The sequence below is a fragment of the Nicotiana tabacum genome, chromosome 6 (assembly GCF_000715075.1).
Source record: "Nicotiana tabacum cultivar K326 chromosome 6, ASM71507v2, whole genome shotgun sequence".
Classification (NCBI taxonomy): Eukaryota; Viridiplantae; Streptophyta; class Magnoliopsida; order Solanales; family Solanaceae; genus Nicotiana; species Nicotiana tabacum.
This window is the reverse complement of record NC_134085.1, coordinates 118,766,330-118,838,418: the sequence shown is the minus strand read 5'-3', so window position 1 is coordinate 118,838,418 and position 72,089 is coordinate 118,766,330. Positions and strand designations below refer to the sequence as shown.

Genomic DNA, 72,089 nt, shown 5'->3' with positions numbered 1-72,089 from the left:
TGATATCCGCAACCAACCGGATATCACGGCGCATCTCGCTTGATGGTAGTTACGGATCAATAATTAATGAAAAATGAAGATTTTTACCTTTTTAGACTTGTATTAGGGATGAAACTCTCCTACTATATAAAGGGGAAGTTTTTCTTTCTTTGAGGGTACATTGTAACACAAAAATCAAGGCAATACAAATTCATTTCCCTGTTTTATGGATATTGTAAAGTTCTTACTTCATTGATAGTTCCTTGTTCACAATTGGTTTTGGACTAAGGGTCTGATCGAGGCAAAGCTACTGTTCAACCTAAGTTCAAGCCAGGTCGTAACATTACATTTGATTTGATTATTCATTTTGTCTTTAATTCATTTATCTAATATTCTTGATTATTTATGTTGAATTAATCTGCATATCCTTGAAATCGTGTATAAATGTAATTCTTATCCGTTTTAAGGGTAAATAGTTTGACGCCCACCATGGGACTAAGGATAATAGTGGTGGTTTGATACAAATCTCCATAACACACTCTATTTTACGCTTATTCTTTAAGATCTTAATTTCAGGTCAGCTTAAAAATGTCAAATTCTCAGTCTGCCCACTTGAACGTTGGTGCTGATTTTGGCCATCATGGCTAAAATAGTAAACTGGTGCCTAGAAATAAGGTACCCACTGCTGATCGCAACCGAGTCCTAGTTGCCGATCCAATCAATGCCAACTCACAGGTGGTTGTATTCGTGGAGGACTCCGACCAACAGTTTTAGAAACGCCAAAGGGCGAAGGTGATGGGGTAAGCCTGCAGCTAATCTTCAAAATATTGCAGGCTCAACAGGCGGCGATACCATAACTACAAAATCAAAGACACGCCCCTAGCAGGGTCGAGCCCAAACAACCCAGGGAAATCACCTGAAGAAACAAACAAACCACCTAGATACCGGGTGAAGCTGAGTTCGGGGTCAACTCCGAGATAATGAAAATTCTTGAATGGGTGGAATCAGGTTAGAAGAAAATTGAGGCCAATGACAAGGCGATGGAAACATACAATTCCATGGTCGATCAAATCTTGGGAGCACCCTCGATATTGTAAGGGCCGGATTTCAAGAAATTTATCTAAAAGCCTTTCCCTCCGAGCGTGGCACCAAAGCTGATCCTGAAGAGGTTTCGTATGCCCGATATTCCAAAATATAACTGAACCACGGATTGGAATGAGCATGTGACTTCTTATACATGCGCCATCAAAAGGTACGACTTTGAAGATGATGAATTCAAGTCGGTAGTACTGAAGAATTTCGGGGAGATTTTGTCAAAATGAGCGATGATTTGAGATCACAACTTACCCCCCAAATTCTATTGACTCATGGCCCATGCCGGGGCCATCAAGCTCGAGACTAGAAAATCGGACCTTTTCAAGGTTAAACAAAGAGATAACGAGATGCTCAAGGAGTTCGTGTCAAGGTTTCAGATCTAACGAATGGACCTGGCTCCAGTTACAGATGATTGGGCCATTCAGGCATTCACTCAAGAACTTAACCCCCGAAGCTCTTTGGCTTCGCAACAACTAAAATAAAATTTAGGAGAGTACTTGGCGGTAACTTGGGCCGACATCTATAACAGGTACAAGTCAAAGATCAGAGTCGAGGACGACCAACTTAGAGCCCCTTCTGGATATGTTTATCCCATCAGGGCCAATAACAGGTCTAAGAGATATTTCGATATAATCCAAGGCCGGACCGAGATTGGTACAACCCGTATAGTGCAAACCGAAAAGGAAATGGGTCCGGCGTCACCCCGCAAGGAACGAAAAGAGAAGCGATCGAGGGCCCAGTAGCTGAGGTTTGATGAGAAAAAATGGTTTCGATAGGTCGCTCGGGGGTAGGGAAGCGCCAAGATTATTAGAGTATAACTTCAATGTTGATGCTACCAGCATCGTATCAGCCATCAGGCGTATCAAGGAAACAAAGTGGCCTCAATCATTCAGTTCGACCCTATCAAAAAAGATCCTCATTTGATGTGTAAGTATCATGGTACTCATGGCCACATAACAGAGGATTGCCAACAATTAAGAGAAGAAGTTGCCCGGTTGTTCAGTAACGGGCACCTCCGAGAATTTTTGAGTGATCAAGCCAAAAATCACTTCAGGAATAGGAACGCCAACAAACAGGCCGAACAAGAGGAGCCTAAGAACGTCATCAATATGATCATTGGAGGGGTTGATGTCCCCCAAGGGCCAATGATAAAGCATGTTAAAGTATCTATTACAAGGGAAAAACGCACCCGAGATTATGTCCTGGAGGGAATCATTTCGTTCAGCGACGAGGATGCCGAGGGCATCGTACAACCTCATAATGATGCGCTGGTAATATACGTTCTTGTCAATAAATCTCAAACTAAATGTGTGTTGATCGATCTGGGTACTCGGCCAACATCATCAAATCAAAGGTCATAGAGCAGTGGGGGTTACAAAATCAAATAGTGTCGGCAATCCGAGTGTTTAACGGATTTAACATGGCATGTGAAACCACTAAAGGGGAGATAACCCTGGTGGTGAACACCACTGTGACGATCCAAGAGACAAAGTTCTACTTGATCGAAGGGGACATGATGTATAACGCTCTATACAGAAGGCCGTGGGTTCACAACATGAGGGCGTTACCCTTGACTTGCACTAGGCATTGAAATTCCCTACACCGGGAGGAATCAAGATGCTCTAAGGAGACAACCGGCTACAAATTAGATGTTTGCGGTCGACATAGTAATCCCATTGCCCGCAGTTTCGACATCAAGGAACGCGAACCCAGCAGGTCGAACCGGAAAAATGAGGAATAGATGAGGAGAAAGATTACGGAGTCCCGAGATTGTTTATAACTCCCGATGACACTGATAACTAGAGATTTTGACGTGTTTCATGCTCTTTCCTGCTTACGCTTTGATTATAAACTCTTACAAAATAGTCCCAAAAGGCTCATAAGTTGTGTTTGATTGCAGGTTTGATCAACAAAGTGACAAAACATCAAAGATCGGCTCAAAAGGAGTGAAACCTGTACAAGTACCAAAGACAAGACAAATCAGGACAAACAGGCCTAGTGCGGCCGCACTACACTTTGTGCGGTTCGCACTAGGGAGATTCAGAGAGTTGGATTTGAAGGCATCAAAGCAGTGCGGCCGCAGTACATATTGTGCGGTCCACACTGAAGACACCGCGGCTGCACTACCATTTTATGCGGTCCACGGAAGCACACTTCAGAAAGGTGTCAAGTGCCAAGGTTCAAGCCTGTGCGGTGCGCAGTCCATTCTGCACGGACCGCATTGGAAGCCTCCACGGAGCCGGGATTCAGAGAGTTGAAATTTTAGAGTCAAGAGCCTAGTGTGGTGGCACACCATTTTTTGCGGTCCGCACTGACCCCGCAGGGGCATTTTTGTCCAATTTTTCCAGCTTAGTATAAATAGAACCTTTTTCCATTTTTAGGGCATCAGCTATTTTCTGAACTGAGCTGCGCTCATGAGAAGACCATTTGTAGCCATTTTGGGCATTTTTACTTAGTTTTTATCATTGAATCTTTGTATTTACTTTAGCAATTAATTAATATGTCTTTATCTTCATCTATTTCTCTGTTTTTCTCTTCAAGAATGAGTAGCTAGACCCATTAGCTAGGGTTGTGGCTCAACCCTAGGGTGGGTAATTGATGGGTATTGTGATTTAGGGCTAGATTGACTATGGATGTTTATTATTTGGGTCAATTTTATGGTTTAATTTATGAATTGGTGGTTGCAAACACTGGTTTGTGCTAAGTTGACTTGGCTCTTCTTGAGAAAGAGAGCCTAAGTCTCCAAAATTGACCCAACAAGGAATTGGGATGGACTCAAGAGAATTGATAGTCCCAATTAAAGGGTTAAACCTCGAGAGAGTAATTACCCGACTTGAACCCTAGTTGCTTGAGCAAAATTGCCTACCCATTTGGTCTTGAGAGAGTCAATTGGGAAAAATCACTGTCTCTACCGAGAGGTGTGAGAGTGGGTAAAATCGTGCAGTGGTTATAGCATATTTCCCCAATCATGTCAATCATGCCTTAGAAGCAATTACCCGTCAATTGGTCACCTAGGAGGATGCCACTACCCTAGTTCCTTTTTATCCATTAGATACAACTTTTAGCAATTCTTGTTTAGCATAATCTAGTTGCATTTATAATTAGTAGTTGATAATAGTAGTTTGTTAAATAAAAACCAAAAATGATTGGAAGTTATATTTGGAACTATTACACAATCCCAATCTAAATAGATACTCGACTCCATTTCTAGCTCCCTGTGGAAATCGATCCCGACCCACAAATCGGGTAAAAGCTATTGCGACCCTCTCTTCCTACTTTTTAGTAGTGCGGAGTAGGTAGCGATCAGACACCAATGCCACAAAATCGACATTCTAGGAGTTGGAGCAAGCCACACTAATCGAACACCTACCGAATCAAAAGGTATACCTGGCACGGGGTTAACTCCCGAGCTCAGAAAAAAACTTATTGATTTTCTTGAAGCTAACATATATTGTTTCGCTTGGTCCCATCTTGACATGATAGGGATCCCACCGGAGGTAACCACTCATAAGCTGAGTATAGACCTGAATTCCATCCGGTTAAACAGAAGAGAAGGCCACAGTCCAAGGTTAAGCATGCGTGCATCAAGGATGAGGTATCCATACTTCTCAAAATAGGGTCCACCTGGGAGGTTAAATACTCAGACTGATTAGCTAACATAGTGGTAGTACCTAAAAGGGGGAATAAGCTAAGAATATGTGTAGATTACAAAGATCTGACTAAGGCATGCACTAAAGATTCTTTCCCATTGGCTAACATCGATTGGATGATCGACGCGATGGTCGGGCACGAGATATTTAGTTTTCTCGATGCCTACTCCGGGTATAACCAAATTCGGATGGACCTAGAAGATCAAGAAAAGACTTCTTTCATCACTAAATTTGGCACCTACTATTATAATGTAAGGCCGTTTGGATTAAAGAACACGGCGCCACGTATCAACGCTTATTAAACCGAATGTTCGAAGAACATATAGGAAAACTTATATTGACAACATGTTAGTCAAGTCCCAACTAGCAGAGGACCATTTGAAACATTTGCAGGAGACCTTCGACATGCTGCATAAATACAATATGAAGCTAAACCCAAAGAAGTACTCATTCGGGGTCAGGTCAGGAAAATTCCTTGGGTTCATGGTATCCAATTAAGGAATCGAGATCAACCCCGACAAAATCAAAGCCATAGAGAATATCACCATGGTGGACAACGTCAAGGCCGTCCAAAGACTGACAGGGCAAATAGCCGCCATAGGCCATTTCATCTTGAGGTCCTTAGACAAAAGCTATCAATTCTTCTCATTGTTAAAAAAGAAGAAGAATTTCTCCTGGACCCCGTAATGCCAACAAGCTTTGGAAGAACTCAAACGGTACATGTTGAGTCCACCCTTGTTGCACACTCCAAAGGCAAACGAATTATTGTACCTCTACTTGGCGGTTTTCGAGGTAGCAGTAAGTGGATTCTTAGTTCGAGGGGAAGAAGGTATGCAATTCCATATTTACTATGTCGGTAGAACTCTAGGCGAGGCCGAATCAAGGTATCCTCACATGGAAAAATAAACGCTCTCTTTGCTAAGTGCCTCCAGGAAGCTAAAGACATACTTTCAATGACACCCCATATGTGTTGTTACTTCTTACCTGCTAAGGAACATAATGCATAAGACCGATCTCTTGGGCCAGTTGGCCAAATGGACCATGGAAATTAGTGGGTACGTTATGGAGTATCGACCCTGAACTGCCATAAAATCTCAGATTTTGGCAGACTTCGTGGCTTATTTTATGCCAGCCTTAGTACCCGAAGTCGAAAGGGAACTACTGTTAATCTCGGGGATCACTTCAGGAATATGGACCCTCTTCACGAATGACGCCTCGAACATGAAGGGTTATGGGCTCGGGATCGTATTGAAACCACCTACGGGGAATGTAGTTAGGCATTCTATTAGAACTGTGAAACTGGCTAACAATGAGGCTGAGTATGAGGCCATAATTGCAGGTCTTGAATTGGCTAAAAGCCTTGGGGCCAAGGTGATCGAAGCTAAGTGTGACTCCTTCCTCGTGGTAAATCGAGTTAATGGGACATTCAAAGTAAAAGAGGAACAAATGCGAGGTACTTAGATAAATTACAGGTAACGCTTCATCAATTCAAGGCATGGACCTTGCAGCACGTACCCCGAGATCAAAACAACGAGGCTGATACTCTAGCTAACTTTGGGTTATTGGTCGATGCTGATGAATTAAGTTTGGGAGTAGTAGTGCAACTTATGAAGTCGGTGATAGAAGAAGGACACACCGAAGTAAACTCAATGAGTTTAACTTGGTATTGGAGTAATAAGTACATAGACTACTTGAAGACCGGAAAATTACCCTATGATCCTAGAGAATTGAGAGCCATGCGTAACAAGGCTGCCAAATCTAGCGTGGTCGAAAAGGCATTGTTTAGGAGAACCTTCGGTGACCCGCTAGCTAGATGCTTGGGACTGGGAGATACCGAATATGCCTTGAGAAAAGTTCACGAAGGCACTTGCGGGAATCATTCGGGGGCAGAATCTTTGGTTTGAAAATTAATCAGGGCTGGCTATTACTGTATCGAAATGGAGAAAGACGTGAAGGACTTTGCACGAAAATACATCGACTGCCAGAGACACACCCCGATGATCCATCAACCGGGAGAAATATTCCACTCGATTTTGTCCCTGTGGCCATTTATGAAGTGGAGAATGGACATTCTTGGTCCCCTACCATGGGCACACGATAAGGCCCAAATCATATTATTTATGACCGATTATTTTTCCAAAAGGGTCGAAGCTCAAGCATTCGAAAAGGTCCGGGATAAAGAAGTCATTGACTTCATCTGGACCATATAATATGTTTATTTGTGATACCAGCCGAGGTCGTTTGCAATAATGGAAAATAATTTGTCGGCAGCAAGGTAAATAAATTTTTCGAAGATCATAAGATCAAAAAGATACTATCAACACCTTATCGCCCTAGTGGGAACGAACATGTAGAATCAACAAACAAGACCATACTTCAAAACTTGAAAAAGAGGTTGACCGGTGCGAAAGGAAAATGGAAGGAAATCATGCCCGAAGTCCTTTGGACATACCGTAATCTAGTATCGGGGCCACATCATTTTCGTTGGTCTACGGAACCAAAGCCTTAATAGTAGTTGAAGTGGGAGAACTGACCATCAAGTTCCAATATACGACAGCAGATTCAAAAGGCAAGGCTATGATCATAAGCCTGGAACTATTGGATGAAAGGCAGGAGGCCGCCCTAGTTCGGTTGGCTGGTCAGAAATAGTGAATAGAAAGGTACTAAATCGAAGATCCAACCTACGACACTTTCAAATCGGGGACTTGGTGTTGAGGAAAGTAACATTACACACTAGGAACCCAAATGAGGGAAAGCTAGGACCGAACTGGGAAGGTCCATATCGGGTTACCGGAATAACCGGCAAAGGCTTGTATAAACTCGAAGTGGGAAACGACGTACAACTACCGAACAACTGGAATGTGGTACACTTAAAGCGGTACTACTGCTAAGATACGAACTTAATTATTTTTTAATTAAGTTATAAATCGGCCTAACATATGCAGGTAAATGGCCAAGGACGGATGTGACTATTAGGTCTGAAAGCACGCGTTGTACTCTTTTTTCTTTGAACCGGTTTTGTTCCAAAGTGGCTTTTTCGGCAAGGTTTTAAACGAGACAATAGTAAAATGGGCTAACTTAGATTTAAAGACCGGTTTCAAACCAGAGTCGATGATCGTTTGGTTCAGGTCAACATTATCCGAGCCCTTACGAGTTCAATCTCGAATACTGGGGGTCATTACCCCCGGATTAAGGTCTTTAGCAAGGGAAGAAGAAAACTTAATATGATAAAAGCTAAGGCTTGGCAGTTAGGATTCATTTTAAGGGCCAAATGGTCGTATGAACCATTCCCACATAGTCCGCTCTAGCCATGACACAAGTTTTATCTGCTTCAATCATGTACCTTCCATACTAAGAAATGATAGGAAATTTCCTCTTCCCTTACACTTTGTTATTATGCGTTTTGTCTCTTCGATCCCGGATCCTAAAAGACTACAGGTTACCCCTAATCGGGGACTATCGAGCCTATGGGCTACCTCTACTTGGGGACTGTCACCCGATGAAAGTTAGGGCGGCCTGGGCTGCCGAATCCTGGAGGCACCAAACCTATTAGGTGGTGCCCAAATATAAAAGGCTATGATCACCCTAAAAATGGCTCAGAGAAGTCCGAAGTCCGAAACTAGAAAGTAAGGCCCTTATGAAAATTCAAAACCTACTAAAATTTTATCATCAGCAAAAGCGTCGTCTAAAAATACTTAAGCATCTTAAATACCCCGATCTCACTTAAGGATCGAAACCACAAGCAAGCAAAGTTGCACCAAATTCGGTCTTCGTTCAAACCTCCGAAAAATGAATACCCTAGAACTACAACTAATTCTATGCTAAGGCACAAAAAATAATACACGAATAAAAATTGTAAGAAGATGCTGGAAAAGTAGAGATACGTTATTGCCAAAAAAGGAAAAAATGTTTTACATTCCAAAATATATTTACAAGGGCCAAACAGAACGACCTCGAGATAAACAAAAAAAATATACATAAGAAAAGTTGGAAAAAATACTAAGGCACCTATGTCTGTTCTCCACCAGGGCCCGACTCGTCACCAGAACTGTCGGAACCCTCAGAGCCCTCGGAACCTTTGGGACACTCAGGATCGTATAGTTCTTTCACCTCGTACTCGAGCCTCCTAGCTTCCTCGACCTCGATCGATAGGTCAAAACCTGGGGTGTGAATATCTTTGAGGGTCTCTCTCCAGGACAATCATTTTATGTATTCAGTCTTTGTGTTTAAGCGGGTCTGGGCTGCCTCCACATCGGCCTTATATTGAGCCACCATTTCCTCAGCATCAGCAGCGATGTCCATTTAGCCCCTAGTGCTGCATATTCTCTTCCAAGAGCATCCCATTCCGCGACGACCGAGCTCAGTTGTCTCTAAAGATCATCGTTCAACCTAGACCACTTGTCGGCTTTGTCCTTTGCCACCCGAAGTTGGTTCTCGACCAATACCAACTTCGCCTTCGCAGCTTCCTTCTCCATGGCTAGTCTGTCCATCCTACCCTTCCACACTTCGGTCTAGGCCTTGACCTCATCCATCTCAACCTACAGCTGGTCGATCAGGTCTATCTTTTGTTGGACCTGCGAAGTTGTGTTGCTAGTCACCACAACTAGATGCTCGATTTTAGTTTCAAAGACATTTACCTTCTCAACTAGGTCGGTGTGTTCCCGCTTCAAGGTCGAGACTTCCTTCTGAGCTTTTTCTGACTCGGCCTGGAGAATCTGGAGCTCTTTAAGGGCCTTGTCCTGTTGCTCGCTATAAGTTTTGTACATGTCCTTCTTTCGTACCTGCTCTTTGAGCTCGGATTCAAGCTGGCTGATTTCCAAGCGGTACCGCAAGAAACTTTCATAGTGAAGCACTGAATCCTGTAAAATAGTGAAATTAGTAAGAGATATCAAAGAAAAAACTAAGTAGGATTCATAAAAGAGTACGAAAGTGTTAGTACTTTACCTGGTTTAGCGCCTGTTACACCTCGCTGAAGAGACTTGATGTTCCCACCTCGTTCATCTTTGCTTGGTCCTCCTTGATCACTAGGCATCAGAGGTAGCTGGCTATACCCACCAGAGCAGATAGGACCCGGGCATCCTCTGGGACTGAGAGGATAATCGTTCTCTTACGCTCGGGGTCCACTCTTAGTACGGGAAATTATTTCACCAATAATGGGCTTGAACTCTGCCCGCCAACTCCCGGGGACACATCCTTCTTCGGGATCTCCAGGTAATCCAGCCCGGGTAAATCCTCTAATGTGGACATATCCATGCCGTCAAAGAAGGAGTTGAGGGGATCATCTGAACCATGTACTTCCTCACTTCACCTTTCTTTGCCTGCTTGGTCCTCTTCAAGCATGGAATTGGTATAGGAAGGCGACATGATGATGTCAGTCAAACAGGTTTCCTCCTTCAGAATAGGATCGGCTCCCTGGAAAGTTGCAACCTCCATCTCCCCCTCAATTTCCCGAGTGAGAAGGGGATTGACCTTGTGGCCCCTTTTCTCGATTGTCGCTTGCTGCCCAGTAGGGGGATCCATGGGCAACGAAGATGTCGTATTCATTGGGCTCATCCCTGAGCAGGTAGAGAAAGTCGGGGTCTGGTACCCTAGACTTGATATTCTTCTTGGGCTTTTGGACCCGGGTGGCCGCCCTCTTGTTCCTCTTTCCCTCGGTATCCAAATAACCTGAGGACTTTCTTTTCCTCTTTTTCTCTTCCTCTGCAACAGCCCTAGGCTGTCACGAAATGGAGGGCTCGGTGGGTAAGGATGTATCCTTTTCCTCGTCCAATGGCCTAAGTTTGATGGTCTTAGGCAGACCTATGAGAGAAAATAAAAGGATAGCATTATGAAAGTTGGGGGCTTAGAGATAACTATTCGGGGAAGAGCCTTACCATGAGAACATGCCTCTCACTTTCCCTTCGAAAGTTTGTGCTATGCGCGCTCAGAGTACGACATCTGCCTACAGATCCCTTTGATCCACTCATTAAATTGGTGATTGCATCATAAACTCGGGCAACAGCTACACGGTCGCAAATACAGGCAATGAGAGAAGTAATAAAAACATATAATACTTAAGGAAAACGACACTTACGAGATGTGTTCCATTTCTCGGGGAACCGAAAAAACTCGGGAGGGATTAGGTCTTCGGTTTTCACCCAAACAAACCTCCCCTTCTAGCCTCGGTTTCGATCCTCATCAATGCTCGAGAAAGGGGCCTTACTTGCTCGATGGACTAGCTTGATCGCCCCCCTTTGAAAAATTCGAAGCTATATAGGCAGAGCAGATGGTCGAGGGTGAATCGTGGGTTGTCAGTATTATTCACAAAATGACGTAGGAAGATCATGATCATCCAAAACAATGGGTGAATTTGATTGAGGCACACCCCGTGCCTCTTACAAAAAGATAGGATTACGAGATATACCGGGCCCAACGTGAAGGGGTAAGTATAAATACTCCCACACATTGGTAGTAATATCGAGGCCTGGCCAGAGTCAGAACGATGCGATTGACGACATTTTGGATTATCTGTCACCTCGGTTGTAACGTACGAAGGAAGGAACGGGGGGTTCATCTATCGTTTCCTTTCGTTTCGGCGAACCAACTCTCTAAAAATGAGGGGACTATCTGTATACGGGTGAAATCAGAGATAACGTACACCCCGATTTCCCAGTGAATAAAACAAAGTGAGGACATGAACATACGAGATTGAAATCGAAGCTACAAACTCTTTGTATCAGGGCTCGTGAAAAGTAAACGAAGTGCTCGCCATCACACCCAATAAAACGATGCACCCCGGACTCGAGACAAGTCCAAAAACTTCAAAAAGTACAATGAACAGTTGTACGCGACGGATAGAGGTCCGTGATGTTGGAAACCAACCAGATATCACGAGCGGATCTCGCTCGATGGCGGTTACGGATCATTAATTAATGAGAAAGGATTTTTTTTAGCTTTTTTAGATTTGTCCTAGGGATGAAACTCTCATACTATATAAAGGGGAGGTTTTTGTTTCTTTGAGGTACATTATAACACAAAAATTAAGCAATAAAAATTCATTTCTTTGTTTTCTAGCTATTGTAAAGTTCTTACTTCAATGATTGTTCCTTGTTCACAATTGGTTTCGAACTAAGGGTCCCATCGAGGGCAAAACTAGTATTCAACCTAAGTTCGAGCCAGGCCATAATATTACATTTAGTTCCTTTATCTAATATTCTTGATCATTTGTTTTGAATCAATCCACATATCCTTGAAACTACATATAAATTTAATTGTTGTCCGTTTTAAGGGTAAACAGAGAATTTTGTACAAAAATAAAGCATCAAAACAGTCTAACCATTGGACATACCCAATATCAGTACACCTCTACACCACCTCTAACTTCTCGTACCAAGCGAGTAAGCATCTAAGGATAAAAATTTAAAGTCTCTAATTTCAGCGCAGTCTTGACCTTCATACTTCCACGATCGACTATGTCTAGAATAATCATCTTAATCAGCACTTCAATGGTTCTCTTTCTATTCTGGAACAGTCGCATACCCCTTTCTAACCATATGTAATAAACAGTAGCAATAATAATCATTTTAAACACTTCAGCACTCGCATTCTACTTTTTGCATCGTCAATTGCCCACTGTAGCTTTTATTATTCTTTATCATCTTTTAATTACCTTTTATTGCAGCATTAATATTGATAATTAAGGGGGATAATTTGTAAATCATACACCCTCGTAGCTTTAGTATAAATAAAGGATGAGGCGAAATACTTGTACGTAAAAAGGATTATTTTACTCTATTATTCTGTTAACATCATTCTGCAAAATGTTTTGTTCTTGATATTGTTATTGCTTCCGGAGAAGTTCAATTCAAATCTAGATTCATATTTTCTTCAAGTATTTTTAATTTAATTTACTTTTTGATCTTCATTACTTTGTATTCACGGACCAATTTAATCTACGTGTCTATAAATGATCACGCTCAACTCTAGACCTAAAAGGGATAAGCGGTCAGTGCAAATATAATCTGATTTAAAACTTTACAATCGAATCCCATAAAGAACTAAGGCTTAGCTACAACTGTTCAGTATTGCTAAGAAACACAGTTCAAATAATTTCCTAGTTATAAAGATTGTAATTTTTATTTTAAACTAATTAATTAACAAATACTAAAAGCAGTAAAATTATCAACTAACAAGACTAAGGGTTGGAGACAAGATTAAGGAGGTCTAGAATTATAATTTCCCCAATTGTCAGAATCCTTCCCGCTACGCCTTCTAAAATTTTGCTTAAGTATTCTCTACCAATCGTGAGTACTTCAGGTGTCGTGATTCTCTTCCGAGAAACTACCATAATTTTACTAGACATATTCATCTGAATTACGCTAGCTGGCACTAATTCACCACTCACTAAGATCACACCAACGTTTTTTATTCCTAATCTCACTTGTAAACTCTCCGTATTGATTCCTTGTATACGTTAGGAGTGATGTTATTCAACAATTACCTAAATATGTACCATTTTCCAAGCAATATATACTAAATAGGCACAGTCAATTAATGGTCATTCAATCAACAACAATAAATGCGTAGTTGAACAGGTAGAGAAATCCAACTGCTCAATTATATAAAAATGTAATAAAAATTCATTCTACAAAAGGTTTCATCAAAACCCTAGATAATAAATTAGCTATTCATAATAGTATGCAAAACTGCAATACTAGAATTCGTAACCAATAATGAAAATAGGAAAAAGAAAGTGAAAAATTCGTAGAAAAATTCTCCGCCTTGTTCCTAGTGTGTTTTTACCTCCTTAGGTCGAATCCCCTCTAAAAAAAACTCCCCCCTTTTCTTAGACATGTTTATGGAGTATTTATAGGCTAGGGTTGCAGTCTCCAAGTCCAAATCCGGGTCAGAGTCTTTTAATTTATGTACTTTTGATCACCAGAATATAGTCCTCGCGAGGCCAGGCTTAAAGCACGGTCAGCCTGGCTATGCCTGGTCTGTAGCACGATAAAGCTGGCTACAGAGCCGGCTACGCTTGGCCTGCAGCCAGGCTTGGATGCTTGGTGTTTTTTGTGTTCTTTTCTTTCATTTTCGTTCTCTTTTCGTGCAACTTTCATTCGACTCTTTCTTCTGATACTCCTACACATAAAACAACATCATTTAGCTCAAATATCGCACAATTAATTACTAAACTAACAAAATATAGGGCGAGTAATGTACTAAAAGTATATCATTTTGGCCAAACATCAATAAACCACGTTACAAATTCAACTGTACCTACAGGTAAATAATGGCAGAGCAAAAAAAATTCACTAGAGGGTGTCAAAATATAAAAAAATAAACACACTGAGAAAAATAATAAAAGTTAATATATAATATATGCAATATTAAAATTAAATTTTAACCAAGCTTGAGTGCTAAACAATGTAATTTTATGTTGGGGTATGTTTTGCAGGGGAGAATTTCCATTTTAAAAAAGGAATTTTTACCTCCTATAACAAAGGTTAACACATTAGTTATTTTAAATAAATACTATTTAAAAAAATTATATTCTATAGATACCTTTTAAGGTTTATAGCAAAATATTTAATTTTGGTTATCTGCTAGCCCTAAGCCACTAAATACGCTAATCAGTTACAATATTTTCTTTCTCTCTCTACTTTGATACATTCCATGCGCTTCCCCATCCCATTAAAATTTCCGATACTCTTCCTCTTCTTTGTCTACTTTTAGAGTAGTTTTCTCTCTCTTTTAAATCGATTCCATTTCAGAATCCTTACAAAGTTTGGCCATACATGCACATGTCGACGCCCACTTTTTCGCTAACCGTGGGGTCAGAAATCGGGTATAAGACATTGGGAGGACAACTCTATTCCCTTTCGAGAATTGGATTTAGAAGTTGAAGAGTCGCCACCCAATGATTATAGTGCATTAGGACACTTTAAGAAGAGTTTGAGATGAAGAGTCCAGAGATTAGGGTAAGGGCTAGAAATTATCCCGAGGGGAAGGTGTTAGGCACCCCTCAAGATCCACTAGTGTAGTCCCGACCATGTTACAATTGTGACTTTACAAGTAAACAATCAAGGCTCAAATAAGGATTCGCATATAACATTGCAATTAGGTTGAAAACATTTGAAGGTAAGTAGAGAGGGCAGAAATTTATGAAAAAAGATTTGAATAGTTCTACAAGAAGAGATGAAAGCAAATAAAAGGGGGGGGGGTCCTAGGTTTATAATTAATATGGATCATATCAATGCAATATCCAGCAATCACTCCTCAGAAGAGGGGTCGCACGTGATATTAGCGCACCGGTCATCATATCCATATCTACCCTTTGCATGCATAGTCCCCTAACCTTTTCCACTAGCCGACCCCAAAAGTTTATTACAAGATTATTACAGACCAGAACGAATAAGAAAAAATATATCAGAAATTAAAGATTCCAACCAAGGAGAGCCTAATTCAGACCCCAGGTCTGAAATATGAAATAAACCAACTTCCAAAGATCAGATTCCAAAGCCTTTATCTTATTTGGGAGGTGTCAAAGTTCCAAGGAGCTTCAAGAACTCCAGGCAATGTTTACACCCCAAATATATTGCATAATTAGATTACAATGCAGTGGGAAAATGCCACCTCTCAGATGTCCAAGTTAAGAGGGAACTCAAGGTCCAAAGCAGGGCTCAAAAGAGAGGGGCAGAACTTAAGATTCTAGGAATAGGTGTAAGTGAACAAGGGGGAAGGGAATCAGAGAGAGACAGGGCAAGCTAGTGGTCATGCCCGGCAATTGGGATGCTGGCACACCCCTGACCAACCTGCTAGTCAAGCATTGAGAGCTAGGATCCATTGTGGATCAAGTTATGGCCTAGGCAGTAATTAGGATACTGTCAGGCCAAGACCTTAACTCAGGCATACAGAAGGGAATATGGGTAGGGGTTCATAACAGAAGCAAGGAAGAAAAATATTTAACACAAATTACAGAACATGAGCAGTAAAGTAAACAAAAGTCTGAAGCTGTAGAGTGAATACATAAGGGTGAGGCAAAAAATTAAATAAAAGACATACCAGTTTCAAAGAAAATAAGTAAGCAAAAGTAGCCTTGAAAAGCCAAATTGCAGACAGCAGTTCCAAAAAAATCTCAGAAGAGAGTAGAGAATTGAGAGAGTATTGAACTCGAAGCAGTATTGTAAGTGTGTAAGAGTATGCAATTCGAAATGTGTTGTAAAAGTATTGAATTGCCCTTGTGTTCAAAGATATGGAAGGGTAGTCCTCTTATAGTGCAGAGAAGTAAGTAAGAAGGGCAAGAAAATAGTTTGCAATCAATCACATCAAGTCTCCCTTTGGTTAAGGGATTCTAATTTCAAACGGGTAAAAGATAAGTAAGGAAAGAGTCTGATCAAAATCTTTTCAAAGCAGCACAAGAAGGGTAAATACACAGGGACTATTTAAGGCAAAAGTCTAATAGTACACGGTTTGTGCAAATAAGGAAAGGGAATCAATCAAACAGCCAGGGAAATCAAAATTACAAGCTCAATTCGAATGAACCAAGTCAGGAAAAGGAAAAGGAGGTTCAATCAAAGAGAAATCAGTAACAATCAATCAAACCCCATTAGAGGATTCAGAATCAATCAATAGTTGGAAAAACCCTTTTTGAAAGAAGACTTTCTCATATATAAAGCACACAAATATCAAGCAAAAGGAGTTGTCATGTTGATTAGAAAAGACTATCATAGGAAGAGTTCAGAGTCAAAAGGTTCCAATTCAGTTTATAAACTCAGAATGAGTCTGAGAGTCCAGGGTTCCAAAGTAGAACCCTAGTCCAAAAATAAATCTTGCCAAAACCCAAAGCCTAGGGTTTCCAACTTTAATCAGAAGCAGAGATGAGAAGACAGATAACAGGCTCAGAGGTCTCTTTCGGAGACTCATGAGAAACCAACATACATGATAGTAGGTTTGAAGCAACAAAGTAAAAAGTTGATTTGAGGAGCATAAAGAACATGTTTAAGAAAAGTCGGAACTTAAGCAAGTTTGGGAGAGAAGAAGGGTGATGTAAACTTAAGAAACAGTAGTAATACATGCTTAGAATTCCAACAAAAGTCCAGTAAAACAAACAAAGTTGAAGAACTCAGCAAGAAACACATATAGCAGAAGAATATTGGAAAGTATAACAGACAACATGTAGGAAAACATAACAAACATTAACATGCGAGCCTGATCTAGAGGCACAGTAGAGTACAAAGGTACAGAAAAGTCACGTATAGTAGAAAGAAAATAGAAGAACAACACATGCATGGTAGAAAAGAAAACATACGAGCATAGTATAAACAAACACATATAAAGAAAGAAAAGGAAGAATCAAACAGATATTTTTGAAAAACCTTTCAGAAACCCTAAATTGAAGGTAAACCATTTTAAAAGGAAAGTCTAGGGAAAACCTTTTAAATGTCAGGTAAAGCATGGATACAACATAGATCTAAGCAAACAAACAGAGAAAGAACCTCGAATAACTTAGGGTTTCAGAGAAACCCTAGAAATGAGAAAGGCTTGGAAGAAGGTCCGATCTAAGTCGGATGAGGTCAGAAACATGCTCAGAAGACCAAGAGCCGCCGGAGCAGGGTCGGAGATGGCTAGAATCTTCGAATTGGGGAAGGTCTGAGTGCAAACCTTCAAGGTTTGGCCACGATTTCTCAGGTATCATGCGTGTAAGATCGAGGGGAGGTGAGTATAGGTCGTCCATGGCCTGAGAGGCCATGGATTCCAATGAGTCGGAGGTTGAAGATGGGGTGATAGAGGTTAGGGCTTCAGGAACATTCGAGAGCATTTGAGAGAGGGAGAGCATTCAAGGGCAGCTAAAAAATGAAGTGGGGGGATTAGGGTAGGGTTATGTGAATTAGAAAAGGAAATGGGCAATCGTGGCCGTTGATCAAAAGGATCAACGGCCTAGATTAAAAGAAATCGGGCGGGTCGGATAAATGGGTAAAGGGGTTGGGTTAAATCGGAATTGGGCCAGTCCAATTTTAATTCAGAATTGGGTCAATTTTTAGGCTAAAATTGAAATGAAACGGGGGCCGTAATTGAAATGAAATGGGGTTAGATGCTAAATAGCCAGTTTTTCCTTTTTATTTATAAAAAATAGTAAAATGATTTTTTTAAAACAAATTAAAAGCACTGTGCTAATTAATAATATATAAAAATTAATCTAAAAATGCTGAAAATGATTTTATGATTGCAAAACTCTATTAATCGTACAAAACTCTATTAATCGTAATATAGGCCATAATTGCAATTTTATGTAATTTAGCTTTAAAAATATCAAATGAATTTGTAAAAAATATGCAAAAATCATGTTAATTATATTTTGGTGTAACTATGAGTATGGAAATAAATTATTCACCAAAATGATAATTTCGGAAATAATTATTGGATTTTGTACTGTTAAAATAGACAATAAATTGGTTTTGAAAATCTTTAAAATTTGGGAAAAATACCAACATACTTGGGCATGCTTATATATGCCTACACATGCTATTTTGAAAGTATTTTGAGTATAAAATATATATAGGAAAAAATTGGGGTATCAACAGCTGCCCCTCTTTACCCGGGAAAGATGAAAGAGTTGTCGGATAAAGATAAGATGGTCAATTTTGATCGGAAGTGGTGATTTGAAAGAATTTTTGACCGAGCTCTGGTTTTTGAGCCGCCTACATATCCCTGGTCTTACAGGAATCAGGCCATATGTAGTTCCGGAACCATTGACGGAATATGCTGATGGAGATTTGAAACGGACGAACGCAATGTTTAGATTCAGAGAGGTTTTCTTAAAAATCGATAGGCTGCAAGAACCGGAACGGGATCGCTCCTGCTAAGACGGTCGTTGCCAGCCGGTGCACCTGCAAGCAAGCAATACGAGCGCATATTGTGCGTAAATTTAAACGTGATGCAAATTCCCATTGGACCATGACTGCTGTCCTCGGACGGTTGGGATGACGTCCTCGAACCATGACGTCCTGGGCCATGAGGCGTATGGTAAGGGATTCGCAGGCTATGGAATGATGTTCTCGGGCTATGAGAATGGTGCCTTTGAACCATGATGCCTTTGAATAATGATATGTAAAAGATAAAATGGGGTCCTCAGGCCATGGCATGGCGTTCTCGGGCTATGAAAATGGTTCCTCCGAACAATGACGCCTTTGGACAATTTGGCGATCTTTCAGCCCATGAAATGCAGAAGGTGGCGATCTTTCAGCCGATGCAAGATGTAAATAAAAGGTGGCGATATTTCAGCCGATGCCAGAAAGATAAGGTGGCGATCTTTCAGCCGATGCAAGAAAATAAAGTGGCGATATTTCAGCCATGCAAGAAAATAAAGTGGCGATATTTCAGCCATGCAAGAAAATAAAGTGGCGATATTTCAGCCATGCAGGATGGAGACAGAGCTTAGTCTCGGAAGGCAGAAAGGCAGCCTTATGCAGATGATGATGGAGATAGAGCTTAACCTCGAAAGGCAGAAAAGTAGCCTTATGCAATGCAAAAAATGCAGATAGAGACAATGCTTAGTCTCGGAAGGCAGAAAGGTAGCCTTATGCAGATGATGATGGAGGTAGAGCTTAACCTTGAAAGGTAGGAAAGTAGCCTTATGCAATGCAAAAAATGCAGATGAAGACAATGCTTAGTCTCGGAAGGCAGAAAGGTATCCTTATATAGAATGCAGATGGAGACAGAGCTTAGTTTCGAAAGGCAGAAAGGTAGCCTTATGCAATGTAGGAAATGCAGATAGAGACAGAGCTTAGTCTCGAAAGGCAGAAAGGTAGCCTTATGCAATGTAGGAAATGCAGATGGAGACAGAGCTTAGTCTCGAAAGGCAGAAAGGTAGCCTTATGCAATGCAGGAAATGCAGATGGAGGTAGAGCTTAACCTCGGAAGGCAGAAAGGTAGCCTTATGCAATGCAGAGAAATGCAGATGGAGGTAGAGCTTAACCTCGGAAGGCAGAAAGGTAGCCTTATGCAATGCAGAGAAATGCAGGATGGAGACAATGCTTAGTCTCGGAAGGCAGAAAGGTAACCTTATGCAGATGATGATGGAGGTAGAGCTTAACCTCGAAAGGCAGAAAAGTAGCCTTATGCAATGCAAAAAATGCAGATCGAGACAATGCTTAGTCTCGGAAGGCAGAAAGGTAGCCATATGCAAAATGCAGATGGAGGTAGAGTTTAACCCCGGAAGGCAGAAAGGTAGCCTTATGCAGTGCAAGAATGTAAAAGGACGATTAGAGAAAGATCTCTTAGCTGATTACGACAATATGACTGTTGGGGAGATTGTATCGGATAGCAATTGCAGTCAAGTGATGATTCTGAGAAGTTGTATTCTTGAGAGTGCATAAATATACCTAATGATATTGCAAATTGAGTGCCTGCATCCAAAGAAAAATCGTGAGTTCTGAAAGGGGAAAGGTTAGTTCGTCTTCCCCGGGCTCTTGACGTTGTGTGTTATTGGGGTAGCGTCGCTAAACAACAGCAATTCGGATAATAGTTATGCATGCTTTAGTAAATATAGCGTAAGTATATGATCGAAAATAGCTTTCTTTAGATGAACCAATGATTGCGACGTGTTTCAAGACATTGCAACCTCTTTCGCTCCGGAATTTTGAGGATCCTCCTTAAAATTCTGCCCCAGTTTGCTGAGCGGACATTTCTGACGGCTGTGCTGAATGACTAAAAAAATCATCTTCGGAATTTTGAGGGTCCTTCTCAAAATTCTACCCCAGTTTACCAGGCTAGCGCTTCTAGTGATGCATGGACTGAAATTAACTTCAGAATTTTGAGGGTCCTCCTCAAAATTTTGCCCTAGTTCCAATAGCGGGGAAAAATGGAATTTTTATTGAATTATGACCGAACCCATAGGGCTGCCTACGTATCCCCTCTTAAATGGGAATCAGGTCAGGCGTAGTTTAAATTACATCGTTAAAGGAATCATAGGTGGTTACACATAATATCATTTCACTGCATCTGAATTGATTGGCTTCGGCCAGACTTCTCCATCCATCTCTACAAGAATAAGGGCTCCTCCAGTTAGAACCCGGTGAACCATGTACGGACCCTGCCAATTGGGAGAGAACTTCCCCTTGGCTTCATTTTGATGTGGGAATATTTTCTTCAACACCAGCTGCCCCGGTGTAAACTTCCTTGACTTAACCCTTTTGTTGAAGGTTCTGGACATTCTGTTCTGATACAACTGACCGTGGCAAACCGCATTCATCCTTTTCCCATCTATAAGGGCTAACTGATCGTAGCGACCTTTTACCCATTCTGCATCATCCAATCCTACTTCTTGTATGATCCTTAAGGAGGGAATTTCTACCTCGGCGGGGATGACCGCCTCTGTACCATAAACCAGCATGTAGGGAGTTGCTCCGGTCGATGTGCGAACTGTAGTGTGGTATCCCAATAAGGCGAATGATAACTTCTCATGCCATTGTCTGTGCCTTTCGACCATCTTCCTTAGTATCTTCTTGATATTCTTGTTGGCTGCTTCCACAGCTCCATTTATCTGAGGACTGCAAACTGTAGAGTTCTTGTGTTTGATCTTGAAAGTTTCACACATTGCTTTCATCAAGTCTCTATTGAGATTGGAACCATTATCGGTGATGATTGATTCCGGAATTCCGAACCGACAAATAATGCGTTCACGGACAAAATCTACCACAACCTTCTTAGTGACCGCCTTGTATGATGCTGCTTTGACCCATTTGGTAAAATAATCGATTGCCACTAAGATGAACCTGTGCCCATTTGATGCGGTAGGCTCGATAGGTCCGATAACATCCATTCCCCAAGCGGCGAATAGCCATAGTGAGCTTGTTGTAGTAAGCTCGTTTGGAGGCACCTTTATCATATCTGCATGTAACTGACAGCGATGGAATTTGCAAACATACTGGATATAGTCTGTTTCCATAGTCATCCAAAAATACCCTGCTTGGAGTATCTTCTTTGCTAAGACAAAACCATTCATGTGCGGCCCGCAGGGGCATGCACTTCGTCCAATAGCCTGGATGCTTCTTTTGCTTCGACACACCTTAGTAAACCCAAATCGGGAGTCCTCCTGTACAGGATTCCTCCACTGTGAAAGAAGTTGCTGGATAACCTACGAAGTGTGCGCTTCTGAGTAGCGTTGGCAAGTCCTGGATATTCCCCTATTGTCAAGTACTCCTTGATGTCATGGAACCATGGTTTTCCATCCGCTTCTTCCTCAACGTGGGCGCAATAAGCTGGCTGATCATGAATCTTTACTAGGATGGGATCAATGAAATTTGTATCTGGATGCTGGATCATGGACGCTAGAGTAGCTAATGCATCAGCAAACTCGTTCTGGACTCTGGGGACGTACTGAAATTCTGTCTTTGTGAACCTTTTCCTCAACTCCTGCAAGTAGGGAAGTATCTTAGAGTTCTTGGTTGCCCACTCTCCTCGAACCTCATGTATGAGCAAGTCTAAATCTCTGATTACTAGCAACTGCTGAACGTTCATGTCAATGGCCATTTTGAGCCCCAAGATGCAGGCTTCATATTCGGCCATATTATTGGTGCAAGGGAACCTGAGCTTGGTGGATACCGGGTAGTGCTGGCCGGTTTCTGATACTAGGACTGCCCCTATGCCAACTCCTTTGAAATTTGCAGCTCCGTCGAAAAACAACCTCCAACCATCATATGATTTTGCAATATCTTTTCCTATGAAAGATACCTCTCCATCGGGAAAATACATTTTTAGGGGCTCGTATTCTCCGTCCACGGGATTCTCGGCGAGATGGTCTGCCAAGGCTTGCCCTTTGATTGCTTTCTGGGTCACGTAAACAATGTCAAATTCACTTAGCAGGATCTGCCACTTGGCGAGCTTGCTAGGGGGCATGGGCTTCTGGAAGATATACTTCAGAGGGTCCATTCTAGATATGAGATAAGTAGTGTAAGCATAGAAGTAATGCCTTAACTTCTGCGTGACCCAAGTCAGAGCACAACAAGTGCGTTCTAAAAGAGAATACCGGGCCTCGTACGGTGTGAACTTCTTACTGAGATAGTAGATGGCTTGCTCCTTTCTCCCTGTTTCATCATGTTGTCCCAGAACACAACCGAATGATTTATCCAATATCGCAAGGTAAAGCAATAGGGGTCTTCCTGGCTCAGGCGGAACCAAGACCGGTGGCGTTGATAGGTATTCCTTAATTCTGTCAAAAGCTTTCTGATAATCATCAGTCCATTTGGTAGCAACGTCCTTCTTCAACATTTTGAAGATAGGTTCACAAATGACCGTGGATTGAGCTATGAACCGGCTGATATAGTTGAGTCTTCCCAGGAAACTCATCATGTCCTTCTTGTTCTTTGGCGGCGACAATTATTGGATTGCTTTGACCTTTGATGGATCTAATTCTATTCCTCGATGACTCACGATGAAACCCAATAATTTTCCAGCAGGAACCCCGAATGCTCACTTGGCGGGATTCAGTTTCAGATTATACCTCCTCAGTCTGTTGAAGAACTTTCTTAGATCTGCCATGTGATCCCTGGCTTTCTTGGATTTGATGATGACATCATCCACATATACCTCAATCTCCTTGTGTATCATGTCATGAAAGATGGTAGTCATGGCTCTCATGTAGGTGGCACCAGTGTTCTTCAAACCGAATGGCATCATTTTGTAACAGTACATTTCCCACGGCGTGATGAAAGCCGTTTTCTCTGCATCTTCCTCATCCATCCATATATGATGATACCCAGCGAAACAATCAACAAAAGACTGCAACTCATGCTTGGCGCAGTTGTCGATAAGAATGTGTATGTTAGGCAAGGGGAAGTCGTCTTTGGGACTGGCCCGATTAAGATCCCGGTAGTCAACACAAACTCATCCTTTTTTGGCACTGGTACGATGTTGGCTAACCATGTCGGATACTCTACTACCCTGAGAACCTTGGCTTTGACTTGCTTGGTAACCTCTTTTTTTATTTTCAAACTCATGTCGGGTTTGAATTTCCTGAGCTTCTGCTTTACCGGCGGGCATGTTGGATCTGTTGGCAGTTTGTAAGCTACAATGGATGTGCTGAGACCAGTCATATCATCATATGACCGGTCGAATATGTCTTCATATTCCTTTAGGAACTCCGTGTACTCTTTCTTTTCTGATGGTGACAGGTGAATACTGATGTGTGTTTCTTTGACATTCCCTGTATCTCCCAGATTAACGACCTCAGTTTCGTCCAAGTTAGACTTAGGCCTATTTTCAAAATTCTCAACTCCTCTGACGACCTCTTCGGGTATATCATCCTTTTCTGAGTTCGTATCTGTTTGTCGCATTGTCTCGTTGCAAGTCACAATCGTTGGTTCATCATCAAGGCAAGTAATAGTAATGCTGTGTAAAATAAAGTGAATGATAGAAAAATAATAAGAGCGAGATATATAATAAACTAAAATGCTTCGATTAAATTCGTAATTGTTTTGAATATCAGAGCTTTTTTTAGAATTAAAGACAATGCGGAAATAAAATCAACTAGTAAAAAGTAAAATATGATGTATGGTGCTTTTGTTTAGCCTTGCTATCCCGATGCTTTCCGAGCCCTGGTGGTTCTGATTGACCAATTGCTGAGGCGCTCTCCTAGGTTCACAACTTGTATAGAAGGGCCTTCCTCCTCGAAAATAACACATCAGTCCATATTATCATCCTCTAGGAACAGATTCTTCACGGTTGCCAATGCTTTATCTTCCTCCGACCCATATGTAATATCTGCCGGCTGGAAAGTCTGCTCTAGGTGAGGTATCGGATGCTCCAGTAGGTAGTAGGGACCGCGCCATGGTCGCGACCAATGATTGAACTCCTCCCAAGTGTACTCATACCCTAAACCAAATGTAGTGCCATGTTTCTTCAGCTTGATGGGTTTGGTGATTCCTTGGAGGTTTTTGCCGAGTCTTTTTCCAGGTTCATATCCACACCAATTCAGGATACTTTCAATCTTGTTATCCCATCATTTATCTTTGTCTACAGCGTTGACTCTTTTAATGTGGTGGTATATTTCTCCGCCTATTCTCCTTCTGCCTCCAATCATCGGGATGGTCTGGCGACTATATATGGGGTTGCTACCATCGCCATGAATGATCACCTCTTAGTGATTCCATTCGAACTTCACTGCCTAATGCAGGGTCGATGCTACAGCTCCAGCGGCATGGATCCATGGTCATCCCAACAGCAAATTGTAGGATGCTGGGACATCTATCACTTGAAAGTCAACGTCGAACCAGGTTGGCCCCATTTGCAAGCATAGGCTGATCTCTCCGATAGTAGACTTTTGGGACCCATCGAAGGCTTTGACATTGATGGCTTCATCTTTGATCTCGTGCAGGCTCTTTCCCAATGTTCTGAGAGTTACCAATGGACAGATGTTGAGGCTGGAGCCCCCATCGATCAAGACTCTAGTAATGAAGTAATCCTCGCATTGCACGGTGATGTGTAGGGCCATATTGTGACTCAGTCCTTTCGGCGGCAGTTCATCTTTGTGGAAGGTGATTTTGTGGCTTTCCAGTATTTGTCCTACCATATTTGCCATTTCGCCCCCAGTTATGTTGCTGGGCACATAAGCTTCACTCAATATCTTCATCAAGGCATTTTTGGCTGCGTCAGAGCTCTATAGAAGAGCTAGGATGGAGATCTGTGCTGGCGTTTTGTTCAACTGCTCAACGATCGAATATTCCTTAGCTTGTATTTTCCTCCAAAGATCATCGGGACTAGTTTTAGTAGTCTGTCCCGAGGCTTACTTACTGGACTCAGCTAGGTGCTCTGGAGTGTAAACCCTGCCTGTTCTGGTAATACCCTGCGCAACAATTGTTTCTCCCATCTTGGTCTTTCCTTTCCTCCTTGCTTCAGCTGTGTAATCCCATGGTATGGAATTTGAGTGGAACGGTGTTATGTCTGACATTGCTACAGGAATGGGTACCCTCAGTGGTAACACAACAACTTCAAAGAGTACAGGTGCCTTTGGATACCCACACTCAACCTCAATTGGCCCGGCCACCTTCGCAGAAGAAGGTGCTTCAAATTCGAGAGGTATAGACATGTTTACTTCATCGCCCCTGGAGGGCTGGTTCTGTACAACAATCGGGTTAAGTGTGATTGCCGGTTTCTTTGGCTCATCATCCTCAGCAATCAATCCTATCGATCCCTTGGGGTCCCAGTCATCTTCGATCTCGATCATGTGAATGTCCCCACCTCAGTGATCAGGCAGAGGGTTGTTGCGGACATTAGGAGCAGACTCCTTTGCTACGATAACCTTATTGTCGATCAGAGTTTGAATCTTGTTCTTCAATGAGCGGCACTCATCAATGGTATGTCCCTTCATGCCGGAGTGGTACGCACAAGTCTTATTAGGGTTGACCCACTGGGAAGGATTTTCTGGAGTTATGGCAGGGATAAGGGAGACATAACCAGTAGCTTTAAGTTTCTCATACAGCTGGTCAATTGGCTCAGCGATGGCTGTAAATTGTCTGGGAGGTCTGCAGTCAAAATTTGGTCTGGGTCTAGGGAAATTTTGGCAAGTGGGAGGTGATTGGTAGTGAGGGGGTTGGGCATTATAAGCTTGGTAAACAGGTGCAGGTTGAGAGCATCTAGGTGAAGTGGGTTGATATGCAGGAGGTGGAGATGATTGGTAAACGGGTGGTGGATTTTGGTAAGAGGGTGCGGGTGCTTGGTAATTCGGGATAGGCTGATATGTAAGTGGAGGTGATGGGTAAGTGTGGTATTTTAGTGGTGATTTGTCTCTCTGTGCAACCATCACGACATTGATGTCCTTCTTCTTGGACGTGCCACCAGATTGTAAAGCCTTGTTGGTGGCCTGCAATGCTTCAAGATTAGTAACCATACCATTCTTAATGCCTTCCTCAATTCTTTCTCCCATCTTGATGATATCGGAGAATTTCTGGCCCTCGATCAGCATCAACCTCTCATAATATTATGGGTCCTAAGCCCGGACGAAGAATCTATTCATTTGTTCCTCTTCTAAGGTCGGCCTGACCTTAGCAGCCTTTGATCTCCAACGAGTAGCATACTCGCGGAATGTCTCAGTAGGCTTCTTCTTCAGATTCTGGATGTAGAATACATCCGGTGCATTCTCTGTATTGAATTGGAACCTATCCATGAAATCCGATGCCATACCTACCCAGTTTGTCCATTTCTTGGGGTCCTGACTGATGTACCAGGATAAAGCATCCCCCTTCAGGCTTCCCATGAAGAGTTTCATACGGATTTTCTCATTCCTTCCGACTCCGACCAGCTTATCACAATATGTACTCAAATGGACTCTGGGATCTCCCGTGCCATCGAACATTTCGAACTTGGGAGGTTTGTATCCCTCCGGAAGTTCAACATCTGGCTGAATGCAGAGGTCCTCATAATTCAGCCCCTCTATGCTTTTGTTTCCTTCCATGCCCTGTACTCGGCTGGTCAATATTTTGGGTTCTGCTGCCAAGTTTCTGATAAGAGATTCCTTGTCATCAGACTCAGGTGCACTTGATATTGGTTGAGTGTAGTGGGGGTATGGTATCTACGTAGATGAGAGTGTTGTGGGGGTGGTAGTTTGTGGTGTTTAGTGGTTCAGGAATGGGTAGTGGAGTGTGGCATGTGTTGCAATGTTGAGCATGAGTGAGTTGCATCTGTGGTTGTGGGGTGTTCTGTGGAGGTGCGGGATTTTGAGCATTTGGAAAGTTGACATCAGGAGCGGTGAGAGTGAATGATAAATTTGCCAAGTTTCGAACTTGATCCAGTTCTTCTTGGAACTTCAACAGTTTCTGCTCAAGTTGGGCAGCAGTTTCCTTAGCAACCGGGGTACCCTGAGGAATCTCAATTCTTTCAATTTCCTTTCTGGCGCTTGAATCTCCCATTCTACCTTTGTTCTTGTTCTGGATAGGACTCGGAGGAGGAGGAGGTGGAGGGCCCTTGGATCTCGTACTGTATGATGATGGTGCCAGAATGCACGAACTAACCTTTGGGGAGGGGAATAAAAAATAAAGAAAAACAAAAAAAGTAACAAGTTAGTGCGGGTTATGAGAAGAAAATGTTGCAATATTTAAACACATTGTGCAAGAATATAAATCGCGTCCTAATTTGGGTGCCTTGTTGTGCCCGAGGTAGGCCTAGCGACAAATTGATTTGGAGAACTTATAATGCTAAACGCCTCATTTTATTGATAAAAATAAGACGAATCCAAAACGACGCTAAATAACAGAAAATAAAATGTCACTAGTGGCCATCGGCCTTATTACATTATTAAAAGCAAAATAAAAGATTCCTAACTACTTGGTCCTAGAAGGACCTTCCCCAAATTTGGCATCTTTATCCCCCTAGCAACAGATAAGCTTGGGCCAAATGTCCGCCTGCATTCCCTTCAACGTTTCGACAATCTTCAATCCTCTTAAGGAACTTTCCTTCTAACTCCACTAGACCCCACTCCAAATACCCTAGTCGTTTGTTGGCGCTGACAGCCATATCCTTCCATTCCTCGATCAACTTTTGATGGGCTTCTTGTATTTCCCGATGGTCACTTTCACACTCTCGAATTCTCTTGCGCAGTTGATTGTACTTAACCCGTGCTTCAGTTTTCTCGTCGATGATTCTCTGTCCGCGAATGAACCCGGGCTGACCCATACCATTGTGATCATCTTCCAACCAACCCGAATAGTGTGGCACGCAACCAACATGATACCTATCTGGCTCAATAGATTCTTTCCCTAAAACGAGCTTGCAATGCCACATGTGTTGAGCTCTGCATTTGTGAGGGATATCATCGTCCTGGAAATCAGCCCTAAAGTGACTCATTTTGTCGACCCGTGGTATGATTTGCTTTCTTCCAGCATGTCTCATGGCTCGGAGGGGAATGTAGGGATAAGTTCCTCTTAGACCAATGAGTATGAGAAATGGTGCATCTCGGGATCGAACAATAAATTCTTCCGTAGGGAACCATTCGACCATCCACTGTACCTGGTCTTCTTTTAGATTCTCAAATAGCTCCACCCATCTTCCAGCGTCCTCTGGCTGAGCGAACATGTTAGGCATATAATTCATACGCCTTGGCTGGTGGAAGGCAATGTGATCATCCCAGTCTCTGCGTAAGATCTCCTGTCGGTATTCTCCTTTCTGGAGGTGCTCCGTGAGCCAGAGCTGAAGTAATAAATTGCATCCCTCAAAATGACTAGCTTTTTGCTGACAGCTGTCCAGAGCCCAGTATATATCAGCAACAATCATGGGCACTATACTGAAAGGTTGTCCGCCAATTCCTTCCATCAGAGTCTTGGTTACCATGGCCAGTCTGGTGTGGATCCTAGACTTCTTCATAGGGAACACTATCATCCCCAGGAAACAAAACATGAATACGAAGACCCTTCTGTGAATATGCCCCAGTGAGGTGAGGGCAAATTCATCTGAGTAGGTGCGGTATGACTTGCTATGGCCGTACCTCTCGTACAGATAGTCGAATGGGATGTAGGAGTCTTTCAAACAGGTCAAGTCTGGGTTCTTCTTCAGTCCCATCATCTTAAGGAAACCCCTACCCTTGTGATTCTCTGGCATAAGCAAACCCGGAGTCTCCCAAGGAATACCAGCTAAGCCTCCTATTTCTTCGAGCAAAGGAGTTATTTCAAGGTCCCCGAAGCGGAAAACGGACCTGTCACTATCCTAGAACAGAGTTGCAGCCTCTATGATTTTGTTGTCAAGCTAGATTTCTAGAAGAAAAGGCAGATTCCCTAAGTATTTGCGGACGAGTGCCTGATCACTGGAGTGGAGATCTTCCCACCAATTTAGCAGCCTTGGATGAATGTTGGTTACCATGCCAAATCTGGGGACTTCGTGCCTCATTTTATGCAAAACGGAGTGTTAGACCTTACCCCGCCAGACTCGATTATTTAAACCAATAATTAGCATAAAAAGCATTTAGTTCTCAAATAAATGCACAGAACATGTAGGTGTCCATTTGGGTTTCAGGGAAACCCGATGGACTTTGGACAAGGCTATCTTAATGAGTCATTATGTGGACAACATAACTGACTCGGCTAGGTTTGACCATGATGCATGCACAGTTAGACAGAGTAAGGTTTCTATTGGGGTATTAGACAGGTACCCTTGAGCGGACAACTCAAGAGGGAAAGGCACGGAACCGTCGACTACACCGTTGATCGACTGTTTTTACCGCAAATACGCCTTTGTCGAATTTAAAGGGTGATAATATTGGAAGAGCGCAACCACTCATTATAAGCGTGGCTATGGTATTTGTTTGGCACGAGTGGAATATGATGTTGAAGATGCAGTTTACAAGAATGAAACAAATTGACATGTATTTTCACGTTCATAAGATAAATGATTACAATAATTGCAGTAATTACAACAGTATTGAAATAAAGTAGTAAAGGAAAGCAGCTAAAGGAAGGAAAAGACATGAAGAGCCAAGTCAGTTTCGTAGTGAAACAATAAAAGACAGTAAATAAAGCAATTAATGAGATAGTAAAGTCACAAGTAACATGCAATGGTAAAAGCTTAAAGAAGATCCCCGGCGGAGTTGCCATGCTGTCGACGCCCCCCTTTTTCGCTAACCATGGGGTCAGAAATCGGGTATACGACATTGGGAGGACAACTCTATTCCCTTTCGAGAATTGGGTTTAGAAGTTGAAGAGTTGCCACCTAATGATTATAGTGCATTAGGACACTTTAAGAAGGGTTTGAGATGAAGAGACCAGAGATTAGGGTAAGGGCTAGAAATTATCCCGAGGGGAAGGTGTTAGGCACCCCTCAAGATCCACTAGTGTGGTCCCGGTCATGTTACAATTGTGACTTTACAAGTAAACAATCAAGGCTCAAATAAGGATTCGCATATAACATTGCAATTAGGTTGAAAACTTTTGAAGGTAAGTATAGAGGGTAGAAATTTATGAAAAAAGATTTGAATAGTTTTACAAGAAGAGATAAAAGCAAATAAAACGGGGTGGTGGGGTGGTGGGGGTCCTAGGTTTATAATTAATATGGATCATATCAATGCAATATCCAGCAATCACTCCTTAGAAGAGGGGTCGCACGAAATATTAGCGCATCGGTCATCATATCCATATCTACCCTTTGCATGCATAGTCCCCTACCCTTTTCCACTAGCCGACCCCAAATATTTATTACAAGATTATTACAGACCAGAACGAATAAGAAAAAATATATCAGAAATTAAAGATTCCAACCAAGGAGAGCCTAATTCAGACCCCAGGTCTGAAATATGAAATAAACCAACTTCCAAAGATCAGATTCCAAAGCCTTTATCTTATTTGGGAGGTGTCAAAGTTCCAAGGAGCTTCAAGAACTCCAGGCAATGCTTACACCCCAAATATATTGCAGAATTAGATTACAGTGCAGTGGGGAAATGCCAGCTCTCAGATGTCCAAGTTAAGAGGGAACTCAAGGTCCCAAAGCAGGGCTCAAAAGAGAGAGGTAGAACTTAAGATTCTAGGAATAGGTGTAAGTGCACAAGGGGGAAGGGAATCAGAGAGAGACAGGGCAAGCTAGTGGTCATGCCCAGCAATTGGGATGCTGGCACACCCCTGACGAACATGCTAGTCAAGCATTGAGAGCTAGGATCCATTGTGGATCAAGTTATGGCCTAGGCAGTAATTAGGATACTGTCAGGCCAAGACCTTAACTCAGGCATACAGAAGGGAATAGGGGCAGGGGTTCATAACAGAAGCAAGGGAGAAAAATATTTAACACAAATTACTGAACATGAGCTGTAAAGTAAACAAAAGTCTGAAGCTGTAGAGTGAACACATAAGGGTGAGGCAAAAAATTAAATAAAAGACATACCAGTTTCAAAGAAAATAAGTAAGCAAAAGTAGTCTTGAAAAGCCAAAATGCAGACAGCAGTTTCAAAAAAATCTCAGAAGAGAGTAGAGAATTGAGAGAGTATTGAACTCGAAGCAGTATTGTAAGTGTGTAAGAGTATGCAATTCGAAATGTGTTGTAAAAGTATTGAATTGTCCTTGTGTTCAAAGATACGGAAGGGTAGTCCCTCTTATAGTGCAGAGAAGCAAGTAAGAAGGGCAAGAAAATAGTTTGCAATCAATCACATAAAGTCTCCCTTTGGTTAAGGGATTCTGATTTCAAACGGGTAAAAGATAAGTAAGGAAAGAGTCTGATCAAAATCTTTTCAAAGCAGCACAAGAAGGGTAAATACATATGGACTATTTAAGGCAAAAGTCTAATAGTACACGGTTTGTGCAAATAAGGAAAGGGAATCAATCAAACAGCCAGGGAAATCAAAATTACAAGCTCAATTCGAATGAACCAAGTCAGGAAAAGGAAAAGGAGGTTCAATCAAAGAGAAATCAGTAACAATCAATCAAACCCCATTAGAGGATTCAGAATCAATCAATAGTTGGAAAAACCCTTTTTGAAAGAAGACTTTCTCATATATAAAGCACACAAATATCAAGCAAAAGGAGTTGTCATGTTGATTAGAAAAGACTATCATAGGAAGAGTTCAGAGTCAAAAGGTTCCAATTCAGTTTATAAACTCAGAATGAGTTTGAGAGTCCAGGGTTCCAAAGTAGAACCCTAGTCCAAAAATAAATCTTGTCAAAACCCAAAGCCTAGGGTTTCCAACTTTAATCAGAAGCAGAGATGAGAAGACAGATAACAGGCTCAGAGGTCTCTTTCGGAGACTCATGAGAAACCAACATACATGATAACAGGTTTGAAGCAACAAAGTAAAAAGTTGATTTGAGGAGCATAAAGAACATGTTTAAGAAAAGTCAGAACTTAAGCAAGTTCGGGAGAGAAGAAGGGTGATGTAAACTTAAGAAACAGTAGTAATACATGCTTAGAATTCCAACAAAAGTCCAGTAAACAAACAAAGTTGAAGAACTCAGCAAGAAACACATATAGTAGAAGAATATTGGAAAGTATAACAGACAACATGTAGGAAAACATAACAAACATTAACATGCGAGCCTGATCTAGAGGCACAGTAGAGTACAAAGGTACATAAAAGTCACATATAGTAGAAAGAAAACAGAAGAACAGCACATGCGTGGTAGAAAAGAAAACACACGAGCATAGTATAAACAAACACACATAAAGAAAGAGAAGAATCAAACAGATGTTTTTGAAAAACCTTTCAGAAACCCTAAATCGAAGGTAAACGATTTTAAAAGGAAAGTCTAGGGAAAACCTCTTAAATGTCAAGTAAAGCATAGATACAACATAGATCTAAGCAAACAAACAGAGAAAGAACCTCGAATAGCTTGGGGTTTCAGAGAAACCCTAGAAATGAGAAAGGCTTGGAAGAAGGTCCGATCTAAGTCGGATGAGGTCAGAAACAGGCTTAGAAGACCAAGAGCCGCCGGAGCAAGGTTGGAGATGGCTGGAATCTTCGAATCGGTGAAAGTCTGAGTGCAAACCTTCGAGGTCTGGCCTCAATTTCTCAGGTATCAGGCGTGTAAGAGCGAGGGGAGGTGAGTATAGGTCGTCCATGGCTTGAGAGGCCATGGATTCCGGTGAGTCGGAGGTTGAAGATGAGGTGATAGAGGTTAGGGTTTTAGGAACATTCGAGAGCGTTTGAGAGAGGGAGAGCATTCAAGGGCGGCTGACAGAACGAAGTGGGGGGATTAGGGTAGGGTTAGGTGAATTAAATAAGGAAATGGGCGATCGTGGCCATTGATCAAAAGGATCAACGGCCAGGATTAAAAGAAACCGGGCGGGTCGGATAAATGGGTAAAGGGGTTGGATTAAATCTGAATTGGGCCAGTCCAATTTTAATTCAGAATTGGGTCAATTTTTAGGCTAAAATTGAAAAGAAATGGGGCTAGATGCTAAATAGCCAGTTTTTCCTTTTTATTTATAAAAAATAGTAAAATGATTTTTTTTAAACAAATTAAAAGCACTATACTAATTAATAATATATAAACATTAATCTAAAAATGCTGAAAATGATTTTGTGATTGCAAAACGCTATTAATCGTAATATAGGCCATAATTGCAATTTTATGTAATTTAGCTTAAAAAATATCAAATGAATTTTTAAAAAATATGCAAAAATTACGTTAATTATATTTTGGTGTAACTATGAGGATAGAAATAAATTATTCACCAAAATGATAATTTCGGAAATAATTATTGGATTTTGTACTGTTAAAAATAGACAATAAATTGGTTTTGAAAATCTTTAAAAATTTGGAAAAAATACCAACATACTTGGTCATGCTTATATATGCATACACATGCTATTTTGAAAGTATTTTCAGTATAAAATATATATATAAGGAAAAATTGGGTACACACAGTTGAATCAATTTTCTCAAAGAAAACAATTATGTCGTTAGCTTTAGATCCTTCAAAAGATTCTAGATCTACTTATTGTCGTAAACAGAAGTCTCTCGGTCTCCTATGTTCCAATTTTTTGAGCTTATACAATCGGGAAGGTATTGAAACCATGGGGCTTGATGATGGTGCACGGAGATTCGGGGTGGAAAGACGGCGGATCTATGATATCGTGAATACCGTCCCTGCCAATTAAAAAAATTGAGATAGGGATGTTGTAGGATGATTTTCTGTTAATATATGTCAATGTATTTTCATGTATTTTATTGTATTCATTGTCTTTTTTTCATTGTAATTCAATGTATCTCATTGTATTTCATGTATTTCATTGTATTCACTGTCTTTTTTTTCTCATTGTATTTTAATGTATCCCGCAGTATTTTATGTATTTCATTATATTCACTATCTCGCTATATGCCATGAATGTATTCATAAGTTTTTTTAATTAATATAATTTATGTATTCAGATGTATTATATAATTTCTCTGAAGATTGCTATATTTTGGGGTATTTTTCGGTTGAGAATCTTTTTTGTAACTGAAAATACAAAATTTATGTATTATAATTGAGTTTGTTGAGTTATATTAGGAGTCTATTATATTAATTGATTTACTTTTCCTTTTAAAAACAATATCATCACCTATTTCACGCCGTGAATACAGTCGAATACAAGCGAATATAATAATCTGTCCAGCTATAATCCCATGTTTCACTCCATGAATACAATCGAATACATTCGAATACAGCAATTGATTAGCTGGACTTCCTTGTTTCATACTTATTTTTGCTACTGTATTCATGAATACAAGAGTTTAAATACATCAAATATATTTTATAACCACATAAAAGATATCTATAATCCGTAATATAACAAATAATATCTATAAATGACTTATTAAAATTAAAAGATAGTTGTTTATGAATATATTTAAACTTGAAAAAGCCTTTGTTCCTCCCGGAGCATAAAAAGAGGGGACACCACCAGCTGCGGTCCCCAAAATACGATCATCGATTAAAAGACGTGCCGAATAATTTTAAATTCCCAAAATACCCTTTTTTAGATTCCCGCGCAATATAGGTATAGATACGAAATATTAATTTACTTATCATCCGATAAAAAAAATAATCAGATATGCTCAGTTGAAATGACGACGATCACCATCATGATCACTCATTGATACTTGGGCCCTACCTCTTCCCTTTGTAGGTCCCACTTCTCTGCTTACACTTTTAAGAATCCATCTGTCTTCCATTACCACCTCCCTATAGCTAAAGCAAACTCCCTATTCAAATTTTGTACCTATTCAAAATTTTTACTCATCTTATGTGATAATTTGTGCATATAAATACCCTTTACTCCACTGTCACTCTTCTTAGTTTTCTTCTCAGCTCCTCCTCTCCAAAATGCCCCATTATTACCTTCACCGCCGGCCGGTTACTCCGGTGCCGGCAATATTTTGTTTTCTCGGAGTTTTTTTATTCTTTTTCTTGGGCCCTTTGCCTGTTAATGGGTGGCGTCCATGGCCCAACCAAAAGCCCAACGCCACCGAGTTAATCTACGGCGGGTCTAAAAAATATGAGGGCTCGTCGGAGTTTGTCCATTTGAAGTATCATATGGGCCCTGTTCTCACTGCAAATATTACCGTTTATCCCATTTGGTACGGACGGTGGGGAAAGTCCCAGAAGCGTATTATACGCGATTTCATCAGCTCATTCTCTGCCTACGATTCTAAGCCGCCTTCCGTTGCCGGTTGGTGGAAAACGGTCCAGCTTTACACTGATCAGACCGGAGCCAATATCTCCCGTAATGTCCACCTCGGCGAAGAGAAAAACGACCGGTTTTACTCTCACGGTAAATCCTTAACCCGGTTAACTGTACAGTCAGTGATAAAATCCGCCGTTACAGCTCGTACCCGACCGTTACCGTTAAACCCGAAAAGTGGCGTCTACTTATTGCTCACTTCTGATGACGTGTACGTTCAGGATTTTTGCCAAAACGTTTGCGGATTCCATTACTTCACTTTCCCGTCCATCGTCGGGTACACTTTGCCGTACGCTTGGGTGGGTAACTCCGCCAAGCTTTGTCCGGGTACTTGTGCGTACCCGTTTTCCGTACCGAATTACATGCCGGGTTTTAAAGCCGTGAAGTCACCCAACAACGACGTTGGAGTTGACGGAATGATAAGCGTGATAGCTCATGAGATTGCTGAGCTATCAACGAACCCGTTAGTAAACGCGTGGTATGCGGGTCAGGACCCGAGTTTTCCGGTGGAAATAGCGGATCTTTGTGAAGGGATTTACGGTACCGGCGGCGGCGGGTCGTACACCGGACAAATGATGAACGATAAAGAGGGTGCCACGTATAATATGAATGGGTTAAGAAGAAAGTTTTTGGTTCAGTGGGTTTGGAACCATATTCTGAATTATTGCACTGGCCCTAATGCACTTGATCAGTAAATGTTTCATTTACCACTCAAATCACTGTATGTGCTTTTCTTAAGCATTTTGGTTTGTCGATTTTTTTTTTCTTTTTTTTTTCAACTTTATTTTTAAATTTTGGTTAATTTCGAGTTGCTGATGCATGTTAATTAAGCTTTGGTTATTATAAGTATAGTGTAATAAAAGTAGTTTATATGTACTGTAGTAATTTTGTATACAAAGTTACTTTGTTCAGTTGTCCAAATTTTGAATGGATTTGTACTTTGTAGGGGCTCTCTTTGGACATACTTTACTGTACTATCACATTCCCCCTTACAGAATTCAAAATAATGAGTTCTGTGAAAGTTGGCAGTGTTTATCTTGGAGAAATATAGAAAACAGAGAGCATAGTGCCAATTAAAGAAGATGTGGGGACTTTTTTTTAAAGAAAATTGGGCATTTGTGGTTTTTACCTTTCATCTTCCTTTTGTAAATTTAAAATGATTTTTAAAAAAATAAGAATTTTGGTCTCGGGTTCGAGTCCGGAAAATGCTACTAATATTTACACAAGAGTAGGTTGTCTATTCTTGATGATCAGTACTCCTCAGGTCATACGAAATATTTTGTATGTTCTTTTTCTATGGTCATGCAATTATCAAGCTCTATCATTAGCTCTCTTTAGTTTTTCTTTTCTCAATTTACAAGGAGAAAAGTGCATGACAAAGTACTTTTTTATTTTTAGGAGGGGAACGCTACAATCTCTGTCATAGCTTCTGCCCTTTGGTTGAGCACTCTATGGTAAGCACTTTGTATGCACTGAATAAATCTCCCCCTGTGTAATAGCATGCAAACCATATCAGGGATGTAAACCGTAGTAGGCAAGCCTAGGGGTGGACATCGGTCGGTTCGGTTGGGTTATGGATATTATCGATTTAGCATATCGGTTATCGGTTTACAAATTTGATAAATCGATAACCGAATCGATAAGATATCGGTTATCGGATATTGGTTGTCGATCATTATCGGTTCGGTTATGGGTTAACCCAATAAGATAACTCAATCTAGAGTTAAATAAAAAAGAAAAGACAATTCATCGGAGTTAAGCAAAAAGAGAGAATTCACGTATAGCATACTAAAGACTTATGCTAGGAGTAACTAGTAAGGTCTATGAAGAATGAAGATGAAATCTAAAGAGTGGGGTTGAGAAAGAATTGTAGAGAATGAACTGAAACCCTAGCATTTGTATATACTTAAGGATAAAGTCGTAATTTTATTAATTCTTATTGGGTTATCGGTTAACCCATTAACAAAATTGGCAAACTGAGGCCCGAACCGATAACCCAATAGTAAAAAAATTTTAAACCATTATCAAACTGTTAATCCAGTAATTCGATACCGATAATTCAATAAAAAATTAACGGTTCGGATTATCAGTTTTACCCGATATATGCCCAGTCTTAAGCAAACCTTATACGACAGGCTCTACCCAAAAAATATTGAGGAGGGATTCAATTCAGGCCATCTGTATGAATTACCCCCTCCAAACCAATAGGTAACCCCGAAGGGTCTAAAACAAGTACTTTATTTGAATACTACTTCAGTCGCACAACCTTTTGTTATTCTCGAATTAAACATTTTACTAGTACATACTAGCGCTATTTAACCTTCTGTTATTCTTAAACATTGTACTAGTGCTACTTCACTTTTGTTATAGTAGACAAACGTTAGTACCTTTTTTCAGCAAGCATAAGAGTTTATAAAAATAATTTATAAAACTCACATACTATGTTCACTAAAATTAAACGGCGTAAAATAAACTTTAATATTTTCCAATAGTATTAATTCAAATTAAAGCTAGATTCTCTCTGTCCCAAATAATTCTTTCTTCTCGCGTTTTGACAGTAAAATAAATAGACTCAATTTATTAGAAAAGTTCCCTATCACTTTAATATGGAAAATTTAATAATTGCCTGTCATTGTAATTTCTTTTACTTGTGTCAGATTTATAGCCCGTTTGACCAAGCTGCAACAATTAACTTATTTTAAAAAGTATTTTTTTTCAAAAGTACTTTTCTGGTAAGAAGCAGTTTGTGTTTGGCTAATTAGTTTAAAAAATACTTCTAAGCAGCAATTAATGTTTGGTCAAGTTTTAAGAAAATGCTTTTAAGTGTATTTTTCTCAAAAATATTTCTCAAAAAAGTGCTTTTGGAGATAAATTATTTTTTTCTGCTTCTCCAAAACTGCTTCTTCTCAAAAGCACTTTTTTTTTCCTTCCAAAAGTTTGGCTCAACACCTCAATTTTTGGCCAAAAGTACTTTTGGCAAAAAAAAAAAAAAAACTTTTGGCCAAAAAAAAACTTAGCCAAACAAGCTATTAATCTCATAAGATGGTCATGACCCCCTCCCTGCTCCCCCATAAAAAAAAATAAAAAATAAAAAAGGAAAAGATATGATGAAATTTCATCTTCTTTCTTCTATTTATTAACATAAAAAAAGTTAACATGTAAATCTCTTCCTAGTTGCCATTCATAAAGTGGATTTTCGTTGGGGTGTGGCCTGCCAAATGGAAGAAATGCTAAATAACCAATGCATAACCAATGCATGTCATCCAAATTCCAAGCAAGGCAACTCTTGGCTCAAGTTGACGGAACAATTTGTGGATTGCGTTGATTACTTGTGAGAAAAACAAAATCCAGCCTATTCGTTTTAGCTTTTGTTAATTTTAAGTCTGAAACTCTCCCACTGAAGTTGACTGAAAGGTAATTTTGGCAGGATTCAACTTATATGTATTGATAGCACAATTGAGTTTTATATTATCTTCTCATTTTAAGTTGTTATAGTACGATCTTTTTTTAAAACTTTATATTACTATATTAAATTTATCATAAAACTGTTTATCCGTAAAACAATATAGTTGAATTTGTAACGTGGTTTATAGACAAGTGAATCGATTTGATTCAAAAATACAAAATGAATAAGAACAGAAATAAGATTATGAAATAAAATTAAAGAAAATACAACTCTGGCAAAGTGTTTAGCTTCTCCGATAGTAGTGACAAGAATAAAATTAAAAATAAAGAAAGCTGTTCTATAGAATGAGGACAGATTAAGGCTTTGTGTACCGAATATTTCGTATCTACAATAGATGTTAATTCTCCTATTTATAGCTTTATTTAGGGAGACAAGATCCCTAAATCAAGCTCCTCTTGAATGAGAATAAAACTGTCATTGATGGCCACATAACGACTGGCTATAAATGCAGATACTCTGTAACAGTCGCTCACTAAATGCTACCCGATGTCAATACTTTGAACCTTTGTCACCTGCTACTCAATCTTCGAGATTCATTAAATACCAGTCACATGCTTGCAATCGGTATAGATTATTTGTTGACTCACACCCTACATGTCTTCAACTCTTCGCGTTAACTCTTCATTCGTCCATCTGCCACTAATCAATTTTACCGTATACATAGTCCCCCTACTTTTCGGTGACAATACTTTAGTGTCATCGAAAAGTGGAGAAAACCTCTTTCCTTAGCAGGCAAGTTTCTGAACAGTTTCCAACATTTGAAAGTACGCACGTCTCTCCGCATTTAATGATCCGAACACGTATTACCTCACGATTTGAAAAATATTTTTGCCAGTTCTCGAGGTAATCATGACCACGATTTTGCCGTCTATAACTTCTCCACTACTCCTCATTTTTAGTTTTTACTTTTTACAACTTCTTCTTCTCTGATTTATGTTAGAATTCTACTACAAACTTCAACTTTTCCAGTAAATTTTTTCTTCATAAATTTCTTACCATCATTTCTTCTAACACTGTTGCCTTCAGAAACTCTGGTCTTCTCTGCGATGGAGGTCCAAAGAAGAACATAACAAAAAAGGTTGATGTTTTTGTCTGAACCTCCTACCGTAAACACCATCATACATCTTCACCTTAGCACAATATCTGATCTTCAAGAACAAATAGTACCTGCAAATTTTAAAAGTGACAGACACTGGCCTGTTTGTAGGTATCCTTCTTCCATTCATCCTCCTAGCATCCCTGTCATGAAAGAGGATTGTAATTAGAATAATATTGAAATTCTCACACCTAATGATGTAGAAAGAGTCAACTTCTCCAAACCGGGGTTCATGTATGTTCATACATACCATTTTACTTTGGGCCCCTTGACTTTGGAGTGGGTGAAGGAATCAACCCAATAATCCTGAAATTCTGTCACCGGTACCTGATGTGTTTGGCACAAGTAGGCCCATCTATATGGTGTACTGTGGCTTGCTTCCGTCAATTGTGTTTTGAGGCCGGGGAAACTCTGATTCTTGGACACATGATGAATCTTTATTCCCAAAAGATCTTCCATGGGGGTGTGCTAAAACTTAGCAGACGTGATCATCATGCCCTTCTCACTAGCTTCGATGATGACAACGATCGTGGATGGATGGAACGGTTAGTTAGCATTGCTACATGGGATATCTTCTCAACCACAACACCTACTTTTCCTGAATCGTGGAACCTTTTCCGTAAGTCTTCTAATATCTTTTTCCTTTCCATGTTTTAAAAACACCTTCTTTCGCTACTAACTTTATGCTTTCCTTATTCCAGCTACTCCTTGGAAGCCATCACGGGTTCAAAATCTGGCCCAATGAGTTCTAAAAAATTCTGGATATCACTACACCAGAATCTCGAAGATGGAAAGAAATGGCTCCCAAATATGGGAGGAAAGCCAAAAACCATGGTAAACAAAAATTCTTCTTTCCTTCTTTCAATATACCTTGGGAAATAATTTATCTGCTTTCTTGTATCACACATGACTTTCGAAGGGATCTGTCATTTGCCCCGACATCGAGGCTCTCGATGACCCGGTGAAAGCCGAACTATTATTGTAGAATGTCCTTAACCAGAGGAGAGCTCGCGATTTTACTCGCACTTCCGATGAGGGTACCTCTTCCTGGAGTCCTTAGCCCAAGGATAAGAAACCAAAGAAAAAATGTACCTCATCGGCTGAGACTCAAGGGAAAAATTTGAAGAAAGAACCACCCGAACTAACCACAGTGATACTCGATGATGATGGAGCCAATGATGAAGAGGCTTCTCTTCAGAGAAGAAAAAAATCTTCATCAACTCAACTGGATACTCAACCGGCTGAGCTTCAAACTCCACCACCAGAAGAAGTTCAAGAACTCTTGGTAGAAATGAAAATGGCTGAAAATGTTTCTTCCCATTTTCGAATCCCCGTAGTTGTTCCTGGTCACAGGAGTTCAACCCCTGAACTCCCTCCACTTTCAACTTCTAAAACTGTCGTCATCACATCTCCTTCTCCCCCAGATGCTATCTCTTCACCGTCTCCAATCGAGCAAATAACAAATTTTCCTTCCCCACAGTCATCCTATCATAGAAATCTAAGGAACACATTCCCGTAACCCACTCAAAACCTAAGTGGCAAACGAAGTATCACCCTCACGGTATCAAATAACTGCCATATACTTTTCAAACCGGTAGAGCTTGCAAATTATCTAAAGCCGCTAGCCTCAGAAAAAGACTAGAGAAAGATGGATTCTCTCTCCGGTGAATGTTTTCTAAATAATAACACGCATTGTTCGGCACAGGTAACAATCTAACTTTGTTCTATCTTCTTTCAATTTATACTTTACATTAATAACCTTATTTCTAACCTTTTTCAGGCCAACCTCTTGCTTCCGAGAGCCTACAAATGTTGATTTTGGACAAACAAAATCTTAACCTCGGAATGAGATCAAATTTTAGCAACATAATCAACTTGTCAAGTGCCTCCCAGTGTTGGAGGCAAAAATTGCTCAAATAGATGATCTCGAGGCTCAATTGCAGCAATACGAGCAAGATAGAATGACTCACATTCAGGAAGCTACCTAGATACATGAAAACCTTAAGGAATCAAAGGCTAAGTGGGCTGAACTGCATGACATCGTGACTCCTGCTGCCAAGTGCGAGTCTGCCTTTATGGAGAAAGTTAGTAAATTGGAAGCTAACTTACGCTCCAAAACTAAGGAGGCCAATTCTACCAAGTATCAAAGAGAAAAGTTGGAGGAAAGGCTCAAAAGAGTCATGGAGCAGAATCAAATTCATGTCGCAACAAATATTGATCTTGATTCCCGAATCTGCATTGTTAAAGCTTAAAATGGAAAGCTTCAAGCGTAGATTGAAAATTTCCAAGCTATACTTCAAGATCAGAAAGATTCTCTTTTCTTCGAGAAGACTTACGCCATATACCATACGAAGAGGAAGACATTGCAATTATTGACGAATGCATTGCCAAGGCCCGGGAACTGGAGTCAACTGCTCATGAGAACCTCCCTGCTCGGCCCGTTGCTTCTGACTCTTTGAATACTACCTCCGAGTATTCGGGAACCGAAGGAGAAATTGAAGAAGATGAAGGTCTCGAACCGAAAGCGGAACAACCTTCTCCCAATTGAGAAAACAAAGATTTTTCTCTCCCTTCGAGTTCTAGCAGCAAGAACTAATATATATATTTTTTCTTTACTTTTTGTAACTATGTCAAAACCTCTTTTCACATCTGATAATTTTTTATTTAACTAACAAAGCTTCAGGAATCTTTTCACATCCGATAGCTTTTGATTCCCGACATGAACACTTATGAAATCTACCCTTTGACTATGAGGATTTCATAAGAGAGGGCCCTTGTGTTTACGGTGCTCTTAAAGAGGACGTCTCCTGTTCATTCTGGCACAAGCATTTGAAGAAATAAATTGACTTATCATTTGGAGAAGAAATAAGATAAAACTAAAATGACTTTGATTTATTCCCGCTATCTTTAAAAGTACATTTACATAAACATTCTTTTGCTTAAATAAATAAAGCTGCCAATATATGTGGCTATCTTGTACAACTTATTTTTACGGGGCTGATCATGCAGTCCCCAATCCTTATAAGATATTGATCTCAGTTCTAACAATCTTCGGTCTTTGTAACACTTTTTGGGTCTTGTAATGTATTAGTCCCCCCCCAGTGTTCGGATGCTATGTATGAGAATTCGAACAATGGAAGTCTTGTATTTGTCGATGATCCTTCCTTCGTAGTATGCTTTACATTGCTACCTCATTAAAAACCTTGCCAGAAAAACCCAATTGGGACAAAAACTGGTTGAAGGAAAAAAGAATACAGCACATACTTTCATCACTAGCAAGGATCTTCAGCAATATTATCTTTTGAGGTGAGTCACGTTCCAATTGTTTGGCAATTTAACTCCATCTTGATTTTTCAATTCATATGAACCTTTACCGATTATATCTGAAACTCGGTAAGTTCCTTCTGATGTTGGTCCCAACTTTTCAGTGTTAACTTCCCAAGTGCTTTGAGTAACCTTTCTCAAAACCAAATCCCTAACTTTAGAATATTAAAGCGATTGTAATATCTTTCCATCATTTGCTTTTGTGCCTCCTCAAATATGCCAGATCTTGGCGCTCTTTAAGCAAATCTAGTTTTACAAACAACGGTTCATTGTTTGTTTCTTCGTTTGCTCAAAAAAACCTTAAGGTCTGTTCCCCCACTTCCACTGGTATCAAAGCCATTGAACTGTATACAAGTGAAAAGGGTGTTTCACCCGTGCTCGGCTTCAGTGTGGTCTGATATGCCCATAACACACCTGGTAGCTCATCTAACCACTTGCCTTTAGCATCTTCTAACTTTTTTTAAGGTTTTGAATAATTACCTTATTGGTCGACTCCGCTTATCCATTAGCACTCAGGTGGTATGGTGAAGACATAATTTCTTTGATCTTCGATCGTTCCAAAAACTTTGTGACTTTGGAATCTATAAACTGTGGCTCATTGTCACAAGAAATTTCTTTTGGTATTCCAAATCGGCAGACTATGTGATCCCATATAAAATCGATCACTTCTCGTTCTCCGATCTTTTGGTAAGAACCTGCTTTAACCTATTTAGTAAAGTAATCAGTTAAAACCAAAATAAATTTTACCTTATCGGGCTTTTCTGGTAAGGGACCGGCTATATCCATACCCCATTTCATGAATGGCCATAGAGACACCACCAAATGTAAAAGTTCCACTGGTTGATGCACTAACTGTGTATGGCGTTGACATTTATCGCACTTTTGTACAAATGTCTTTGTGTCTTTGTCTACAGTATGCACCAAAACGGTTCTCGCAGACTCCTTCATGAACTTCCCTTATCACATAGTCAACCTCCAATGTCCCTCAACATCGAGCCAATGGTCCTTGGAACGACCTCCTGCATAACTATCCGTCAATAAGACAATAACGAGCCACCTTGGTCCGTATACTTGGTTCACCACCAGCTCGGATCGCACTTTATTTCGATGACCTTGGAACCTAGCCCCCAAGCTAGCTCAAGTCCTACAACCAAAGCCTTGTACTCGGCTTTATTGTTAGTTAATGGTCTGCCTCAGGGTTTCTCCCAAAGGAGTGATTAAAACTACCCCGAGACCGAACCCTTTTATGTTGGAAGCTCCATCCGTAAATAAGGTTCAAATCCACGATATTGTTCCCGATACCAACGCTGCTTCTTTAGCAGCTAAAGGTATTAATCCTGAACTGAAATCCGACACGAAATCGGCCAAAACTTGTGACTTGATTGCAGTCCTAGGATTGTATTCAATGTTGAATTCACTAACTTCGACCGCCCATTTAGACAAATGACCTAATAACTCAGGCTCTTTAAGGACGTTCCTTAAGGGAAAGGTTGTCACAACAACAACTGGATGACATTGAAAATAAGGTCTAAGCTTTCGAAAGGCAACTACGAGAGCTAAGGCTAGCTTTTCAAGGTGAGGATATCATGTCTCTGCTCCTGATAATATTTTACTAACATAAAAAATGGAAAATTGCATACCTTCTTCTTCCAGGACCAAAACAGCACTTACCACTACTTTAGGAACTGCTGGATAAATCAATTGTTGCTCACCTTCTTCTTATTTTGACAATAACGGAGGGGTAGACAGGTACCTTTTTAGATCTTTCAATGCTTGTTGACATTCTAGAGTCCACACAAAGTCATTTTTTCTTTTTGAAAAGTGAAAAAAATGATGACACTTTTCCGCATACCTCGAAATGAACCTGCTTAGAGCCGCCAATCTGCCAGTCAATCTATGTACTTCCTTCGCACTTATTAACTAGTTCGGTATATCCTCAATGTTTTTGAATTTTTCGGGGTTTACTTCGATTCCTCTTTGAGAGACTAAAAACTCCAAAAACTTATCAGAACCAACTTTGAAGGCGCACTTCTCCGGGTTGAGCTTCATATTGTATTTTCTCAAAATGTCGAATGTCTCTTGGAGATGCTTTAGATGATCTCCTGCATTCAGAGACTTAATTAACATGTCGTCAATACAAATTTCCATCGTTTAACCTATCTATTTTTCAAATATTTTATTAACAAACCTTTGATAAGTGACTACGGAATTTTTAAGCCCATAAGACATTACATTATAGCAAAATATGCCAAAATTTGTGATGAAAGAAGTCTTCTCTTGATCTTCCAGGTCCATCCTAATTTGATTATACTCGTAATAAGCATCAAGAAAACTCATTAACTCATGCCCGGCCATAGCATCAATCATTTTATCAATGTTTCGCAATGGGAAAGAGTCTTTAGGGCATGCCTTATTTAAATCTTTATAATCTACACACATTCTAAATTTGTTATTCTTTTTAGGCACTACTACTATGTTAGCAAGCCAATATGGGTAATTTACCTTTCGAATTGAATCTATATTATGTAATCGAGTTACCTCTTCCTTAACAAACTTGTTTCTGACCTCTGCTATCAGTCGTTTCTTCTGTCTTAACAGATGGAAGTTAGGATCCAGACTCAGTTTGTGGACCACCACCCCTAATAGGATACTTGTCATATCTGAATGCGACCATGCAAAACAATCAATGTTAGATTTAAGAAAATCCATATTTTTAACCTAAGTTCGGGACTCAACTCCATTCCTCAATGGAATTTTCTTTCCAAAAATTCTTCGAACAAGGCCACTCGTTCGAGCTTTTTCGCAGTTGACTTGGTCGCATTCGTCTCCTCCGTTACCTAAAAAGACCTCGGTACTTGATATAATTCCAATGACTCCTCGTCTTTATCATCTTCAATTGAGATGGAAGAAGGCACCGGTTCCTGTAATTGTTATTTGCTCATTTCTTTGACCTTGCTACAGGAAACGGTTACTGCGTTCATCTTCCTTATAGCCAATTTATCTCCTATGATCTGCTTGATCTATTCTGGTGTTGGAATTAATAGTTGATGGTAGGTTGAGGCACATCCTTCATTTCAAGTATCCATGACCTTCCAAGGATTATATTATAGCCCATGTCGCCATCTACTACTTCGAATAGGGTGGTCTTCGTGGCATAGGTAGGCACCAAAATTTCTCCTCGTGTGGTGACACTTGTTAAGTTGAACCCGGCCAAAAGCTTTGTTGCTGGAACTATGTTTCCGGTCAGCTTCTCTTACGTCAAAACTCTCCATTATATAATGTTGCCTGATCTTTCAGGATCCACCAATACACGTTTAATTTTAAAATCTAAAATATTAAGAGAAATTACCAAAGCATTGTTGTGCGGTAGAAGTAGTCCATCAGTATTATTTTCTGTGAAGGTGATGTCACCTTCTGAAATCTTTCAGATCCTCTTGCCATGAGTCACCGATATCTTCGCCTTCTTTTCTACCCATAACGTTACCTTATTTACTTCGTCTACTCCGAGGATCATGTTGATTGTCATTCGAGGTGATCCTGCTACCGGCTTTGATGGTTCTGCACTATCCCAATTTCACCCATAATTGTTCTTAGCGCGGTCGCTTAAAAACTCTCTGAGGTGACCATTCCTTAACAACGTTGCCACCTCTTCAAGAAAATGTCGACAGTCCCTAGTCTTATAGTTGTGAGTCCTATTGAATTCACACTATATTAGGATCCCTTTCGCTAGGATCCGATTGGATTGGTTTGGGAACCTAGCTTCTTTAATATTCCTCATCGCCGACACCAATTCTACCAGACTGATGTCAAAATTATAGTCAGATAATCTGGAATATGTCAAATCTCGAGATCCCGATGTCTCTTTCTCCTGCAACGATCTATTACTTCGACCACGATCTGACCTCCTATCGAAAGCGAACCTTTTCGATGACTGAAAACTTTTATTTCCATGCTCATTGGTCCTCTTGTAAGGTTGACAATGACTTCTAGAGGACCTCCGATCTGCATCAAAATTATTTATAAACTTATCTTGATTCCAATCACAATTCCGTCCTTCGGAAGACACCGCAGAACCTAATTGATCACTTCTATTATGATCTTTGACTCATAGAGATTGTGAACATCTGCCCATGTGGTTGCCCGAAACTCTAGAAAACTTTCCTTCAATTTCTGGGAGGCATCAGAACTCAATAGGTTGAGACCCTTTATAAATGCCTCCGATGTCCACTCATCCTGTACCGCTCGTAACAACATCCTTTCCTTCTAAAACTGGATCACGAACTCTCATAACAGTTCGTATTCTCCTTGGGATATTATGAATATATCAGCCTTTCCTTCTCCATGAGGAGCGCAAAACATAACACGAATTTGGTGCTCGCTAGCCAAAGATAGTATAATTTAGTTATCATCTCTACAAGGATTGAATTTAAATAGTATTCAATTAATTTCTAGATTTATGCTATTCAGGATGATTATCACTTTGGTTGGGATGATTAATACCTAAAATTAACTATGAAACTAAAATAATAAACAATTGATCACTGGAAGACAAGAGTTGAGCAATACTAAACTATTAATGGGAGAAATAAAGGTCGTGACAGGATAGGTACAAGATAGCTATCTAGGATCCAACTCTAGTTCAATTCACTCTAATATTCTAATGATTCTCACTAATTCACTAGATGATTAGTTCAAAGGTGTAGCCAAGACTCCTCTCTCGATTAAATTTTAACTCTAAGAGGTGAACTAATACAAGCATTGTAAAAATATTCAAGCATGCGTTAATGGACTGGTCTTTAGGAAAACGTCTCTCGAATATTCTCCTTAACTTGATTTAATCAACAATTCAACAAGCTCTTCCGATTACTTAAGAATCACTGAATTAAACCAAACAAAATAATGTAAAGATAATCACTAAAATATTCCTCTTTCGATTAAATAAACTGGTGAATAAAATTGCGAATAATTCAAAGCTCCATAAGCGAATTCAAGCAAAGAACTAGAGTTAAGATCCACAAATATCAATCAAAACACCATATCTGTCAAACCCTAAGGGAACTTACTCCATAATTATGGAGGAAGTCATCACGAATATAGTTAAAGAGTGAGAAAACAACAATCTAGCTTTACAATCCAAACTCCCATATTGAATTGATGGAAAGATGATGAAATCCTGTCTCTTGTAGCCTCCAATGTCTCCAAAAGCTTACAAGGTCAAAAGTCTTCTAAAAATCATGTTTTTGTGTGTATTTACACCATATAGAAATGGTCCCGGACGAAACTACCCTTTCCAAGCCAAAACAGAAAAAATACTCTAAGAATTTTGTACACGTGCATCGTGCCTCGCGCCGCACTATGCGATGTGGTAGTGGAGAAGTTCAGAGAGCACATTTTGACAGGCACCAGCAATTTACAGTGCCGCGCTGCATACAAAACTGCCCTTTCCAAGCCGAAATAGAAAAATACTCTAAGAATTTTGTACACGCACATCGCGCCTCATGCCGCACCATGCGATGCGGTAGTGGGGGAGTTTAGAAAGCACATCGTGCATTTTTTATAGAGTAAAATTATTTCTTCAATTTTTGATATCCATACTTGGCTCCCAACCCCCGAAAGCGTTCTCGGTTTAATTTTTTGGGCTTTTACTCAGATTTCAAAGCTCCACATTGTTCGATTTAACTCCAGCTTTATCTTTTTAACTCGGAATCACTTCCTGCGAGGCATAAAAAATATAAGGAGCGTAATTCACTATCGTTTAAGCTCAAACACAAGTAAAATGTAGTAATTAGAGTGCAAACTATGACTAACACATAGGTTTCTAGCCTATCATCAACACCCACACTTAAACTATTTTTCGTCTCGAGTAATCAAACTACACTTCACATAGAGACGATCTTTAATAAAAGAAACTTCCCTAACGCATCATGCCAAGAATATTTAAAGACGACTAAGCACCCGATCATAACATCCTAGCCTCAAGACTCGACTCAAAAGCACCACACATTTCTCACAACCTGCTCACTTACTCTAATACAGAGGCCAAAGTCATTGCCTATTCGTCGCAAGTCATGTGCCCTCATACCAAAAATAGAGAGTAGTTCCTCACACAATAAAGTTTAAGAATAAGTAGGAACTCAAGATAGAAAGAATTCACACACTCTCAGAATTAAGATTCATGTGCCACAAAAGTCGTACCATAGGCTTACTCGTAGTGTAATACTCTACTATTTGAGCTCATTCAGTCAAAGATCAAGTAGGACTTTAACTGATTATAATATAGGCTGCGGGACGGGCATGATATTTGAATATAGTGACTACACCTCCTTAAGCACTTTAATACATATACATTAACAATTTAACTTCACACTTGTGTTGAACCAAACCTCAAACTTTACACATAATAACATCAAGCTCCCAATATCTTTAAGCACAAATAAGATGAGAACTACCACTAGCAAGATGTCCAATTTTTTGTTCTTTCTAATACATACACAACTCTCTTTTTTCTTTTTCTTTGTTCTGATTGATTTTTCTTTTTTCTTTTTCAATTCCCTACATATGGTTCTCACAAATTTTCAACTAGTGCACCTTTCTCCATTATTCTTACTTCCACTCAAAAGCCAATCATACCTCAACTTAACTTTTAACAAGCTCATAATAAATTCAAGTGCTCAAGAGAGGTAAGAGGTTCAAACAGATAGTCAATTCAAAAATGGATCAGGTTTGTAGTGTGGTTACCAAAGAAGTAGGATTACAGACTAAAGGGGCTAACCAGGATACACAACAATTAGGCCGGTCATAAACAAATAATTGGCTCAACAAAAAAATACCTATATCACTCCTAGACTGAACAAGACTTCTATTTCGCTTTGCAAATATACGAAGCAAGTTCTAGACATCAATTGACATGCACAAAATATCAACAAAATCCTTAGACACACATTGGCACAAAACTCACTTAGGATCGAATCTATCCCGGCTCTCTAGTCAAAGCAATTAAGCAACATCAAAATCAAATATTTTATGGCATTTATACATGAGTCAAGAACTAAGTCTAGGCGTCACAACTAAGGCACTCACCATTCTCAAGGCACAACAAAGTCAAGAAAAACTATCTCCATTTAATACCATAGCACAAGACTTCTCTATTCCTAATAAAAGAAAAACTAACTACACCCAATTCAAGCAAAACACCTTGAAAATGAACCGCGACACAAAGAAAAACCAAGGAGGAATTATTACACTACCTAGAAAAAATAAAATATTTTTTCTTCGACTTTGATCCCTCAAGAATACAGTCGAGAAAATCTATCGTCGGGAAAAGTCAAAAAAAAAATCTTCAGTCAAAAGAAAAAAAACAAACACATATGTACATAATTACATCCCCCACCCCATACTTTAAATTGTGGCATGTCCTCATGACACACAAATAAAAAGCAAGAGGTAAAGAAAACTCCCCTAAATCATCTAGTCGGGGTCTGAGTCGAAGTCGGGATCTCCTTTGCACACCCGACCCAGTGCACCTGAGAGCTGCTTTTCTACCTTCGTTGGGTACACCCCACACTTATCCTGCTTACTCTCTCCAGTTCACTCCCTTAAGGCCCCCATTGCTCCTTCCATCTTGAAGACCACCCTTTTGTCCCTCACTCTGAACATGGCTGCCTTTCGTGGATGTCCAGAATAGCTCTGCCAGTAGCCAAGAAGTGTATCCCTAGAATCAGAAGGATCTCCCTATTCTCCTCCATGTTCACCATAATAAAGTCCACATGGAACACAAATATATCCACCCGAACTAGCACATCTTCCACTATTCCTTCAGGTATGATTGTAGTTTGATCCGCCAGCTGTAAGGACACAGGTATCGACCTGATTTCTCCAATCTCTCCCTCCAATTTTCTGAAAATAGACAAATGAATAAGATTAATTGAAGCACCTAAATCACACATAGATTTTTCAAACTTAATACTTCCTAAAGAGCAAGGTATAGTAAAACTCCCTGGATCTCCATACTTTTGAGGGAGCTTATTTTGCAGAATGGAACTACAATGCTTTGTGAGCTTGACAACCGATGTTTCTTCTGATTTTCGCTTGTTGGAAAATATCTCCTTCAGGAACTTTGCATAAGCTGGCATATGTGAAAGCACCTCTGTGAAAGGTATATTCACATGCACCTGCTTGAGCACATTTAGGAAACGCTCAAATTGTTTGTCCATCTCCTTTCTTCTCTGCTTCTGAAGGACAGGTAGAGCAGACATGCATTTGCTTTCCTCAACCTCCTCGTTCATTGAATTTCCATCCTTTTTCTTCTTCAAAGCTCTAGTCTTCCCCTTTTTCTTTAGACCATCACTTCACCTTCTTGAATGTTGTTATTTTTCTGCTCCTCCAAAATCTCCACATGTCCTTCAATCAACTTATCCTTTTGTTTTGCCCTGGGATCCTCCAATACATTCCCACTCCTCAAAGACACTGCATTTATTGTCTCTTTTGGATTTCTTTCCGTATCAACAGGGAGAGCTCCTAAAAACCTTCTTAGACAATAAATTAGCAAGTTTACCCATCTGTCTTTCCAAGTTTCGAATGGTTGTGCCCTGTTCTCTGATAGCCGAGCCATGGGTTTCAAGCCACCCATTTGTCTTAATAATAAAGGCCTTCATCAGATCTTCCATGCTAGACTGATTAAATACTGGAGGCTGATATTGCTGCCTCTGCTGATTTTGAAAACCTGGAGCTCCCTATCCCTGGGGTCTGGATTTGTTCTGTTGTCATGCATTCGCACTACCACCTGGTAAACTCCAAGGAAAATCTGGGTGCCTCTGCCCTATAGAGTTAAAATTGTTGCCACTTTGGTAGTTGCCCCTGTCAAAGATCCCCACAGCATTTACCACTTCATCTGTAGTCTAGGCCTGACACTCATGCATTGGATATGATTCATTCCACAAAAATCACAGAATGGTGATGGCTGGCTCTAGACCTTGGCTAAGGTTAACTTTCTAATCTCTCTAGCCATGATGTCTAGCTGGGCTTGCACTGACATGTCAAAATCTACCTGGAGAACCCAAGCTGATTTTCTTCTATCATTACTTTCAACAGGCCATTGGTTAGCATTTTCAGAGAGCTCATCAAGAATTGCAACAATCTCCTTAGGAGTCTTCTTCATTAAAGGACCTCCAACTGAAGTTAGAGTTTGTCGTGAGGAAGGTGTCAGTCTATCCCAAAAGTCTTGGAGTTGCATCCATAATTCGATTCCATTATACTGACACTTTCTCACTATTTCTTTGAATCTTTCCCAAGCTTTGAAGACCGTTTCAGTACCTTCTAGTCAGAAATTATGGATTTCCCTTCTAAATTCACTATTTTTGCAGCTGAGAAGTATTTGTCAAGAAATATATTAGTCATATCTTTCCATGTCCTGATCGACCCACTTGATAAGCTTCGAAGTAAGTGCTTTGCGTCATCCTTTAGTGAAAAGGGGAATGTCCTTAAGTAGACTGCATATTTTGGAAATCTGTTGTACCGGAAAGTGTTCATGATTTTCTCAAAGTCCATCAAGTGAGTGTTAGGATCTTCATTCGCCTTCCCCCTAAAGACACAGTTGTTCTAGATGGTTTAAAGCAAGTCATGCTTCAACCCAAAATTATTTGCTGCTATGAGTGGAGGTCTGACATTTGAAATTCCCTGATTGTAGACTAGTCTGGCATAATCACCTAATGCTCTTCCAGGTCTGGGCATATTATTTTCAAATTCATCTTCAATGAGAGGTCGGTTCAGGTTGAATCTTCGTTCCCCGTGCCCGTCAATCGTTTCATCAACTCTAAGAGCTGCTTCAGGAGCTGCCCGTGCAGTTGCTTCCTATTGGGCTGCTCCCGTGCAGCCAAATCAACTATCTCCTCACCGTCTTTTTCCATGTTCTGTTGGGTTGAAGATTTCCCCAAGAATTTTCCGGTGAGTGCTTTCTCTTTTCTCAGTTGTTTCAAGTGTTTTCCAACTCTGGTTTGTAAGGTATTACTTCTTTTGAAGAATATCGAGTCATACACCAACGAACTTAACCTTTTGCCTGCACACGGAAGAGAAAAACCATGACGAATAAAATAAAATTTATTTCTGAATTAGCACCAAAAACTATTTTGAACACTATTGATTGCCAATCCCTGGCAACGATGCCAAAATTTGATGAGCGCAAAACGCAACACGAAATTGATGCTCGCTAGCCAAAGATAGTATAGTTTAATTATCATCTCCATAGGGATTGGATTTAAACAATATTCAATTAATTTCTAGATTTATGCTATTTAGGTTGATTATCACTTTGGTTGGGATGACTACTAAGTAAAATTAACTATGAAACTAAAACAATGAACAATTGCTCACTGGAAGACAAGAGTTCAACAATACTTAAATATCAATGGGAGAAATAAGGGTCGTGACAGTATAGGTACAAGATAGCTATCTAGGATCCAACTCTAGTTCAATTCACTCGAATGTTATTATGATTATCACGAATTGACTCGATGATTAGTTCAAACGTGTAGCCAAGACTCCTCTCTCGATTAAATGTTAACTCTATGAGGTGAACTAATATAAGAACTGTGAAAATATGCAAGCATGCATTAATGGACTGGTCTTTAGGAAAATGTCTCTCGAACATTCTCCAAACTTGATTTAATCAACAATTCAGCATGCTCTTCCGATTACTTTAAAGAATCACTGAATTAAACCAAACAAAATAATGCAAAGATAATCACCAAAATATTTCTCTTTCGATTAAATAAACTGGTGAATAAAGTTACCAATAATTCAAAGCTCTATAAATGAATTCAAGCAAAGAACTAGAGTTAAAATCCACAAATATCAATCAAAACACCATATCGTCAAACCCTAAGGGAACTTACTCCATAATCATGGAGGAAGTCATCACAAATATAATTAAAGAATGAGAAAACATCAATCTAACATTACAATCCAAACTCCCGTATTGAATTGATGGAAAAATGATGAAATCCTGTGTCTTGTAACCTTTCATGCTCTCCAAAAGCTTTCAAGGTCAAAAGTCCTACCATGCAGGAACATGCCAGGACGAAACTACCCTTTCCAAGCCGAAATAGGAAAAATACTCTGAGAATTTTGTACAACCACGCTGCTCTGCGCCTCGCACAGCACCATGCGATGCGGTAGTGGGGAAGTTCAGAGAGCAGATTCTGACAGGCAACAGCAATTTACACTGTTGCGCCGCCCCATACGACGTGGCTGTGCTTTTTTTACAGAGTAAAATTGTTTCTTCGGTTTTTGACATCCTGACTTGGCTCCCGACCTCCAAACGTGATCTTGGTTTAACTCCTTAGGCTTTTACTCAGACTTCAAAGCTCCACATTATTCAATTTAGCTCCAGATTATATTTTTAACTCGAAATTACTTCCTGCAAGGCATAAAACACATAAGGAGTGCAATTCACTATCATTTAACCTGAACCACAAGTAAAATGCAGTAATTAAAGTATAAACTATGACTAAAATACGGGTTTCTAGCCTACCATCACTCTAGCATGAGTGTTGATAAACGCATATGCAAGCATTTCAAAAGAACCAATGGAGTGCTCAGGCAAGAGAGAATACCAAGTTAACGCACCCTTTGTCAGGGTTTCGCCAAACTTTTTCAACAAAACAAATTCGATCTCATGTTGGGCCAAGTTTTTTCCCTTTACCGTCATAGTGTAGGTCGTGATGTAATCCTGTGGATCCGAAGTCCCATCATATTTTGGTATATCCGGCATCTTAAACCTTTTTGGGATCAACTCTAGTGTTGCGCTTGGTTTTAACTACAACTGCATGTACTTCTTTAAATCTGGTCCCTTTAACACCAGCATCGCTCCCCAGATCTGATCTATCCGAGTATGGAACTCTTTAGCGTTTTGGTCCATTCGCTCATTCATTTCTCTCATAAGTCTCATGAGCTCGGTATTTAAAGGGTCATTTAAGTTATTGTTCCCAGGTCCACTATCGGTACTGATCACGCTCAACTATGCCTTATAAAAAAGACAATGCGGTCGTTGCAAATATAATCCGGTTTACAAGTCCGGAGTCGAATCCTACAGAGAACTAAGGCTTAGCTACAACTGTTCACTATCACCAAGAAGACAAGCTTGAACAGTTCCTAACTTATAGATATTTAGATTCTTGTGTTTAACTAATTGATTAACAAATTAAAATAATAAATTAACAACTAAAGATACTAAGAGTTAGAGACAAGATTAAGGAGGTCTAGAGTTATGATTTTCCCAATTGTCGGAATCCTTCCCGCTATGTCTTCTATAATTTCACCTAAGTATTCTCTACCGATCATGAGCACTCTTATTACCGTAAATCTCTCCCGAGTAATCGCGACAATTTACTAGACGCACTCTCCCGAGTTACGCTAGCTGGATTTTGATACAGCTCACTTCAGATCGCACCCAAGGCTTCGTTATCCCTAATCCCGCCTTTAAACCCTCGGTTATTGATCCCTCATATACTCTGGGAGTGGTGTTGTTCAACAATTACCTAAATATGCACTCTCTCCCGAGTTATGCACACTAAATAGGCACAGCTAATTGAGAGCTCTTCAATTAACTACAATAAGAATGTAGTTGAACAAATAGAGATTATACTACGGCTCAATTATATAAAAACATAATAAGAATTTATCCTACAAAAGGTTCTATCAAAACTCTAGATAACAATTTAGCTATTCATAATAGTATGTAAAACTACAATACTAAAAGTCATAACCAACAATGAAAAATAGGAAGAGGAAAGAAAAAACTTGTAGAAGAATTCCCAAGCCTTGCTCCTATTGTGTCTCTGCCTCCTTAGGTCAAATCTATGTCAAAAATATGTCCAATCCTTTTCTTAGCCGGCTTCTTTGGTTTAATATAGGGTTTAGGGCTTAAAATCCCGTGTTTTCCACTTTGGTCCCTGAAATTTACGCATCCTGCTGCGGTTCCACTACGGTCGCGGTCAAACCGCGGCCAAACACCCTCTCAGATTCTTCAGTTGTCCGCGACTGCCCTCTGTCGCGGTTCTGCCGCGGTCGCGCCAAAACCACGGTTTTTCACACTGTTCCGTTTGGAATTTAGAAAAACGTAAAACATAAAAGTTGTAGCCCTTTGAGTTATCTTTCCAACATATATTATGGATCCCAAATGGAGTTCTGAGTAAAAAGTTATGTCTATTGTACTAGACAGTGCGCAATATGCTTCTTCGAGTTTTCGTTTTGTTGTCTTATCATCCGTTGATCCCCGAACACAATCCCGGCTTAATTCCTTGAGCTCTTACTCAGAATGCAAAGGTCCAAACCACTTAAATTCATTCCATAATATCTATATAGCTCGAAATCACACCTACAAGGCATAAAATACACAATTAGTGCAAAACACTAGCGATTAAAGCGCAAACTCAACTAAAGTGCAGTAAATTAGAGTGTAATAATCGACTAAAATACGTAATTATAGCCTATCATCAAGGTGCTGCACTTACAACCATTGCTCGTCCTCGAGCAATCAAACTACACTTTTTTTATAGACACGACCTTTTTAAACAATTCTCCTAACTCATCACACCAAGAGTATTTAAAATAGACTAAGCACAAAAGCGTAACATCTTCACCTCAAGATTTGACTCATAAGTACCACGCATTATTCACAATTCACCTACTTACTCTAACATAGAGGTCACTGACATTACCTTTCCTTCATGAATCAAGTGCCCTCACACAACAAAAGAGAGTAGTTCCACACAATAAAATTTAAGAACACTTAGGAACTCAAGATAGAAAGAATTCACTCACTCTCAGAAATAATATTCATATGCCACAAAAGATGCACCATAAGCTTGCCCGTAGTGTACTACTCTACTAGTGGAGCTCATTCAATCTAGGATCAATTAGGACTTTATTTGGTTGTAATGTAGGCTACGGGACGGGTAGGATACATTTAGATATAAGAGTGACTACACCTCCCTAAGCACTTTAATACATATACTTTAACATTCAAACCCCATACTTATGTCAAGCCAAACTCCACCTTCACATCAATATACATCAACTCCCAAATTATTTAAGCACAATTATATCAAGAGTCACCACTATCAAAGAATATATTTTTTTTCACAGCAATGCAACTATTTATTTTTTTTCATTCTTTTCTTTTTCAATTCAAGTGGCTCTTGCTTTTCAAATCAATGCACCCTTTCTCCTTATTTCATTAGTTCCACTCAAAAGCCAAACCAACCACCCCACACTTTAACTTTTACAAAGTTCCTAACAATTCAAGTGCTCATGAGAGGTTACAATGGTTCAAATAGATGGTTAATTCAAACAAATGGGTAAGGCTTGTAATGTAGTTTCCAAAAAAAGAGGATTACAGGCTCAAAGGGGTTAACTACGATACATAACAATTAGGCGGGTAAAGTATACATATCTGGCTCAACAAAGATATGCCTATATCACTTCCTAGACTGAATAAAACTACTATTTCACTTTGCAAACACACATGGCAAGTTCTAGGCATCAAATGCAATGCACAGAATATAACAAATCCTTACACACACATGGCACATGACTCACTCAAGATTGGATCATCAAGATACTCTAGTTAAAGCAGTTAAGCAAAGTTAAGATCATACAATTTAAGGTACTTCTACAAGAGTCAAAAACTGAGCCTAAGCGTCACAACCAAAGTACTCACTATTCTCAAGGCATAACAAAGTCAAGAGATATTGCTTCACTTCAAAACACAACACAATGGCTCCTACTCCAAAAAAAAACTAACTACACCCGGTTAAAATAAAACCCTTGGAAAAGAACCATGGTTTAAAGAAAAACATTGGGGGATTATTACACTTCCTAACAAAAGAAAACCTTTTTGTACTTTTTCTTTAGACTTAAATCCCTCAAGAAAATTGTCTAATAGATACATCGTCGGGAAAAGTCCAATCTTTTCTATTTAAAAAAAATTATTCAATTAAACTAACACAACTAAAATAGCATAGAAAGTCACCCAGGCAATCTCCTCACCCCACACTTAAAATTGTGCATTGTCCCTAATGCACACCATACTAATAAGAGGGTAAAAGAAACTCCCTGGTAGGCCAAAGGCCGAAGTATTAACAGCTCATGGGGTACTCAGACTTCTCCCAAGCTTGGTCCTTTGTGCGGGTACCTCACACTTAGTTCCAACCATTTGGTTTGCTGTTGCATCCTTCCAATACCTTTGCTTTCCATGCTCCTAGAAAATAAAAAATTGACACTACAAAAATAATACAATTAAATAAATAAATAAATAAATAAAATAAAGCAATAAAGTTAGGTTGCCTCCCAACAAGCGCTTGATTTAACGTCGCGGCACGACGCGGATCACTTTTTGCCTCCACCTCGAGCTTATGAATTGAACCCCAAGTTTTGATTCAAGCTTATGATTATGGTCATGGGGCAGTGGAACGAATCTGACTGGCCCAATAAAATAATGTAGTATTCTGCACTTCTTGGCCTTTAGATGAGGTGTGTAATCCCGACTTTCTGGAAAGAAGAATTCCAGAATGTAAGCACTTTGTTCCTCATTCCTTGACTCCTCAAGTGGCTCGGACGACTCTATTTTCATATCATCATCTAAACACAATGTGGAAAAATGCTTGGAGTGAGGACCAATGCGCTCAACTACATGAACATTGGGACAGTCTACATTCTCAACACTAATGACAATAGAGTCAACTAAATATGTATCCTCAATATCCTTGGTTGACTCTAGTATCTCCTCTACGACATCGGCATCCTCAAAATCTAGTTCGATTGATTGTTGGTGTTCTACTCTAGCCTCCTCTAGCTCATCCTCATATTTTTTTAAATCCTCCAGTAATATGGCAATTTCTACAGCCCGTTCTTGCTCATATTGGCTACTATCCACAATGTCAACTTGTTGCGCTTTACCAGGTTCAATTAATTTATTCGCTTGAGCCTCCAAGTTGTGAATAGTTGCCCCTTGCCTTTGTACCCGCAGTTGTATCTCATCATATTGTTTCGTAAGACACTTTAACATATCCTCGATCTCTTTCAGGTCCTCATACCTGGGTTCTTTGCTCCTATTATCCTCACAAGAAAATATAGAATCATCATAATAAGGGGTTGGGGGAAGATAAGAAATATAGGCACAACCATGAAAGTGACCATCTTGACCACCACACATATCACACACATTCCACACATAAGATTGAGTTGGTGCACAAAACTCACTCTCGGAAATATTTTGATAATTTTGCCAAGGGTGGTTTTCATCACAATATGCATAAGGAGGATTAAAAGTAGAATTACCAACATCAAAACTTTCATAATTCCATGATGCCATGTTTTTTTAATCAACAAGTAAAAGAAAAAATAAAAGAAAAAAAATCAAATACAAAAAAATAAAAATAGAAGTTCAAACTTGAAACCTAGTAATATGTACACCTACAGCTACACCGTTAGTTCCCCGGCAACGGCGCCAAAATTTGATCACGCCCAACTATGCCTTATAAAAATGACAATGAGGTCGTTGCAAATATAATCCGGTTTACAAGTTCGGAGTCGAATCCCACAGAGAACTAAGGCTTAGCTATAGCTGTTCACTATCACCAAGAAGACAAGCTTGAACAGTTTCTAACTTATAGATATTTAGATTCTTGTGTTTAACTAATTGATTAACAAATTAAAATAATAAATTAACAACTAAAGATACTAAGAGTTAGAGACAAGATTAAGGAGGTCTAGAGTTATGATTTCCCCAATTGTCGGAATCCTTCCCGCTATGTCTTCTATAATTTCGCCTAAGTATTCTCTACCGATCATGAGCACTCTTATTACCGTAAATCTCTCCCGAGTAATCACGACAATTTACTAGACGCACTCTCCCGAGCTACGCTAGCTGGCTTTTGATACAGCTCACTTCAGATCGCACCCAAGGCTTCGTTATCCCTAATCCCGCCTTTAAACCCTCGGTTATTGATCCCTCATATACTCTGGGAGTGGTGTTGTTCAACAATTACCTAAATATGCACTCTCTCTCGAGTTATGCACACTAAATAGGCACAGCTAATTGTGGTTGCCAAAGAAACAAGATTACAGGCTCAAATGGGTTAACTATGATACATAACAATTAGGTGGGTAAAATATACATATCTGGCTCAACAAAGAAATGCCTATATCACTTCCTAGACTGAATAAAACTACTATTTCGCTTTGCAAACACACGGGGCAAGTTCTAGGAATCAAATGCAATGCACAGAATACAACAAATTCTTACACATACATGGCACATGACTCACTCAAGATTGGATCATCAAGACACTCTAGTCAAAGCAGTTAAGCTAAGTTAAGATCATACAATTTAAGGTACTTCTACAAGAGTCAAAAACTGAGCCTAAGCGTCACAATCAAAGTACTCACTATTCTCAAGGCATAACAAAGTCAAGAGATATTGCTTCAATTCAATTCACAACACAATGGCTCCTACTCCCAAAAAAAAACTAACTACACCCGGTTCAAATAAAACCCTTGGAAAAGAACCGTGGTTTAAAGAAAAACCAAGGGGTAATTATTACACTACCTAACAAAAGAAAATCTTTTTGTACTTTTTTTTAGAGTTAAATCCCTCAAGAAAATTGTCTAATAGATCCATCGTCGGGAAAAGTCCAATCTTTTCTATTTTAAAAAAATATTATTCAATTAAACTAACACAACTAAAATAGCATAGAAAGTCACCCATACAATCTTCTCACCCCACACTTAAAATTGTGCATTGTCCCCAATGCACACCATAACTAATAAAAAGGGTAAAAGAGACTCCCTGGTAGGCCAAAGGCCGAAACATTAACAACTCATAGGGTACTCAGACTTCTCCCAAGTTTGGTCCTTTGTGCGGGTACCTCACACTTAGTTCCAACCATTTGGTTTGTTGTTGCATCCTTCCAATACCTTTGCTTTCCATGCTCCTAGAAAATAAAAAAATTGACACTACAAAAATAATACAATTAAAAAAAAATTAATACAAAAAATAAAAGAAAGCAGTAAAGTTGGGTTGCCTCCCAACAAGCGCTTGGTTTAACGTCGCGGCACGACGTGAATCACTTTCTGCCTCCACTTCGAACTTATGAATCGCACCCAAAGTTTTGCTTCAAGCTTATGATTATGCTCTTGGGGCGGTACAAATTCTTGCGAGCCAAAAATTAGATAGAGTCTTATACACTTTTTGGCTCTCAATCGAGGAGTGTCACCTTGCCTAGACGGCCTTGAGAATTTCAAAATATAAGGCCCATCTACCTCTTCCTTGGACTCCTTTTTATGCTCGTAAAGATCCATTCCCATTTCACCGTCTGAACATAATGTAGAGAAGTGTTTGGAATGAGGTCCAACACGCTCCAATACATGAACTTCAAGATTTTCGACCTCCTCAACACCCAAAACACTAGAGTCAACTAAATTTGTATCTTCAACGTCCCTGGTTGACTCTAGTATTACTTCTTCAACATCGGCATCCTCAAATTCTAGATGGTTAGAGTGTTGGGGTTCTACTTTGGACCCCTCCATTGGCACCTCAATTTCCGTCTCTAATGCAAACTGCTCTTGGCTACTATCCATAATATTAACATATTGAGCATTAAAAGCTTCAACTAATTGACTCACTTGAGCCTCTAAGTTGTGAATAGTTTCATCTTGCTTTTCTACCTGCAGCTGTATTTTACTTTGTTGTTCTATAATGCACTTTAACATATCTTCGATCTTCTTTAGGTCAGCTTCCCTAGGTTCTTTGTTCCTGTTATCCTCACAAGAAAACATAAAATCATCATAATAAGGGGTTGGGGGAAGACAAGAAATATAAGCACAACCATGAAAGTGACCATCTTGACCACCACACATATCACACACATTCCAGACATAAGATAGAGTTGGTGCACAAAACTCGCTCTCGGGAATATTTTGATAATATTGCCAAGGGCGGTTTTCATCACAATATGTATAAGGAGGATTAAAAGTAGAATTACCAACATCAAAACTTTCATTATTCCATGATGCCATGTTTTTCTTATTATTTTTAAATCAACAAGTAAAATAAAAAATAAAAGAAAAAAAAATCAAATACAAAAAAAATAAAAATAAAAATTCAAATTTGAAACCTAGTAATATGTACACCTACAGCTACACCGTTAGTTCCCCGGCAACGGCACCAAAATTTGATCACGCTCAACTATGCCTTATAAAAAGGACAATGCGGTCGTTGCAAATATAATCCGGTTTACAAGTCCGGAGTCGAATCCCACAGAGAACTAAGGCTTAGCTACAACTGTTCACTATCACCAAGAAGACAAGCTTGAACAGTTCCTAACTTATAGATATTTAGATTCTTATGTTTAACTAATTGATTAACAAATTAAAATAATAAATTAACAACTAAAGATACTAAGAGTTAGAGACAAGATTAAGGAGGTCTAGAGTTATGATTTCCCCATTTGTCGGAATCCTTCCCGCTATATCTTCTATAATTTCGCCTAAGTATTCTCTACCGATCATGAGCACTCTTATTACCGTAAATCTCTCTCGAGTAATCACGATAATTTACTAGACGCACTCTGCTGAGCTACGCTAGCTGGATTTTGATACAACTCACTTCAGATCGCATCCAAGGCTTCGTTATCCGTAATCCCGCCTTTAAACCCTCGGTTATTGATCCCTCATATACTATGGGAGTGGTGTTGTTCAACAATTACCTAAATATGCATTCTCTCCCGAGTTATGCACACTAAATAGGCACAGCTAATTGAGAGCTCTTCAATTAACTACAATAAGAACGTAGTTGAACAAATAGAGATTATACTACAGCTCAATTATATAAAAACATAATAAGAATTTATCCTACAAAAGGTTCTATCAAAACTCTAGATAACAATTTAGCTATTCATAATAGTATGTAAAACTACAATACTAAAAGTCATAACCAACAATGAAAAATAGGAAGAGGAAAGAAAAAACTTGTAGAAGAATTCTCAAGCCTTGCTCCTATTGTGTCTCTGCCTCCTTAGGTCAAATATATGTCAAAAATATGTCCTCTCCAATTCTTGGCCGGCTTCCTTGGTTTAATATAGGGTTTAGGGCTTAAAATCCCGTGTTTTGCACTTTGGTCCCTGAAATTTACGCATCCTTCCGCGGTTCCACCGCGGTCGCGGTCAAACCGCGGCCAAACACCCTCTCAGATTCTTCAGTTGTCCGCGACTGCCCTCTGCCGCGGTTCTGTCGCGGTCGCTCCAAAACCACGGTTTTTCACACTGTTCCGTTTAGAATTTGGAAAAACATAAAACATGAAAGTTGTAGCCCTTTGAGTTATCTTTCCAACCATATATTATGGATCCCAAATAGAGTTCTGAGTGAAAAGTTATGTATATTTTACTAGACAGTTCACAATATGCCTCTTTGAGTTTTCGTTTTGTTGTTTTATCATCCGTTGATCCCCGAACACGATCCCGGCTTAATTCCTTGAGCTCTTACTCAGAATTCAAAGCTCCAAACCACTTAAATTTATTCCATAATATCTATATAGCTCGAAATCACACCTACAAGGCATAAAATACACAATTAGTGCAAAACACTAGTGATTAAAGCGCAAACTCAACTAAAGTGCAGTAAATTAGAGTGTAATAATCGACTAAAATACGTAATTATAGCCTATCATCAGGTACCTCCTGCCTTGTCAAAATCGATCTCCTCCCTTGGAGTGTCGTTGTCGGTTCTTTGAACCGTTTGATTTGGGGGAACGATGGAGGAATCAGAGACCTTCCATTAGCATTATTGGAAGTGCCCGACAATGCCTGCTTCAATTCTGTCATCACATGATCTTGCCTTGAGAGGTGATCCTTAATCACTTTTTTTTTGTTTTCTCAAGATTTTGACCGTTTCAACAACGTGTTCATCATCTGCATCATTAGAAGTCGGCCTCTCACATAGTCTGGCCTTCGCGAACTGATCAGGTTTCACTGGTTGAATCATCACGCTGGAACACATCTCCCCGTTTATTGTGTGCTCAACAATGTAGACATTGTTGATATCATTAGCTGTCATACTTGATTTTTCTTTTACCGAGGAAAGAATCAAAATTTGTTAGTAACAGATGAATGGATCAAAGCAATTACACAATAGTCTATGCCCCATGGTGGGCGCCAAGCTATTACCCGTAAAACTGTACAGTTGAATTTGTAACGTGTTTTATAGATAAGTGAATCGATTTGACCCAAAAATACGAAATGAATAAGAACAGAAATAAGATTATGAAATAAAATTAAAGGTAATACAAGCCTGACTAGGTGTTTAGCTTCTACGATAGTAGTGACAAGACCAAAATTAAGAATAAAGAAAGCAGTTCTATAGAATGAGGACATATTATAACTTTTGTGTACAGAATGTTTCGTATCTACAATGGATGTTAATTCTCCTATTTATAGATCTATTTAGGGAGACAAGATTCCCAAATCAAGCTTCTCTTGAATGAGAATAAAACCGTCATTGATGACTGCATAACGATTGGTTATAAATGCAGCTATTCTCTGTAACAGCCACTCAGTGAATGCTACCCGATATCAATACTTTGAACCTTTGTCACCGGCTACTCTGTCTTCGAGATTCATCCAACACCGATCACATGCTTACAACCGATATCGACTATTTGCTGACTCACACCCTACCAGTTTTCAATTCCACGTGTCATCTCTTCATTCATTCAACTATTACTAACCAATTTTACCGTATACAAAAACAAGGTTCTTTCCATTCCTCATACTCATCCACATAATCTGCCAAATATAAGAATCATTGAATAATTCAGATAGCGCATACTTTTTCATTCTTTCTCTGACATTTTTCAGACTTTCACTTCAAATAACAATATATTTGAATTTTATTTATGAAATATATTTATGCCTCTTATTAAGATTTAATTTTAGAGCACCAATTCAATTGAGTTGCTCCTGTTTTAATTTGATGGTATATTAGTTTTGTACTCTATTGGTGCACATAAATTAAACCCTTTTAGCAATAGTTCCACCCTACATCTCCGCTCTGGCCAAGTGAATATTGTGGAAGGCCAAATCTCAGACTCCACCATATTATTGTTCGCGCAAATATAGAGCTGAAATTTAAAGTTTTTGAGTTGGATTGTTGGTTCTATGTTTCAGGTCAATCTGCCAGCTAGAAGAGCCTCGTAGACTATTTCTTTGCCCGTAGAATAGTCTAATACGCTGGCCCCAAAATACTAAGATTCAATCTAACATTCGACTAGAGAGGGTACTCATTCCACAAACAAAGCAAAAGCAGGGACCCTGCCACAACTCATTTTAATTTATTAAACATTTGACAAAACATGATTGTGAGCAGTGACATAAGTCAATAGCAAAAAAGTATATCGGCGCCCTGTTTTTTGACTTGCAAGCGATAAAATAAAAGAACATATTTGTCCAAAGTGTCTCGATATTTGTAAATTAATCCTTGATTATGATTGCGTTTTCCACATTAATTCATCATCTTTGGCCTTTAAATACTTGATGGTCAAGTTCCATCCAATCTACTTTGGCATATCCTCTCTATTTTGCTTGTACTTCTCATTTAGATTGGATTACAGCTAGATCAGTTTTATATGACATTTTTACCATTTTCTTGCAAGTTGGATACCAGACCTTTCACATTCTTTTCTCTCTTTCTCTCCACTTGCACATTCCAAATTTCTCTATATTCCTACTAAATGGAGTACTTGAATCTTTTTCTTGGCCCGACCTATGTTAACCTTTCTCCTTGTCAACTAAAAATATAAATAGAAAGAAAGAAACAATAAGAGAAGTTTTGTGCGAATCAAGCAATGACGTTTAAGTCAAGACATGTGAAGTTGCCAGGTAAAGAAAACAATAACAAAAACATCAATTCCGTTTTAATCCTTGACAAGTTGGAATTGGTTATATAAATTCTTATTGCTCATCTTAATTCAATACCTAATAATTACATATAGCGAGGATTTATCAGAAGTTAACTTATTTACACAGATTGTCACGTACAACCTTCTTATTTTATTCAAACTTGAGAAAAGAACAGCGACTTCTAAGATTTTATGCATCTAGTATTAGCTAATAGATAATTTTAGATTTAGAGGCGATGGAGCTAGGATTTCAACTTTCTGAATTTTAAATTTTAAAATGACAATTGCAAGTGTTAGTAACTAGATTCTAATTGAATGTGTACATATTTAATATTTTTCCATACAAATACATTATTGAGCAAAGTTACTAGGTTCAGTCGAACCCGTACCTAAGCTTCTACCTCTGCACCAGATCCCGATCGCTATTGGTCCTAAAAATTTCCTGTCTACAAATGAAAGTATTACTACAATTTTGGAACTATATATGAATAAGACTGTGAATTTCCCACCACCATAAACTTAAACTTAATTTTGATCATTAATTCAATAAATAACATAGATGGACATTATAATGAGTGGATGAAATATTATGAGTAGAGGCAATGGCTGGCTGACTAATAAAGGTAGGTAGCTATCAGCAAGTTGCAGATATGAATGTGGATTTAAAATAGCTTTAAGTTGATGAATCATAAATTTATGAGCTTTCTTTACCATAACATGAAAATTGATGAGGCTCCGATGGAAATTATATTGTGAGACTAATGAATAATGTATAGCGGCAATAATGGTTGCTGCCATTCTTGAAACATGGCATTCAATTGGAAGTTGAAGTCACAATGTTGTTCAACTTTAATTACTTGCTCTAGTTCTATTACTGCATATTGAAAACTTTAAAACGGTTGCACCATACTTGGAGCCCTTAGCTGCATGGCTCTCTCACTTTGCCTCAACGTTGTTATGACAACACTTATAACTTTAGTCCTAGCACAACTTGTGCCTTTGGAACAAGTTACTAACTTTGATCACGAGTTTGCACAGCCGAAACTAACTAATAAGCATTATGTGCTGATACTAATTTTATAAAGAAATTATTACGTGCTTAAATAGAAGTGTTACAGTCTTGGCTGAATTCAGAGGTTTTTTGGTCCAAATCTTATATTTATCTTAAGAAATCTATAGAATATGTAGTAATTATTAATTTAAAACCCAACAATTTAAAAAGAATGCTTGTGTTCTTGGCGCAACTCTGCGGCAAAAAACTATTGGCATTTCACCATATAGTATATTTTTCCAAATGTTTTTTTTTTTTTAAAATACTTATCAAATATGAATATTGGTTGTTTCGCCAAAATGATCGAGGCCTAGGGCTATGGCATGTCAGAAAGAATTATTCCCTATCAAAGTAAACAATTGGCATTAAGAATTACTAGTGACCACTCAAAAGTTTCACCACATACTAATAACAGTACTTTACTACTTGTGACTCAAGATGGAAAATCAGCGAAATTTCGCTATTACTGTATCCAGCTTGCACATTGTTGAAACAAAAATGTCACAATAGAGCGACTCCAGCAGCCAGCAGCCAGCAGCCAGCAGCCAGCAGTAAGAGAAAAGGACCATTTGATGCAGATATCAATATAAAGCTTAATAGAGTAAAACAATATTTTCTCGAACTAGTATTAGTGGGTTACCAACATCAAGCACCTTAGTAATTGGCCTTTGTATAAACTCAGTTGTAGCATAAATAACATTTTAATGCTCTTACTCTGGCTGCACTATGCTGTATTTAACTTATACATACTGACATGTCCAATGAGTTTCAGATCCTATTCCATTCGTGAAGGATTTAACTTATATATTCGTGAAGAAACTATTAGCGTAAAAGTTATTTCATTTGCTTGTACTTAATGTATTTTAAGTGATCTGATAGCGTAAAAGTTATTTTATGCCATCAATGTATAAAAGTTAAACTCATTTGTGAAGCGTCCAAAGTGATATCTTCAGGCGAGAAATAGTTCTTCTCTTGCCAGCAAAACAATGATCATCAACCTTTGCATTTTTTCTGCTATTCCTTTTTATGTCATGTCAAAGTAGATGCTTAAGTGAAGATTATTTACCCGTCACTAGGAACTTACAACTATAGAAAAAAAGATACCCAAGCTCAAAGTTTGCTGAATTGGCCCCCTATCAAGAGACCCGATTCAAAGGCACTTGGCATTAGGGCATATTTCGTGTTATTTATTTGTATAACTACTCAAGATACCATGGTCCATGGTAGAACTGTAAAAGCTTCTGTTATTCAATTCACCATTTGTACACCAGATATCTTTTATTGAAGCTAGCAGAACCTATCTCAAATGGTGTGGGCTTTATAATGAGATAAGTTTCAGCAATCTGGATAGCATAATCAACAAAACATTATCAGCTTCAAACCTTTGTAGAATAGTATGAGAAGCAGCAGAGCCAGAGGCTATTTTGAATCCCAAAAATCTCAAGTATCCCATCATATTATCGACAAAAACTTCAAGAACGAACTCAAAATAACCAAGAACATGAGTGGTGAGAACCGAATGCCTTACAATATTATATAACTTACACATCAATCCATGTCAAAGACATTGAGCAATGGTAACAGTATAGAGGCAAAAGTAAACTTCAATTGATTCGCTAGAATTTGAATTCAGGTATTAAATGTCTTCTCAATCCTCATTGCCACCTTCCAAATTATAAAAATTCAAAGCCCAAAAGGGAAAAAAGGAAGAAAGAAAGGAACAATTGGGAAGGACAACTGAGAAACTAAACACTTCGACTTGCAACTTGGAAAAAAAAGGAATACTCTATGCCCTTGCAAATACAGTAGATTGCAAATGTATCTGTATGAAGTAAATACAGTATAAGAAGCTAACTTCACCAACAAATTATGACAACTTATAACAAATTGAAGTACACATTAGCCTGTGGTGGAATCCACTTCCAGAAGTATTTCTTGCTATTCCATAGTCAGAGTTTCTCACATTTGTAGTTTACAAGACTGAACAAACTAACTAAACTTACCTAAATACTCGATATAACATGCAAATAGTATCAGTTTTCACTATTAAATTTCTCGTTCTGCAGGTACTTCAACACTCCATAGGTAACTGTTCCAGCCACAAACAGGAAGACTGTTGGAGTAAAGGATGGATACAGATACTTCACAAAAAAATTGTCCCATGCCTCCGGTAAAAAGCCTAGATGCAACAGAAGAGGTAGAAAATTACCATATGGAGATATACATATCTAAAGTCATTGCTTAAACATTCAGCTCTTATGTCAAACTAATTTATCAAATCCAAACATTTTTATCTATCGAGATATTTAACGCGAGAAAGATTTATGATGTGTATCATGACAACATAATTCATTTCAAACTACTTTAAATAAGTTGTTCTAAAACTGTAATCTACTCACAATCTGTTAGTTACAAGAACAAATGTTAAACCATTGATGCAAAAGAAGCTGTGAGAAATTATGATCATAGACTGTACTAATGCTCAGTCATGCTTCCTAACTTAATGCCGTCAAACATCATCATATTGTCGGAAGTGTTGGTCCGCTAAAACTAAGTCGTTCTAAACCAATGCTATTAAGGAGAACTTGTAGGAAACATGAACACCAAACTCTATGCTACCTATTTCAACTGTTTTCATGTCCAACATCAAAACATATAGCGTACTAGAGAGGCACTGGTGAGAGACCAATTTGTATTTTCTTAAATCTGCCACCCATACCACTCTATTGGACACCATTAGAATACTAGTTTTAAATTTTTTGCCTTTCTAGGAATTTTAATCTGACGCAAGTTGCATTTCAGAGTTTCAAGCTGGAAAACCATGTTTTAGTCCTAATAACATTTTGCAGAATTCGTGCAGCTCACTCAGCAACTTGAGGAATGGAGACTGAATACTGCTTTATTGACCGAACACCGCTTTGCAGAGAATTGGAGAAAGAGTTGGCAATGAGCAGACCAATCATAAACAAAACAAAAAAAAAGATTCCAAATTGAGATTTTTAATTTTGGAACTTGGAGCGAGCCTAGCACTAGTTAAGCACAATTGATCTTGTGAATATCGTGTTACACATGTTTTAAGGTCGATTCTAAATAAAAATCTTTCACAAGTGAAGATGGTATTATTTGAAAACTTTTTGGTATATAGAGACCTCCACTTGATTGACAAGAACACACTGGCAAATCCTGGATAGGTCACCAAGGGGATCTTTTGTCTATGTACTCTCTTGGTACTTGGGGAATTTATACCCTCAACTTTCATCAGAGGAAAATGAGGTAATTCATGTGTCCATTTGTGAACCAGGAGATTTACTACAAAGGCTTTGGAACATGGTCAGAACTTTTATAATTGGCTCTTTTACGAAAGATTGAGCTATTAAATATTAAGAATTGTATGATTGTAATGCTTAGACACTGGTAATCATGTTTTATGACTATGTGAAGTCCCATCTTCACTTTATTGCTCAAATGTCAAGCACTTGATCGCTTGTGTATGATGCATTGACAAATTAGCTTACTTTGTTGACTTGTTGTTTACTGTTGCACTGGATCAACACCACCTCTGGGTTTTCTTTGTGGAGGGGGAGACAGTTTTTGGAAGTGAGATGTGTATATTTTGTAATATGATCTTGGGGTGGGCAAGATATATCTCAAGTAATTAGTAAATTGTAAGGGAAAACAATGGTGAATTTCAAAATCCTTAGGGTCCATATGGCCCCCCTTAAATCCATCGAATGTCTAATACTTACTAGATACACGCTTTGCTGAACCCTATGGAGTGGTTGTTGATGTTGGAACTTAGATAGTTTGATCTATATGATAAACACTCATTCAACGTACAAATTTCAATATATTTGTCAAATTATTTTAAATTGATGTTGTTTAACAAATATAAAGTAATTTATTTCTTATATATGCTTGTATTCCAAATTGCACTTTCCTCTAACCGTGCCTTAAGCATGTCTGGAACTAATTTTTCACAACTATAGTGTCTTATTATAGATCAAATCTCAAAATATACTTTATTGCATTTACATGTAAGTTTTGCATTAGATTGTAAAACCTATTAGTGTAATACAAGAAAGTTATCCTTTGTATTACTCATCAATAATAACTACTGTATTTCTGGTGTTCATTTTCAATTAAGGACCGTGATGTAATTGTTACGATCAGTATTTTTCTTCTTGACTTAAACGTGCTTTCACATCTGCCTGATACACTTTGCTAAGGTCTTATGCATATCACTAATTTTGTCAAATGTAATGTGCATTACTGATTAAAAAAAAAATTAATCCAAGAGTAAAAGATCATGTCTTAGTAGTAATATCTTTATACACGGGAACGGATTTTTCATGATATAACCCAACATAATGAGGAG

The 72,089-nt window shown here is 39.2% G+C and overlaps 3 protein-coding genes across 3 annotated transcripts in view; 1 reads left to right on the top strand and 2 right to left on the bottom strand.

The window, feature by feature from the left end:
* Positions 1-35,337: 35,337 nt before the first annotated feature.
* LOC107760299 (protein EXORDIUM-like 3) lies at positions 35,338-36,774 on the top strand. Its single transcript, XM_016578329.2, has one exon. It carries the CDS (start codon positions 35,472-35,474, stop codon positions 36,522-36,524), a length of 1,053 nt encoding a protein of 350 aa, XP_016433815.2. The 5' UTR covers positions 35,338-35,471; the 3' UTR covers positions 36,525-36,774.
* Positions 36,775-51,358: 14,584 nt separating this feature from the next.
* LOC107760298 (uncharacterized) lies at positions 51,359-52,000 on the bottom strand. The gene has a single exon (XM_075255802.1). It carries the CDS (start codon positions 51,998-52,000, stop codon positions 51,359-51,361), a length of 642 nt encoding a protein of 213 aa, XP_075111903.1.
* Positions 52,001-69,506: 17,506 nt separating this feature from the next.
* LOC107815532 (protein LPA2) overlaps positions 69,507-72,089 on the bottom strand; it is a 3,645-nt gene continuing 1,062 nt past the window's right edge. The window contains exon 2 of the mRNA XM_016641135.2: positions 69,507-69,893. Coding sequence (XP_016496621.1) covers positions 69,748-69,893 — 146 coding nt within the window. The 3' untranslated portion in view covers positions 69,507-69,747. The remainder of the gene's footprint in view (positions 69,894-72,089) is intronic.

Bases quoted from the DNA above. Each gene is read 5' to 3' on its own strand.
- LOC107760299 (XM_016578329.2), top strand. From the start codon at position 35,472: ATGCCCCATTATTACCTTCACCGCCGGCCGGTTACTCCGGTGCCGGCA.
- LOC107760298 (XM_075255802.1), bottom strand. From the start codon at position 52,000: ATGAACGAGGAGGTTGAGGAAAGCAAATGCATGTCTGCTCTACCTGTC.